The 72,089-nt window shown below is 41.7% G+C and overlaps 1 protein-coding gene across 1 annotated transcript; it reads left to right on the forward strand.

The window, feature by feature from the left end:
• The first annotated feature begins 42,203 nt into the window (after positions 1-42,203).
• GPR50 (G protein-coupled receptor 50) lies at positions 42,204-47,484 on the forward strand. The gene is made up of 2 exons (XM_045471425.1): positions 42,204-42,482; positions 45,389-47,484. Exons 1-2 carry the CDS (start codon positions 42,296-42,298, stop codon positions 47,074-47,076), a joined length of 1,875 nt encoding a protein of 624 aa, XP_045327381.1. The 5' UTR covers positions 42,204-42,295; the 3' UTR covers positions 47,077-47,484.
• Positions 47,485-72,089: the final 24,605 nt, after the last annotated feature.

Raw genomic sequence — 72,089 nt, forward strand, 5'->3', positions numbered from 1 at the left:
GTCTGTTGAAATTTTTGATTTCTTCCTGATTCAGTTTTGGTACGTTATATATTTCTAGGAACTTACTCATTTCTTCTAGGCTGTCCTATTTGTTGGCATAGAATTTTTCATAATATTCTCTTATAATCCTTTGTATTTCTCTGGTTTTAGTTGTTATTTCTCTTCTTTCATTTCTGATTTTGCTTAGTTGAATCTTCTTTTTTTTTTTTTTTTTTTGATGAGTCTGGCTAAAAGTTTATCAATTTTGTTGATCTTTTCAAAGAATCAGTTCCTGGTTTCATTGATGTGTTCTATTGTTTTTCTAGTATCTATTTCATTTATTTTTGTCCCAATCATTATTATTTCTTTCCTCCTACTGGTTTGGGGTTTTGTCTGTTTTTTTCTAACTCCTTTAGGTATAAGGTTAGGTTGTTCATTCAAGATTTTTCTTGCTTCTTCAGGTAGGCCTGTATGCTATAAACCTGCCTCTTAAAACAGCTTTTCACATACCCCAAAGATTTTGTACTGTTGTTTTCTCATTTTTGTTTGTCTCCATGTATTTTTAATTTTCCTCTTTGATTTCTTGGTTGACCCATTCATTTTATAGTAGCATGGCATTTAACCTCCATATATTTATGCTCTTTCCAGATTTTTTCTTGTTGTTGATTTCTAGTTTCATAGCATTGCGGTCAGAAAAGATGCATGGTATGACTTCGATTTTTTTTTTTTAATTGGTTGAGACTTGTTTTGTGGCCTACTATATGATCTACTCTGGAGAATGTTCCATGTGCACTTGAAAAGAATGTGTATTCTGCTGTTTTAGGATGGAATGTTCTGCATATATCTATTAGATCTATCTGGTCCAATGTGTCATTCAAAGCCACTGTTTCTTTGTTTATTTTCTGTTTGGGTGATCTATCCATTGATGTAAGTGGGGTGTTAAAGTCTCCTCCTGTTATTGTATTACTATCAATTACTTCCTTTATGTCTGTAAATAGCTGCTTTATGTATTTGGGTGCTCCCATATTGATTGCATAAGTATTTACAATTGATATATCTTCTTGCTGGATTGTTCCCTTTATGATTACATTGTGTCCTTCTTTGTCTCTTGTTACAGTCTTTGTTTTAAAGCCTATTTTGCCTCTCCCCTGATTGCATTCTCTCTCTCTAAAAGAAAAGGGGGGGGCACCTGGGTGGCTCAATTGTTTGGGTGTCCGACTCTTGATTTCGGCTCAGGTCATGATCCCAGGATTGTGGGATCCTTGCACTGGGATCCACCATGAGCATGGAGCCTGCTTAAGACTCTCTTTCTCTCTCCCTCCCTCTCCCCCACTCATATTCTCTCTTTCTCCCTCAAAAAAAAAAATCCTACATTCAAGGTAGTTATTGATAGGTATGTACTTATTGCAATTTCGTTATTTGTTTTATGGTCATTTTTGTAGTTATCTGTTCCTTTCTTCTTGCTCTCTTCCTTCATGGCTAGTTGGCTTTCTTTAGTGATATACTTGGAATCCTTTCTGTTTATTTTTTTGGCATATATATTACTGGGTTTTGATTTGTAGTTATCCTTTGGTTCAATAAATGTTTTTCGAATGAATAAATGACAAGGAGGTGGTTGGTGGCCTCAATGAGAACAACATAAAGGGTCAGATAATTGACTTAAAGGGCTGTGGTCAGATCATGTGATGACCACTACATGAGGAAATTTGGAAAATGGGTACATTTGGGTTTTCACTACGGAAGGGATAGCTGAAGAGGGCTGGAGGGGAGGGTCGTTGGTGATGAGAAGGCTGATGTGTGAAGAGCCTATTATTCCTTCCAAGTCTTCCTGATCATATATGGTGATCATATATGCATGTAGATGTTCCAGTTTGTCCTTGCTTTAGTCTGTTTTATACCCAGCTTTTCTTCCTAGCAGTGGCCTGGGGCCTCAAGCCCACCACCAGACACTTGGTTGTGGACCTACCAGAGGTACTAGCCACACAGAGACAGTGACTTCCCATAGACTTTATCACAAACTCTTCCTCTTTGCTGACTTAAGCAGCTAAATGTACATAGCTTCTTGGATTTTCCTGTAAGCTCTGACTTGTCCACCACACCAGTGCTTCAGGGGAACTCATTAGTAACCCTTGCTCTAATAATCTCTTCACTTCCCAGCTATTCCTACCATTTTGTGAGGCTTAATTTTCCATAGTGTCCATAATGAGTCTGTTGCCCTGACTGAACTGTGACTGGTGCAGTTTTGGCTGACTTGTTCTCTTGGACACTGAAGCCACCCAAGAAGATGGTGTGGCTTTGGGGGAGGAAAAAGACTATGATCCTGTAGGCTAAGTCTCCAGTGATTGAGACACCATGAGTAGAAGGTCATTATATGACAGCAACCAGGAGAGAAGAAGGGTAGTAAGGTCAATGGGTGGAGAAAGTAAGTAAAGTGCAGGAGATTTCACATGCAAATGGCAGAACAATGGCCTGAGAAGAGCGCTGTGGAATGAGAAGAAAGCTCACCGTTGTCTCACCCTTAGGTGAGAACCAAGCTTCAGGATAAGGAGGTTGAGAGACCTTCCAGTTGAGAGAGCCAGGCTGAAGAGTTTGATTTTGTAGACAAGGAGTGGTTGAATAGTGCAATGGAGAATGCTTAGCATTTAACAAGTTGTGTGATCTTGGGGAAACTTTTAACCCTCTCTTAGTTTCTCTATCTGCTCAATGAAATTATGATAGTACTACTTCATAGGGATGTTGAGAAATTAAATGAGTTAATACAGTTAATACTGCAAAGAACAGTACTCTCTTAGAGTAGTAGACAAATAATACATGCTCACTAAAGGGGTTTTTTTTTTTTTTTAATTTCACTTGGCCTTTCTCAAAATTCTGAAGGGTCAGTAGGGTAGGGATTATAACCCCCCCCCCCCCCAGTTGAAGAATATGATACCCTGAGAGATTAAAGAGGTTACCAAGACATTCGGTTAGGATCAGAGTTCTAAAAAGTCCCCAGTTTCCTGACTTGCTGGTCAATGCATTTTCTAACATAGCACACTGCATTAAGGGCTTCTGAGAAGTGGTGAGAGAACAGACCAGATGATAAGCAGTGTTTCATTGGCCAGGAAATTCTCCTTCTCATCAAATCACATCTCGGCAGAGCCCTCAGTTACAGCAACCCTGCTTAACGGTCACCCAGACTGTTCACCACCAGCCCCTTTTCACTGTCGCTGATTCCAGGTCCCTCCCTTGCTTGATCCTGAAAGCTAGCTGGTGAAGATTTAATCTGCCCTCAGTCTGACCCAGTACATCCCACCGAGTTCCTGCTGAGCATAATGTTCAGACAAACTATTGATCTGATTAGCCCAGGCGCCTCCTGCTCTGGTCGGCCCCCTGCGGCGCTAATAGAAGGGGAGGGAGATTAAATTAGCAATGATGCTGAGATAGGGGAGCTGCTGAAATGCGTTTACAAATGGATTTTTAATATAAAAAATAAGGGCAATTGGCACTGGCAATTAGAGTGTAATGAAGGCCCTTGTAGCTAGAGCTGCTGATAAGAGGGTAATACATTGAAGAATGAGAAACTCCCAAACCAGCAGACTCTGAGAGCAAATATCTAGAGATATTCCTATCACTAGTAACTGTGGGCTTTTCTTTGCCATGGGTTGCAGTGACCAAAGTGGGGAGTGGACAAACAGAAAGCAGAACCTTCTGGAAATATCATGGGTGGGGGGGAGCAGAGCAGAATGAAACCCTTTTAGCAAGTGAGAGCAGGGTTGTGGGCACTTAATAAACAATGGTGATGAAAGTGCCTGACTCAAGCCTGGTTAGTGAAAGCTAGGAGAAAGAACACGGCTCAATGAGGTTGATGATAATATGGTGATAATATTCCATGGAAACCAATCTGAAACTAATCTGAAAAAATAACTGCAGCTGGGTTCAGGAATCTGATATATCACCTGGCTGCAAAGCTCTGGCTGCATTTTTTAACAATAGCATTATTGAGATATAAGGCACATACCATACAATTCATTTTAAAGTGTACAATCCAGTGTCTTTAAAGCATATTCACAATTTTGCAACAATCGCCACAATCAATTTAAGAACAATTCATCACCCCCAAAATAAACTCTGTGCTCTTTAGCAGTCACCGCCTCCCCCCCCCCCAATTCTTCCCTCTCCTGAGCCATTAGCAACCACTAATCTGCTTTTGGTGTCTATGGATTTGTTTATTCTGAACATGTCACATAAATGGAATCATACAATATGTGGCTTTGTGAGTGTGGTTTCTTTCACTTAGTATAATGTTTTCAAGGTTTATCCATGTATTAGTACTTCATTCTTTTTTTTGATGAATAATATTCCATTGTATTCCATTTGTATATCCATTCACACATTGATGGACATCAGGTTTGTTTCCACTTGGGTGATATTATAATAATTATCCTAAGGGTATTTATGTACATGTTTTTGTGTGAACATATATAATTTCTTGTGGATATATATCTTGGAATTGAATTGATAGGTCATATGATAACACTCTGTGTTTAACTTTTAAAGGAACTTCCAAATTCTTTTCCACAGTGGCTGCACCATTGGCTATTCCTACCAGCAATGTATAAGAGTTCCAATGTTTCACATCCTTAACAGCACTTGGTATTTTCCGTTTTTAAAAAATTATAGCCATTGTAGTGGGTATGAAGTGGGATACCATTGTGGCTCTGATTGGCATTTCCCCAATGACTAAAGATGGTGAAGCATGTTTTCATGGGCTTATTGGCCATCTGTAGATCTTCTTTGGAGAAATGTGTCTTCAGATACTTTGCCACATTTTTAATTAGGTTATTTGTTTTTTTTATGGTTGAGTTGTAAGGGTTGTCTATTCTGGATAGTAGACCCTTATCAGATATATTATTTGCAAATATTTTCTCCCATTCTGTGGGTCATCTTCTCTTCCTTGATAGTGTCCTTTGATGCACAAAATGTTGAATTTTCATGAAGTCCAACTTACTTCTTTTTTCTTTTGTATCTTGGGTTTTTGGAGTCATCTGACTGCTTCTCAAGGCAGTAGTTCTGATATTTCTTATCCTATGACAACCCCAGCTCTATCCCCAATCATTGTATTGAAGGTCTTTGGTCTCAAGCAAAGAAACTAAAACCTTACTTTTTTTCTGAGAACACATTGATATGTTTACAGATATTATGTTGTGATATTGCTAATTTATGGGAAGTTATGAGCCTAGATCCAATTACAATGGGTGGAGGGAGGCTGTAGCAAATTGTATTTCCATAGCTTTGCAACACAAACACACTCAAATATTCCCATTAGTAACTCCAGTATTCCCATTAGTAATTGAAAGTTGTAATAATACTGTAGAAGAAATGTGACCTTCACAATGGTTGAACAATACAAAGATGGGGCTTTTTCATATGATTCTAGTATTGACGTCAATAAATGTGATTGTTGTGATGAAAGCACTAACAGCAAAAATAATATTGGTAATAATAATAAATGATATGAACACTCTGTTTCCCACCAAGACCAGTCCTACATTGAGAACCTATACTCTATATCCCTCTATGTTTCTGTTCCATGTCTTTGAGACTGTCCTGCACTTCATTGTTACATGCTCAAACCTACTTGACTCTTTTTCCTGCTTTTTAAATTAGTTGTTATTTAAATTCCAGTTAGTTAACACAGTGTAATATTAGTTTCAGGTGTACAATTTAGTGATTCAACACTTTCATACAACCCCCGGTGCTCATCACAGCAAATACACTCCTTAATCCCAATCACCTATTTCACCAATTGCCCCCTATAGTCAAAAGTCTGTCTCTTGGTTTGCCTCACTCTTTCTTTCCACTCCCCCCATGCTCATTCATTTTGTTTCCTAAATTCCACATATAAGTGACTTTTAAAGCCCAGCTTACCTCTGCCATGAAGCTTTCCCTGATTCCCCCCATCCTTAACCTTCAGATGTAGCCCTAAGGTGAGAGGCACTAGTCAACTGCAGATGTAACAATGACTTGGAGGAGCCCAGGGCTTAGGATGAAGAGGTAGAGAGAGTCTCCAGATGGGAGAGCCAGGCTGAAGACTGTATATATACATATATATACTTATGGGCTATATATATATATATATATATATATATATAAACATATATATATATATACACACACATATATATGTATATAATTTGAGAGAGAGAGAGATAGCGAGCAAGCAAGAGTACAAGTGGCAGGGAGGGGAAAAGGTAGAGAGAGAATCCTAAATAGTCTCTATGCTCAGCACAGAGCTCACAAGATCATGACCTGAGCTGAAATCAAGAGTTGGATGCTTAAACAATTGAGCCACCCAGGCATCCCCAAGCTGAAGACTTTAATTTTATAGACTAGGAGTGGTCAAATAGTGCAATGGTGAAATGCTTAGCCACCAATATGATGTCTAACCTCGGGATAATGTTTACTTTTTCTGTGCCTCAGTTTTCTTATCTGTTCAATGAAATTATGATAGTACCTACCTCATAGGGCTCTTAAGGAAATTAAATGAGTTAATACATGCGAAGGACTAAGAGCACTAGTCCTTTAGAGAAGTGCTTGACAAGTAATACACACTCACTAAAAGTTTTATGTATTTATTTCTAAATTTCACTTGCTTAAAAATCTCAGGATCCTGACATTAGAAGCCCAGGGGCAGGTCTCATGAACCTTAGGTTTCATCCCATGAGGACTTCTCATCAATGCTATCATCTGTATAGAGCAGACTGGAATATGTTAGGTAGTAGAGCTTTTGGACTAATGCAGTGTTTTTGGTAACATTTGGACTTAAAATATGGAACAGACATTTAAAAAGTTTAAATCTACTGATAAACTATTAGAATTAACGAACAAAGCCTTTATATATACCAGTAATGAACACAGAAAAAAATTTAATGATGTCATTTACAATAGCAACAACAAAAATAAATTACACAGGATTAGTATAACAAAAGATGTGCAGGATCTTTACACTGAATACCACAGAACATTGCTGATAAATTACAGAAGATCTAGAGAAATGGAGATATATATCATGTTCATGGATTGGAAGTATCAATATTATTAAGATGTTAATTCTTCCCAAATTGATCTACAGACCCAATGTGATTCCAATAAAAAATCACAGAAAGGTGTGTGTGTGTGTGTGTGTGTGAATTGACAACTTGATTGTGAAATTTATATGGAAATGCAAAGGACTGAGAATAGCTAAAATAATCCTGAAGAACAAAGCCAAGGGCACTTATACCACTATATATCAAGATTTGTAAAGCCACAGTAATTATGCCAGTGTATTATTGTCACGAGGATAGGAAACACAGCTGAGCAATGGAACAGAATAGAGTCTAGAAACTGACCCAACTTATGTCAATTGATTAATGTCAAAGATCATACTGCGGTTCAGGAGAAAGAATGGCCTTTTTGGGAAATGATGCTAGCCATCTGGATATCTGCATAGAGGAAAATGTGTCTGGACCCCACCTTACACTATATGCAAAAATTGACTCCAGTTGTATTAATACCCAAATGTGAAAGGTGAATCCAATACATATTTTAGGAAATAAAAGAACATCTTCATGACTTCAGAGTAGGTAAAGATTTCTTAACTAGGACAAAAAAAGCACTAACTACAATGGGGAAAATCAGTAAAATGGACTACATTAAAACTAAGAATTTTGTTGATTAAAATACATAATAAAGAGAAAGTGCAAGTGAAAATGCATGCTACAGAGTAGGAGATATTTGCAATACACAGACACGACAAAGAAGTCATGTCGAAAGAAATATAATGACATATACACAAATAAAACGAAAAAGACAACCCAACAGAAAACTGAGTGGAATATTCAAAGAGAAACTTCATGAAGAAGATATCAAAATAGGGTGCCTGGATGGTTCAGTTGGTTAAGCGTCTGACTCTTGATTTGGGCTCAAGTCATGATTTCATGGTTTGTGAGTTCAAGCCCTGAGTTGGGCTCTGCACTGAGAGCATGGAGCCTGCTTGGGACTCTCTCTCTCCCCTTCTCTCTCTTCCCCTCCCCTTCTCTCTCTCTCTCTCAAAAATTAATAAACATTAAAAAAGAAGATAGAAAAATGGCCAGTGAATATACAAAATGGGTGCATCTTGACTGATCATCAGAAAAATGAAAATTAAAACATCATTGTGATACCTCCACATACCCACCAGAATGACAAAATGAAAAAGCTCCACAATGCCAAATTTTGGTGAGTATCTAGAGCAACAGATACATTCAACAATAGAGGGAGACTGCCTGGCTTAGTTATAGTTACTATCCTGTTCTTTTCCTAGGAACAAAATGCCACACTGAACATGATTGTACCCCATGTTTCCCAACCACTGAATGTGGGCAAATACCCTGAAATTTTCCACAGATGATTACCCCATTACAGGAAATCTGCCTTTTACTGGCAGCACTCAGCAATACCTACAACATCACCCTGCATCTGGAGAACACCACATCATCCAGGGCACCTTCTGGGGTGCCAACCGTTGTCCCAGGGTCCCCAGCCCCAGGCCCTGCATACCAGATGAGGCATTCAAGTCTCACCACTCTACACAGCTGCTTCCATTGGCCTTGTTGAAGACTCCAGAATGAGTCTCTGAGCTCATTTCAAATGAGATAAGTTGCCCTCTGCCTCCAGCTTACACTATTCTTCAACATTGACTGTTTTCTATAACTTACTCCATTCTTCTCATGGGCTCAGGTTTTCTACTGCTGTGTTGCTTATAACTGGCTTGTACACCGTGGCCTTATGACCAGCCCCCAAGAGCAGAGGAGGAGAGCAAGGCTTCCTAGGTAGAAGGCCCTGGTGTAAGAGAGAGTGTCCAGCACTGCCCAGGTCATAGAAGCCAGTTGGCCTACTATGCAGCTAGCACGAAAGCCCTTTAAACCCTCACATTGTTCAGGACCCTTATCCTTAATCTCCAGGACTTCAACCCTCAGATGACTCTATTCCCCAACTTGTTCCCAATCCACCCATCTTCTGACCGTGTAACCCCATGCTGGGTCTACTTACAACTTTACCATTCTTCTTAGATCTAAAGCTCAGCACTACTTCTTGAGCTTTGCCCATGTTTTGAACCTATTTCTTAATGAAATCACCAAAGGATAAAATATCAAATAAGAGAAGAGGCCTGGGGTCATAAGAAATACTAACATGTTCCCATGAGGAAAGGAAAGCCTACAAAGGAGAGTAAGAAGGAGTAGCCAGAGAAGGAGGCAAATCAGGAACATGTGGGAGCCATGTAAGCTAAGGAAAGAGAGTATTTTGACAAAAGTGGTTTTGGTGAAGCAATGAGTTTTTGTCAGCCCGATTGGACAGATCTGGGGGGAGAAAGGGAGGAGCAGAAGTGGGCACAAGGAGAACAGACTATTCTTTGGAGGAGTTTTGCTGTAAAAGGGAGCAGAAACAAGGAGTGCTTGCTGGAGTGGCATGTGGACTCAAGAGAAGGATTTTTTTTTGGTACGGATATGGGCACTTCGGTTGATTTTGTAAATGTGAAGAGGCTAGTGACTATAATTATGTGGCAGACTTTACTCAAAAAAACATTCGTGCAGGGGCACCTGGGTGGCTTAGTTGGTTAAACATCCAACTCTTCATTTTGGCTCGGGTCATGATCTCATGGTTCATGAGTTCAAGCCCTACATTGGGCTCTGTGCTGACAGCATGGAGCCTGCTTGGGATTCTCTCTCTCCCTCTTTCTGCCCCTCCCCCACTTGTGAACACACACTCTCTCTCTCTCTCTCTCTCTTAATGTAAATGAATAAACATTTAAAAAACACATTGATGCATTACTTCATCTGAGCCGCACCACAATCCTGTGAGGCTGATAGATGCTATAATTGACCCCAGGTTTATGGCTGAGGAAATGGAAGCTCTAGACCTTCCTAGATTGCTCAGCTAGTAAGTGACAGAATCGGTTCTGATCTCAGGAAGATGACACTAGAGACTGTGTTCCCAGCCCACCTATGACACTGCCTCCCAGAGAAGAGGGAGGGGGTGGGAAGACAGGGAAGGAAATGTGAAAGTGGAGGCCAGGGGATCCAGAACCTAGGGGACAACCTGGGACAGAGAGGGGGAAGACCTCTAAGTGAGCCCTGAGGGATGAAGAGGAGACCAAGGTCCATGGGACTTTTCCAATTTAGGCCCTTTTTTGGGGGAGACTTAGGAAATTTACTTATCTGCTCAGAGTGAGGAAGAGGAAGTGGAGTGGGAGTTTACAAAGATGGTGAAAGTTCAGAAACATTGACGTGGAGCATTGAAAAAACTGTGCCAGGGACAAGGAGAAAGATGGCTGTGATCCAGGTGGCAGGGATGCCCTGGCCTAGACGGAAAATTGCCACTTTGTGGTGTTTCTAACTTATAGGTTGTGTGATTGTTTCCCCAGCAGAAAGCAGCAGCTGGGGATGAGCATGAAGGAGGTTGGCTCAAGTCAGGGTTGAGGTTTGACAAGGGGAATGCAGTGGGGGCTAAGGGGTCAAGAGAATGAGGATTATTAGTGAGAGAGTGGACCATGAGTTCTAGGGTGGCTAGGGAAGGAGGAGGAACCAGAAACTTTGTGTCAATAGCAGTAATAGTAATATTGGAAGTGATGATGATGATGATGGTGATATTTGCTACTATTTATTTAGTGTTTAGGATCTGTCCAACATGGGACTTAGTTCTTTCCATGCATCCATTCATTTAATTGTCACAATATCCCTAGAGAAGGGTACCATTATTTGCTCCACTTTATAGTTAAGGAAGAACCACAAAATCGAATGAGCTTGAGTTCCCAAATAACTGTGTGGAAGGCCTTTGAAAAACCAGGAATACCCATGTTGGACTATTAAAATGAATTAAGGCAATGAAATATTGAAGTTTATTTGTTATGTTAACTAATACACATTACTATAGACTAAATATTTGTATCCCTCCCCAATTCATATGTTGAAACCTAACCCCCAAGGTGATGGTATTAGGAGGTGAGGCCTTTGGTAGGTAATTAGGTCATAAGGGTGGAACCCCTTATGAATGGTATTAGTGCCCATATAAAAGAGGCCCCAGAGGGCTCCCTTTCCCCTTCCACCATGTGAGAACACAGCAGAATGACATCTGTCTATGGATCAGGAAGCAGGCTTTTGCCAGACACCAAATCTAATGCCACCCTGATCTTAGAATTTTCAGCCTCCAGAACTGTGAGAAATACATTTAATCTGCTATTGAAAAGCCACCCAGTCTATGGTATTCTGTTATAGCAACCCAATAAAACTAAATTATACATTAATGAAAACACTCCCTTCAGTTTGTTCAGGGTGTGGGGTGGACGGTGGAGCTGACAGGACAGCTGTAGCATGGAGAGTCTGCACCCATGCTTGAGGTGGAGAATAGAGAACCATGGTCGCTTGCTCCTGAGATCCTCAGTGCCTCAGGTCCCTGATGCCTATAGGTGCATGCTCTGCTTTGGTTTCAGGTGTGAAGAGGATCCTTGGGGTCTTCCTTGGGGAGGATCCCATAGTCTTTCCAAGTATCAGTTGGCCATTATGGAAGGGGTACTCAGTCTTTCAGGGAAGCCATTATTGGTATGGAACACTGTGTTATGGGTGAAGGAGGTAATGAGGAATTTCAGACCAATTTGGGTGATGATATAGATTGGCAGGCCAGTTGTGTCACCCAGGAGATATGGTGCTAGAGGTAGTAGTGGTGGCTGTATTCTGGGATTCCATTGTGTGAATACGTGTGTGTATATGTGTGCACGCATGCACACACACACACACACACACACACACTTCTTGTGATGCCCATGTGAAATAGGTACTGTTATCACCCTGTTTTATTGAAGAGGAAACTTAAATGCAGAGAGGAATATTTTGCTTAACATTACATAGCTAATCAGGGCTGGATACATGATGCATCTATTGACTGGTTAGTTTGATACCAACTATTTTCTATAAGGTGTAGACCCACACTTATGGAAGGACTAGAAATCTAATCCAGGTATATCTGACTCTACTGTCTTTGATCTTGCCAGGGACTAATGGGTAACAGATGGTAGACACCTGTATGTGAATGTGAAGGCATGTGAAGAGGACTTTTGAGAATGGGGATATGATTCAAGGGCTGCGATTGTTAGGTTGAGTGGGACACTTCCCCTGGAGACAGAATACTTTTGTGTTGGAAAGAAGGGTAGTAGCTGTAACATATAGAGGTCCAGTGCCCAGGATAGAGTATGTAATCATGGCAAAGACATCTGCCCATCCAAGATGCTGCTGTGACCTTGGAAAGGGGGTGTGTCTGTGATGATGTTAATGGTATTGTTCTGGGCAATGTGGGGTTGGGACTAGGTAGTGAAGTCCTTGGGGTTTCTCAGTTCTGCCTCTGGACAGAATTCTAGGGGCGCCTGGGTGGCGCAGTCGGTTAAGCGTCCGACTTCAGCCAGGTCACGATCTCGCGGTCCGTGAGTTCGAGCCCCGCGTCGGGCTCTGGGCTGATGGCTCAGAACCTGGAGCCTGTTTCTGATTCTGTGTCTCCCTCTCTCTCTGCCCCTCCCCCGTTCATGCTCTGTCTCTCTCTGTCCCAAAAGTAAATAAATGTTGAAAAAAAATTTAGAAAAAAAAAAAGAATTCTGGTATGTCTAGTGGTGGCATCCTGGGGAACGCTGGAATCAGTGGAGGACATTGTATCAGATACAGGGTCCCCAGAGGTCCCCAGGGCTATGTTTTGAGTGTCAAATGGCCCTGGGTGGCCTGCTATGATGGAAACAATATTGAGTACTCCCTTTCCTAACCAGGTCTTACAATTGGCTCTTTTGGAAAAGAGCATGATACCATCCCTCACACTTTGTCTCTTGAGGGACTGCCCCAGAGTGTTGGCATCTTGGCCAGGCATGGTGTTCATCCTGCTGCATTGTCTCAGACATCTACCATATTGGCTGAGTGGCCTCAGTGTTCTTAGACTATTTGATTCATGGGCTGTGGAGGCTACTGTTGTCCCTTGAAATGACTTGGATAATTGCCCAGCAACCCGGAATAAGCTAAGCTTTGGGGTTTGTCTCACTGCTGCTGCCTCTGCCTATGGAGAAGGCCTCTCTCTCCTGGTGCCAGGCAGGGTCACTAGCCTCAGCCAGGCCCAGTTTCTGTGAGAAGCCAACTCAGGTACATAGCCTCTAGTGTGTCTCTGAAGAGCTGGTTTCCATGACCTTATGGTGAGTTGGGTCAAGGTGGAGGGCAACATTGCTTAGCTCCTATAACATAGTCCAAGGGAAGGGTGCAGAAAGTCCCCTTCAACTTCTGGAGGTGATGTGCTTTGGGGCTGGTTGGGATGGAAAAAGGGAACTACAGTGGCAACTTTACTTGCTCCCAGCACCCAGGGCAAAGGCCACAGTCAGGGAGGAGGAGCCCTGGCTAACACCTCCCAGCTTCCTCTCAGCCAAGCCTTCCCTCTTCCAACTTCACTAATCCTCAATTCACTCCTGCTTGCCTTTATTCTGCCAGCACCCTAACCTCTCTCCTAACCTCTTCTGGACAGAAGCCTCAGACTGCTTCTTCCTTAACCTCTATTGGTGCAGTGGTGCCCCCTGGTGGTCAGCATGCCACACATTTCCGCAGAACGGAGTCCAGCGTTTGGGAGACCTGCGCCCAGCTGGCCTTGAGGGTGCATGCTCTGGTCAAGGGCTGTCCCTTTATCCACTTCCGTGGCAATAGGCAAGCCGCATCTCCAGACACCTGTGGCAGTCAGCTCCAGGTGGGTTGTCTTGTGAACCCAGCTCTAGCTTGTTGGGGGACTCAGACCTGGCTCCTTCCATGGACCTTCCAGGACCTGGCTGCTCCTCCATTCCTGGTGCCATTCTGAAAGCACAATGTGTAGTGGTCCTGCCGTTTGAGATGGGTCTAAGAAGGCCAGCCCTTGACCTGTAGGAGGCAGGATGAAGGAATCATTATACCACAGAAATTCTGCATCTCGCCTATGAGCTCACACACAAAGACTCCAGCCTTTGAGTTTGTTTCCCGTGGGTACTGCAATAAAGCACCAAAGACTAGGTGGCTTAGAACAACAGAAATGTATTGTTTCCCAGTTCTGGAGCCCAGAAGTCTGAAATCAAGGTGTTGGCATGGTTGGTTCCCTCTGGGAACTGAAGGACAATCTGTTTCCCACCTCTCTCTTAGTTTCTGGTGGTTGGCTGACAACCATTGGCATTCCATGATTTATAGATGCATCACTCCAAGCTCCACCTCCATCTTCACATGGTCTTCTCCTCTCCTTTCCTCTTATAAAGAACACTTGTCATTGGATGTAGGGCTCACCTGAAACCAGGATATTCTCACCTTGAGACCCTTAACCTACTGACATCTATAAATATCCTTTTCCTAAATAAGGTCATGTTCACAGGCTCCTGGTGGACATATCTTTTGGGAGCCACCATTCACCACACTACTGGGCTCATGCTAGAAAGGTCTCAGGAGCATACATCTATACCCTGAGCCCCTCTAGCCCTTTAGGACCCCAAAAAGATTAGTGTACAGAGAGGAGCATCTAGTAACTCTGGACACATGCACAGAGCAGCTGTCTGGCTCCTGACAATATCAGAGGGACTGGAGAACTTGATGCCAGAAGAGTGGATGTGTCACCAGGCTAGGCTTGCACTGCCATGGTGCCAGTCATTTCATCCGGCACCACCCAGCTCACAGGGCCCTGACTTTGCCACTGGGATCCACCTGGTCCATCAGTGCTGGTGAGGCAGGGGAGTATATGAGCTTGTCATTAACCAGAGCAAGTTACTCAACTGACTTGTGTCTCATCTATAAAATGAAGACTTCTATTAGTGTCTGCTATTACTATCTCAACAGAACTATTTGGGGTAGAATCTGGTGCTCAGTGGTGGTACCTCAGAAAGCTCCAAGTACCAGATCCAGATGCCATGTGAACCAACAGATTCAAGTTGACATAAGGAAACATTGAAGACAAGTACTGTGTCTGGCAGAATAATGGCTTCCTGAGATATCCATGTCCTAATTTCCAAACCTTGTGAAGACAGTACCTTCCATGGCAAAAGGGACTTTGCAGATGTGATTTATGTTAAGGATCTTGAGCTGGCGAGATGGTTTTGGATTATCCAGGTGGGCTCTACATGTAATCACGGGGGTCCTTATAAGAGAGAGGCAGTAAGGTCAGAGTCAGAGAAGGATTTATGATGATGGAAGCAGAGTCAGAGAGAGACAAGAGTGAGGTCAAGAGATTGGAAAGTGATCCACCACCAGCTTTGCAGATGGAGGAGGGGCCCTTGAACCAAGGCATGCAGGTGGCTTCTAAAGCTAGAGAAGGGACAGAAAACAATTCTCCCCTAGAGCCTTCAGAAGAAATGTAGCCTTGCTGACCCAGTTTAAACTTCTGACCTCTAGAACTGTGAGAGAATACATTTATGTTGTCTTAAGTCACTGTTTTATGGTAATTTGTCAGAAGACTAGTACAAGTACCTATTGTTGTGGGTATTAGGGTCCCACAGAAGCATGCTTTGTCACTCATTTCTGACTGAAAGCTCATGACTCAGACACCTCCTGCAATCCTTCTGCCTATGTTTCAGAGAAAAACACCACTCACAAACCAGGAGGCATTTGCAGTCACAAAGGCAGAAAGATGGCTATGACACCATGACCCAGTCGATGCGATATCACACAACTGACTGGTGTGCAGAGCCTATGTATTGCCTAGCGTGTGCACTCTCCCTCAGAGTCCTAGAACCCAGGGCCTTGCAACCTGACAATTCTCCCACACCAGCCCCAGCCCCTTTTCACATTCTCCAGAAGGAGGCCACATACATCAAAGGCATTAACGAGCAATGTTAGTTTTACCAAAGATTTCACAGAGGAGATGGAAGAGGGCTTCATATCACACATCCTAGAGCACTCCATCAAAGATCAGTGTCTTCTCTCCCAGCCTCTCCACATGGCTGTTCCAGGTGCTATAGCTGATCTTCTTAGAGGGAAAGGAACACTTATAAATATCTAATGGAGGGGCACCTAGGTGGCTCATTTGGTTGAGCTTCCAACTTTGGCTCAGGTCATGATCTCACGGTTAGTGAGTTCAAGCCCTGCATTGGGCTCTCTGCTGTCAGTGCAGAGCCTGCTTTGGATCCTCTGTGCCTCTCTCTGTGCCTTTCCCCTGCTCATGCTCTTTCTTTCTCTCAAAATAAATAAAACCATTGAACAGTTGAATATCTGATGGATAGTTTTATCTTGCTACATATATGACCCTCAAGGGGTCATCAAGTCCTTGACCATTGTATCAGGGGTCAGTGCTTTTTATGAAAAAACATGTGGAACTCCCCTTGGACAGGACTCCTGGGGATACAGCCTGAATGTAGACACCCGTGTAGAGCCTCCTCACTCCCACTGACCCGGAACATTTTAGAAAAGCTCTGGAGGCTGGCAGTCTTTGTGAAACAGAATGGCTGTGGGGGCCCCATTGTCATCTCTGAGAGGACAGCAAGTAGAAGACAGTCTTCTGTATGTATCTCAGCCAGTTGGAAAATAGTGATAATCATGATACTGACAGCTGTCTTGCATTGAGCACTTACTACATGCCAGTCACCATGCACAGATCGACAAGGATTTATATGCACTGTCTCATTTGATGTTCATAACCACTCTGTGAGGTAGATCCTGCCATTCTCCCTGCTTGACAGACTGAAGGAACTGACACATAGAGAGGCTCAATCACATAGTAAATGGCAGAACTGGAATTTCAACTTCACATTTGACTGCCTCCCTAGCTGTGCCAGCCTTTGAGATCCCAAGCCAACCTTCTTTGCCTGTCTGTGATCCTGCAATACTGCTCCCTTGCCAGCAGGCATGCTCAGAAGCCTCTCCAGTGCAGGGCATTGGGGTGATGCAGGAGGATAGAGGGCTTCTTTTCCTGGGTCTGGTGTACTTTACTTCTTCCTGCTGCCAGGGCACTGGGCTGGGGTACAGGATACCCAGGGGGGCTCACTCTCCCTCTCCTCATCCCAGCAGTGCTGCCCTCCCTCATGGGAGGATTCCTCATGAGTTTTGTGGATGCCTCACCTAGTTTCTAGGCACATTCAGTGGCACTTGAAAAGGGCAGTTTCCTGGCAAGTTTTGAAGATGGCCTAGCTGGCTTTCCAGCAAATTCAACACCTCCTCCTGGGCAGCTTCCCAGAGCATTTATTGGAAATCCAGGGGATGGTTTCCTGCTTGCCAGCATCAGCCTGCTGGCAGTTCAGTGGGAGGCTTCCAGCCTGATGCCCTTCTCCACCATGTTGTGGGCTGGAATCACACTCTCTTTAATGACGTTTGACTTCCAGCCTTGGGGAAGTGCCTGCCCTCTTCCCTGTTTGTTCCTTCCTTGGGTACTCTTTCTTAGCCCTAGTATATTCTTTAAAGCCCTCTTTTATTCCCTCTTAGTAGGTAATTCTCTATAAATAGTCCATAAATTTTTTAATAGTAAATCTTTCTTATTTAAGTTACTGTGTATTTTTTGTCTCTTCCCTGGTTGGACTCCAATTAATAACACTGCCTGAGCCCAGGACTGGACGTACTTATTAAGTGTATTTGTCTGTATGGTGGAAGAAATGCTATTATGCAATAATTCTTCTGTTTTATTTTATTTTATTTTATTTTATTTTATTTTTATTTATTTTATTTTATTTTTTATTTAAATTCAAGTTAGTTAACATACAGTGTAATCTTGGCTTCAGAAGTAGAACCCAGTGATTCATCTCTTACATAGGACACTCAGTGCTCATCCCAACAAGTGTCCTCCTTAATGCCCATCACCCATTTCACCCACTCCCACCCCCCTTCCAGCAACCCTCAGTTTGTTGTCTGTATTTAGGAGTCTCTTATGGTTTTCCTCCATCTAAGTTTTTATCTTATTTTTCCTTCCCTTCCCCTATGTTCATGTGTTCTGTTTCTCAAATTCCACATATGAGTGAAATCATATGATATTTGTCTTTCTCTGACTGACTTACTTTGTTTACCATAATACACTCTAGTTCTATCCACGTTGTTGCAAATGGCAAGATTTCATTCTTTTTAATTGCCAGGCAGTATTCCAGTGTGTGTGTGTGTGTCTGTGTGTGTGTGTCTAAGTGTGCGTGTGTGTATACACACCACATCTTTTGTTTTTGTTTTTTTATTTTTATTTTTTATTTTTATTTTTTATTTTTTAAAATTTACATCCAAATTAGCATATAGTGCAACAATGATTTCAGGAGTAGATTCTTTAGTGCCCCTTACCCATTTAGCCCATCCCCCCTCCCACAACCCCTCCTGTAACCCTCAGTTTGTTCTCCATATTTATGAGTCTCTTCTGTTTTGTCCCCCTCCATGTTTTTATATTATTTTTGTTTCCCTTCCCTTATGTTCATCTGTTTTGTCTCTTAAAGTCCTCATATGAATGAAGTCATATGATTTTTGTCTCTCTGAATGACTAATTTCACTTAGCATAATACCCTCCAGTTCCATCCATGTAGTTGCAAATGGCAAGATTTCATTCTTTTTGATTGCTGAGTAATACTCCATTGTGTGTGTGTGTGTGTGTGTGTGTGTGTGTGTGTGTATGTGTGTGTGTATACACCACATCTTCTTTATCCATTCATCCATCCACGGACATTTGGGCTCTTTCCATACTTTGGCTATTGTTGACAGTGTTGCTATAAACATTGGGGTGCATGTGCCCCATCGAATCGGCATTCCTGTATCCTTTGGGTAAATAAATTAAAATTTCACAAAGATGTAACAATAGTGACAACGATAGCTGCCATTCATTTCTCATCAACTATCTGTCAGGCATTTTACATACTGTACAGTAATTTATCTAATCCTGGGAATAGCATTATTGGTTAGGTTCTATTATTATATTATCCCCACTGTTTTCGGCCATTTGGGCTGCTATAACAGGATAGCATGGAGGAGGGAGCTCGAACAACAGAAATTTATTTCTCACAATTCTGGAGGCTGAGAAGTCCCATGAATTGCCATCTGGAAGCTGGAGATCCAAGAAAGCCAGTGACTTAGTTCATGGAGCCAATGGTAAAGATCCTGAAGTCCTTCAGGAATCTGAAGTCCTGAGAACCAGGAGCCCCGAAGTCAGAAGATGGATGTCTCAACTCAAGCAGTCAGACAGAGAACAAATTCATATTTCCTCTACCTTTTTGTTCTTTTAAAAAATTTTTAAAATGTTTTTATTTTTGACGGAGAGAGAGAGAGACAGAGCATGAACGGGGGAGGGGCAGATAGAGAGGGAGACACAGATTCCAAAGCAGGTTCCAGGCTCTGAGCTGTCAGCACAGAGCCCAATGCGGGGCTCGAACCCATGAACTGTGAGATCATGACCTGAGCCGAAGTCGGACGCTCAACCAACTGAGCCACCCAGGCGCCCTTCCACCTTCTTGTTGTATTCAGACCTTCACCAGACTGGATGATGCCCACCTACATTGGGGAAGGCCATCTGCTTTACTGAGTCCACCAGTTCAAATGCTAATCTCTTCTGGAAACATCCTCACAGACATACCCAGAAATAATGTTTATCCTCACAGACATACCCAGAAACTATGTTTAAGCAGTTCTCTGGGCATCACATGGCCGAGGCAAGTTGACACAACTAACTATCACATCCATTTTGCAGAAATAACATTGAAGTTGTTGGTCTTATACAATACTTGAGCTGTCTTCCAGTGCTTAGAATACACGCCATTCTTCCCATCTCTTGATATATTTTATTTCTAGATGGCACTGTAATTTATTCTTTAATCTGACCTTTGGACCTGTTGTTTCCAGACTTCTGAACTGCCTGCAGCAGCCAGAAAAGCCAAAAAATTAATATTTGAAAACATGGAGGTGAAATGCTTAGGTGGCTTTCTGTTCAGCCAAGTCATCCTCAAAGGATAGCTTTCCCAGAGCTGGAAGGTACCAGGTCAATCACTGATGTTCAATTTTTGTGATCCTCAGCCCTCATTTTCATGCTTTGTTCTAATAGCTAAACCGCACTGAAGGAGTTGGACTACTCTTCTAGAATGGTTGACATCACTACTCCCTGACCAGGAAAAGAAGGTAGTACTCAGTACAGAGCTAATGTCTTCAAACTGCCCCAGTCATCCATCACTGGAGTTCTTGAAAGATCCTTAGATGTAGTCACAGGGCCCCAAATGTTTGTGAGCTGGCCTCACATATGACATGACACCTTCAATCCCATGTACCACTTACTAATTCTGAGTTTGTTTCAAAGGTGCAAAGGTCAAGAAGCAGCCTGTGTGACTTGGAGCAATACCACATGAATTTCAAACTCCTACACACCTACAGAATTATGCCTTTGGTGAATCCCCACCCTCCCCAGTCCTACGCTATGTTGTATAGAAATGGTCCAATTTCTTCCTACACTGATATCCTAGATTGTCTATCCACAGTTGTCTTGTCCAACCATGAACTCTCTACCTCCACACACATCCATACTCAGATCTCTGATATGACTCCCATTTTGTATTCTGTACTGGGGAGGATACTTTTCAAATTCCTGTTCATTCACCTGATCATCTTTTGTAGACTAATGTTAGTCACTTTTGGTCTTTGATGCTTTTCAATCACTCCGTCAATGAATATTTATTAACTGTCTACTATGTTCTAGGTGGTGGCTGAAGTTATAGTTGTGAAGTGGATATTTTTCATCTTGGAGTATAAGTTAGCATCTGAACCTCTTGCCATGTTTAGGGGATGCCTTGCCCCTTGACTCTTGGTGTAGGAGGCAGAGCCCACCTCTTACTATACAAGATGAAAATGTGACATGTCCCAGTATTATTTGTAGCTATGATGTGGCACATGACCTAGGCTCAGCCAATCAAAGCTCCCTTTTTAGGTCTTTGAACCTGACATTAGTAACCTAAAGAATTGGGGCAGCAGAGAATTCTCGCTCTGATGATGGTGGTTGCAGCAAGACCAAGTTTCTAGGCACAATGGTAGCAAGACTGTTAGTGGCAGTGTCCAGCATCCACTGCCAACCATTTAGGACCCTAGCTCTTAGTGGTGGCAGCAGTGGGGTGATCAGCATCAGCTCTGTGGTATGATCTGATCCATTGTTTCTGGCCTCATAGCTTGAGTCCAGTTCTCCAATGCCTCCAGTGACTTACTGATTTACCAAATATCCTTTCGCTAAATTAATTTTGTGCTTTATTAAGCAAGAGCCAGTTTCCATTGCTTTCATATAAGAATCCTGATTAACGCAGAATATAGTAGCAAAAGCGGGGTACTCAGAGCAATAGAGCTAAAATGTAGAGCTGGCTCAGTGAAATGGAGAGCATTGAGGACTACATGACTGCAGGCAGCAAAGATGGTGACCATTGTGATATAATTATAAAACTTTTGGTAAAACAGTTGCCTGTTGTATCTTTGAACACACACCACCTGTACACAAGGCTGTATAATTAGAGGAAGTGGTAAGAAAACTTCTTTAAGAACTTGCAAAAATACCTTTACTCCAGGGATATGTCAGATTTGTTACAAGGTGTGATCTTTCTGGAGTTTCCACCATATGCTCTAGGTGATCATTGTGGATTCCCTACTCTTCTTGGCCAGAACTTGAACATCTCTCAATCTTATGTGAGCTCTGCATGCAGTTGTGCTTAAAACTTCCCACGCTGTTCCCTCTGTCCTACACATTCCAGCTGCCTCAGTCTCTGTGAACTCTGACCTCTTGGTCTTCACCTCAGGAATCTCCTTTGCTGTGCTTGGATCCCTCCTCCCTGCTCCATGTTTTGGGTTCATCTCATTTATTTCCTTTCTCTAATATCATGGTCATATGCTTCTTCTGGACTAATTGTCTAAAATTGGTTGTTTCGTATATATCTGCCTAGATTCTAGTTCATGGTGAATGATTAATTCCAGATTCTGTTACTCCTTCATTTCCAGGAACTTTACTTTTCTATGTTTTCCAGACTTTAATAAATATTTATAAATCAATTTTTGAACAAAATATATGAAACAAGTTTATTACAAAGAATTGTGACATGTGCGCACACCTCTACACCCTGAGGAATGGTCATATTACCAGGGAGTAGGTTTGACTGATGGGTGATGTCTGTGCTGTTGGTCTCACTTCTTCAGGATTCAGACTCAGACCTCAGCCCAGAACTCCTAGAAATCCACAAATTCACCTCCTGATAATCTGTATTTCCTTACAAGGATGCATGCTTTGGAGGGACAATTTGGCCAGAATCAAGGAAGAGTAGTAGCAAGCAGAATCTCATGGGGTTCCTGAAGTTTTGTGCTTCCCACTGGCTTTAAATTCTTCAGTGTTAGGGGCGCCTGGGTGGCGCAGTCGGTTAAGCGTCCGACTTCAGCCAGGTCACCATCTCACGGTCCGTGAGTTCGAGCCCCGCGTCGGGCTCTGGGCTGATGGCTCAGAGCCTGGAGCCTGTTTCCGATTCTGTGTCTCCCTCTCTCTCTGCCCCTCCCCCGTTCATGTTCTGTCTCTCTCTGTCCCAAAAATAAATAAACGTTGAAAAAAAAAAAATTAAAAAAAAAAAAAAAAATTCTTCAGTGTTGCCAACGTCTCTTCTGGGCACTAGAGGGCGTTCCTGCACCAAGAATGACCTGCTCATCCCCACCTGCTGCGTCACTTTTCACCAGCTCTCCGCACATCAGGCCTTGCTAGATCTTAGTTCTTTGGGGGGGTACTCAGGGCTTGTGTGGGCACAGCGCCCCAGGTGGCTGGTTCCCCATCCACGTAGTACCAGATATATTACTTTCAAAGGCTTTCTCTTCTCTCAGAATGACAGCCTGGCCTCCCAGTAGACCTCTAGCACCAAAGTGACCCTAGTTTTTACCTTTTAGATAGTGGCCAGTGGGGGTAGGAGTTCTGGGTCGCTGGGTATTCCTCTTCATGCTGAGACTTTCTTGAAGGCCCATTATACAGATTTAAAAACAAAGAAATGGATTCCTCGATAATTTCATGTATTACAAAGTTTCTCTGGGTGGCACTCCTGAACTCCAACAAGGTTTTCTATGTAAGAGGTTAGCCCTAAATTGGACCTCTCCTGCCTCAAAAGATGTCTGGAAGAGGGAAATAAAAACTGAAATCTGTAAATTTGGTATAAGCATGAAAACAGTAAACAGGGTCTTGGGCACCTAATTCTTGGCATATATCAGGGAATTAATAAATACTTATTAAATAAGTGAAAAATGAGTGAGTGAATGGATGTCAGAATAAGAAAAATAAAGGGCATCCATTACATTTAAAAAAAATCTCCTCTCCTTAAAAAAAACCAGCTTTATTCAATTATAATTGACATACAAAGAACTACTCATATTTAATGTACACAATTTGATGAGTTTGGATATATGCATTCACCCCTGATACCATAACCACAAAGTAATAGACATATCCATCACATCACAAAAGCGTCCTGTTATCCTTTGTTTTTTGTCTTTTGTAGTAAGAACACTTAGCATGAGATCTACCTGCTTCGCAAATTTTGAAGTTACATAATACTGTATTGTTAACTCCAGGCATGGGGTTGTACAGCAGATCCCTAGAACTCATTCATCTTGCATAGGTGAAACTTTTCTAAAGTCCTTAAGGGGTAAAGTCCAGAGTCACAGAGTCAGTTAGTAGCAGAGTCAGGACTTGAACCCAGAGTTCTGATTGCTGATCTATAGTTCTCCCAACTCCAGTATGCAGCACAAACCCCTTGGATATTCATGTCCCTGGGAAGTTGGTTTTCCCATGATGAGTCACTGCTAGGGCTGGCTGGAAACCAGCGCTTTTACTTGGTGCCAGCGTCTCCAGCCATCCACCCTGATTGCTTGCTCAAGAATTGTTCTTTGCCATACATGCTGCACGTTGGGGTGCTGTTGCTTTACCAGTGGGCTTATTTGTTTAGTTATTTGCCACTTGTGTCTTTGGGGTGCCCAGATGTAGATTGGGGGCTGTTCAAATGTTTTCAGGTATGTCTAAGCTTGACCTCTAACCTTCTGGCCCCTGGTACCTGTCCTTCCCCGCCCCCCCACCAAGCCAAACCTGGGCTTCTGCCCATAGGAATAGGCCACCAGTCTCTTGGGGGACATTCTCAGATCACCTAAAGCATTGACTCTTAAGCACTTGGGAATGATGGACTCTTGAGGATCAGAAAATGACACATATGCACAAAATGTGGCACACCACTCAAAGCTGCTAAGCAGCTTGTGGGTCATTGATTAGAACCTTGGCTTTCTTGGATGTTTTTTCTCTAAGAAAATGTGAACATATAAACCATGTTAGGAACCCTTGACACACGTGAGTTACTGAATTTTGGGAGGGTCAACAAAATTGCCCCCCAAGGAGTGGGATAGGATTGGGGGTAGGAGGTGAGGAATTTAAATGCCCCAAAGAAAGTCTGTTCCCAGAGGTCCCCTCTGTCCTTTGGGGAGAGTGCTGGTGACACACAGCTCAGACAGTCGTGACTGTCTCATTATATTCTTGCCAGCACAGATGAGTCAGTCAGCATAGAAGTAACCAGCTCGCATTTGATGTGACTTTCGAATTTGTTCATTCCCAAGTTAGAAAGATCTTTCAGAAAGTCTCCTCACCACTCTCACAGGCAGTGGCCAGTTCCAGGGACTTCACCTGTTAAGATGATTTGGCTTGTTTGCAAGCCTGTTTCAGAGAGCTTGAGGGACAATCTATTTCCCACTGCTTTACAATTAAAGCATGCACAGAGTTCTCATTCTTATTCAGCAAGCATCTGTAATTCAAACAGCCTGGGGGAATGCCTTAGATGTAATATTGTCTCTGCAAATGGAGGTTTCTCTTAGAACCTCTCATCGCTGCATCTTTGCAGCAGGTTCCATCTCATAAGTGTACAGAAAAACAAAGCTCACCTTTTTTCTTTAAATTCTCCCACTTTTTTTGTGCATGTAATTAAGTAAACCCTGCTTGGTGCATGTGTGTGCGTGTGTGTGTGTGTTTGGTGTCTGTGCCCTTTGCCCAACTCCAGGGAATCTCCTTAATCCCTTAGACTCCTGAGCCTTTTGCTGGCCTGTAGTGTTGACAAATGCACATCTTTATCACTTTTTTTTAAGCTTCATCGTTCTCTGAATGTTCACAGAGGTGAGATATTGAGCTTTTAGAAAGTGATAATCTCATTCTGCAAAATTTGGGTGGGAACATTCCAGCTGCCAGAGGGTTCCCACTTTTCCTGGCCCATTAAATGGAGCCAACCCACCAGCATATCTCTCCATAGGGAGCCCCAGACTTTGCAGTAATACACAACCCAAACCCCTATGGTGCTTCAGGCCCTATTCTGGGGACTAGAAACCCAGGCAGAAGGAGGCCTGGACAGAACAGTGAGGCAAGGGCTGGGAGAATAGCATGAACAGAACACCAAACCTCAAGTCTTCTTTTACAAAGAAGGGTTACTAATTCTATGAGTATTTTGTATTTTTATAAATTTGTTTCTTATTCATCATTTTCTTCTTTCTTGTACAGAGGAAAGGGAACAATAACACACAACCCCAAACAAACCCAATAACTACTCCTCCTCCCCCCCTCCTTAACAGGCATCTTATCTCCATTTTACAAAGGTTGTTTTCCCATCTTAGCAAGGGTCATACGTTCAGGAGTTTGAAAGATGACAAATGGCTAATTTGGTTGTTCATGCTCTATGCTGCTGGAACTGAGCCCCTGAGTGATAATAATATAGGGAGGCAGGAAGCTACTCTATAACACGAAACTTGTTCTTGTCCTGATCCCTGGCAAGCTGCCCTGTGTGCATATGACCCACACTGAAAATTCAACAAGGTTTCAGGCAGTCCAGTGCATCTGAAAATAGAATGGGCTCCATTAGCTTAATACCAAACATGACAGGTTGCGAATCACTTCTCCTTGTCTGAAGGGAGTGCAGGTAATTTCCACTTCAACATACATTGAGCCAGGGCAGGCTGCTAGCAGAGTCCTCTGGGTTCACACATCCCTGATGCCAGCTGTGACCAGATGTTCTCATGATGGCCTTTGAACCACCGTTACATGGCTTATGAAAACCAATCATGAAAGAGGGAACTCTAGGACAGTTGTCACCATGCCATTGTAAATAACCATGGAATAAATTTATGAACCAATTATGACAGGTATTTAGCAAAAGAAAGGAAGAACACTGCCTATTAGATAACAATATACACAACAGTATTTAGTTATCTCCATAAGGGTGCCATCTTTCCAAATGCAATCACATTAGGGGTTAGGGCTTCAACATAAAAATTTGGGAGGGTGGGAACACAATTCAGTCTACAACACTATTCAACCCAGTAGTAGCTGTGTGGTCCTTGTAAATTACTCAACCTACCTACCTAGTTGGGGCTCAAGCATAGAGTCTTTAATTAGCACAAGGAGGCCATTTGCAAGGCCCTGGCTCCTGCCCTTTCCATGTTCTTGTTTGTCTAGTATGTGGTTCTGAGAAATCCCCCTCAGTGCTGCCCTCCACCCTACTCCTGCCAGCTTCCTCCTGTCCCTCTTTTGCCTAGCACTGCCCAGACTGCACCCATTATAAATTCACTTGGCAGAGCCCGGTTGGCTCCTCACAGCTTTTCAATAATCCTTGTCTTCATTACTTGCATTCTGGTCTTGGAACAATCTTGCCCACAGCTGCCTTTCTACATCTTCTACCCCTCGGGCTACTGCCCTCTTTCTTTTTTATTCCACTGCATATCTTCTCAACACAGTGGTCTTTCTACTCTCTTTCCACTTCTTCACTGATCCCTTATTCATAAATCCTGGAAATCTAGCTTCTGGATTTCCCGCCTTTGAATTGTTATCTGTGACTCCCTAATTGTCAAATCCAATGGCATTTCCTCAGTCCCCATTACCTTCAGTATCTTGGCTTTATCTGACTCCATAGATTGCCTCTTCTTCCTGGACATTCTGTGCCCACAATTCCCAAATGCACTGTAATCTATGGTTCTGCTCTGATCTCTCTGGGTGTACCTTTCTGTTTATGTAAGAGCTCCTTTCACTGCTCCTTTCCATGTCCAACTCTAACAGGACCCCAGAAGAGCATCCAGATAAACAGAGTGGAGAATGAGGGGAATTACCCACCTCTTGGCCAGAAGACCTAGTAGCATCCAGACCCCACAGGGAGGGCAAAGTTGTGCAATGCATGTGCTAATTGGAGATCGAGGAGCACCCAATGGTGGTTCTTCATCTTTCTAAAGTCTGGACTTCTCAGTCCTCGTTCATTAGAAAACTATTGACTGTGCTCTGAAGCGTAAGACTGTAAAGAGTTATAACAAACCTCACCATAAATCAGCCCAAACTGCTTCCTGCTCTGTGACAGGCCTTGTACCAAGGCAGGAATGCCTAACGAAATGTGGTCCTTGTCACCATACTGGGCCAGGCGATATGCTAAGACTGGTGAGGGACATGGCAGTGGACAAGACACACATGGTCTAGTCTTTTTGAGCTTATATTCCATTGGAATAAAATGACATTTATTAAGACCTTTTCCAACCTGGCCCCAATCTATTTCCCTGACTTTAGCTTCTGGACTTCCCTCTACTCTTGGCTTCACCTTCTGCCCATATGTCAGTGTGCTGCAGTGACAGGCGCTATCTGCCTGGAATACCTTTCTTTAGTTTCCCCCTTTCCTACTAGGCAAGCTCCTTAATCTCTTCCTTTCCCCTTTAAGGTCTGGGTGTTCTTGAATACTTCAGTTACTCCACTTGAAAGTGTCTCAGGTGTACTTTCCACAAGTCTACCCCTTCCACAGCACCATGTAGGGGCAAATCTCTGATCTGAGGTGATATTTGTCATAACTTTTCAGTATTAGACTCAAATAGAATTGCCTTAACACAAGCAGAGGTGGCCCTTGGCCTGGGACCTGTTCTTTTTTTTTTTTTTTTTAATTTTTTTTTCAACGTTTATTCATTTTTGGGACAGAGAGAGACAGAGCGTGAACGGGGGAGGGGCAGAGAGAGAGGGAGACACAGAATCGGAAACAGGCTCCAGGCTCTGAGCCATCAGCCCAGAGCCTGACACAGGGCTCGAACTCACGGACCGCAAGATCGTGACCTGGCTGAAGTCAGACGCCTAACCGACTGCGCCACCCAGGCGCCCCGGGACCTGTTCTTTAAGCAGTGGAATGGCTGAAGGAGGGCCAGAAAAATATCCACTAAACTGAATGGCCCATGGCAGGGTTAAGGAACCCAAAGCATCAAGGGGTTGTGCTAGACCAGAGCTGATATTCCCTCATTTAGACCATGCTCAAGTTACCTAGGATCACAGAATTCCTTGTCTGAACTTCCCCTAGCTTGCTTCCAGGTATACACCTTCCTTAGGGTGGACTGAACCAGTAATGTGCACAATCTTAACCCCAAAAGGAGGCCGAGATGCAGCTGTTTGGGTGAATGTGGACAAAGTGTAGACATGCATGCTCAGGCATCCACAAGCATGTAAATGAAGCCCCTTGCAGTTCTGGAAGCAGTGGGAGTATGAAGAGAAGAAAAACCTCAAGCCAGGAGCTTGGGGGCTGAATCTTCAGGCACCAAGTTCAAACACAACATTCTGAGGAGTCTAAAAAGTTTACGTTTGAACCTACCTTTCCGGTCATTAGGAAGATCTAATTGCCAAGCCAGAAAGAGGGGCAGAGTATTTGGAATCAAGAGGGCACTTGGAGGTCACCTGATTCACTCTCACATGCATCCTGACCTCAAGATTGTAGAGACAGAAAAACTAAAATTTATTCTCTAGAAACTGTGCAGTCCACTACTGTAGTCAACAGCCATAGTGGTGATTTAAATCTCCATATAAATTAATTAAGAATTAAATACAATTATCATTTCCTCCATTGTTCCAGTCACATTTCAAGTTTAGTAGTCATATGTAGACGGTGGCTACCATATCACAGATGGATATTATTTCCATTATCGCAGTAAATTCTATTGCTGACTTTAAACCATCTGAGGGTGTTACAGACATATCATCTCTCAATTGTGAACAAGCATTACCAGAGATGAGTAAGATGTTCTTTTCCTGCTTTTGAATATAAAACTAATATTTACTTTTCTCAAATAATCTCACCATAGAAGAAAATCCAGTTAGTGGAAAATGCCAACATATTTGGGAACTTCAGACACTATCAGAGAAATAAAAAAAAAAAAAAACTGGAAGGAAAACCTACTTTTTCTCACCATCAAAGTTTCATGATTTCATTTGTGATCGCATGTAAGGGACTAAACTGTAAAAGGAAAAATCCCATAATTCCTACATAGTACTGAAGATATACCATTCATCTGCTGGAGATTGATTTTTCAAGATCATCTTCTAAATATATCTGTGTCAAACATGGTATCCCACTGTGATTCAAGAAGAAGAATGATGATGTGATTCTTTTGCTAATCCTTTTTTTGACATAGCCCCAAGTAAAGTTACTATATATCTCTGTCAAAACACATGGTCCCGCACAGTATAGGGTTCCAGGAAAAAACATTTGGTCACACATTATATACAGCTAAATGAAAGCTACTGAGCATTAAAGGGCATTTGTTCCTCTAAGTCAGTTTCCTTCCCCTGAATGTAGCAGTAAATATTGTTAGCTGGAACTGGTGTGGTCCTAGTAAGCTTTCATAGAAATTTCCATTACTGAAAATATCTTAAAAAATATGGAATTATAAAAACTTAGAACGGTAAGTGCTTCTAGAAATCATGAATAAGTAAAAGTCCTGAGAGCAGAAGTCATTTGTTCAAACGGAATACAGTCAGAAATAGAAATCAGGCCTAGGTTTAGTGTTGAAAAGGTTTAGGTGTAGAGGGAAAAAATCCAGCAAACAAATGTCCAGAGAGATAAGTAGAGAGTCAGGGGAGTATGCTGTCATGTAATGAAAGAGAAGAGAGTATTTCTAGAAGGATGGAGTGGTCAACTGTAACAAATACATGACAGATGAGAAATATCCATTAAATTGAGCAGCATGAATGTCATTGTTGGATGACCTTGCCAAACGTAGTTTTAGGAGTGTGGTGGAGGCAAAATCAGGTTACCATGGGCTGAAGAGTGCTGTCAAAGAGGGAGGACCCAAGAGACCATCAAGATTTGGAGATACTAAAGGACAAGAGAAAAGTGCAAGAGTGAAAAAAAATGGAGAGGGACTATCTGAAAGCCTGTACACAGTAGCTGGACTACTGTGCTCCAGAATACAGGTATATATATCTGGGGAGGAAAACTCTCTTCACAGAAAATGAGAACTTCCAATTCTAGGGATGTGGCAGTCTAGGTTAATTGGACCAACTTACCTGCCGTAAACAACAAGAGAAGTTAGATACAATATATATTTTTAAAACTCTTTTTTTTTTAAATTTTTTTTTCAACGTTTATTTATTTTTGGGACAGAGAGAGACAGAGCATGAACGGGGGAGGGGCAGAGAGAGAGGGAGACACAGAATCGGAAACAGGCTCCAGGCTCTGAGCCATCAGCCCAGAGCCCGACGCGGGGCTCGAACCCACGGACCGCGAGATCGTGACCTGGCTGAAGTCGGACGCTTAACCGACTGCGCCACCCAGGCGCCCCAGAACTCTTAAAACATAAACGATATGACAACAGACAAAGGAATTACCAGTATAACATCTAAAGAAACAGGGTAACTCAGAAAGATTAATGGAATAAATCCTTTGCTCTGAGGGTATCTCCTAATCCTGGCAAATTTGAACTTAGGGTTTGACAGCCTCAAAGGGCAAGGGGGACAGGAGTCAAAGACCAGGACTGGACCACGGTGAGAAGTCTAAGAGGAGATGTTCCTCACAATTAACTGAGGACCCAAAGGACTATAACCTCAAGGTAAGGATAAAATTGAAATAAACCTGCCCATCACCTAGGTGACTACAAAGAAGGAAAACATCAGACACCTGACATAACTGGAATGCCCAAAACAATATAGTAGTTAATATCATTGATGTAAGTAAACTAAACGTTTCCCTTAAAAGACCATGAATATCAATCTGGACAAAAACAATTCAACAAAATGCTATGAGAGAAAGATACAGAAAGGCTGACATTTTAAAAGAATAGCAAAAGAAATAGCATGAAATTACTAACTAAAGAAAAGCTGGTGTGGCTACATTAATATCAGACAAAGCAGACTTAAAGGCAAAAAGCATTATTAGGTATATAGAGTGTTATTTCATAATAATAGAAACCTCAATTGACTAAAAAGTTATAACAACTATAAATGTATATGGGCTTAATAACACAGGCTCAAAATATATAAAGCAATAGTTTCTAGAAGCACAAATAGAAATAGATAAGTTCACAGTCATGGTGAGAGATTTTTAATATGCCTCTCAAGCTGATGAAGAAAATGACAAAAAGTCAATGATACAGAAGATTAAAATAAAAGGGTTTAGCAACTTGATCTAACAGGCATATATATAGAACAATGCATTCAGAAGCTGCAGAATACAAACTATTTTAAAGCACACAGTTACAAACATTGACCATATTTAGATCTCAACAAATTAAAAAAATTTAAATCATATACAATATGTTCTTTGATCACAATGGAATTAAACTAGAAATCAGCAATGAAAGGATTTTTAGTATGTCTCTATATGTTTAGAAATTAAGAAACATAATTTTAAGTAACCCATTAGTCACAAAAGATATTTAAGAAAAAAAAGATATTGAGATTTTAATAATGAAAATGCTGCATATTAAAATTATGAAATGCAAAGAAAGAAATTATTAGAGTGAAGTTTATAGCCTAAAATGGATATATTAGAGAAAGAAAGAAAAAGGCTAAAGTGAACAATCTATGCATCCATCTAAACAATTAGTAAAAGAATAGTAAATTAATCTCAAAAAAAGTAAAAGGGAGCAAATAATAAAGATATGAACAGAAGTTAGTGACTTAGAAATAAAGCATACAATGGAGAGGTCAACCAAGCCCAAAGTGGGTTCTTTCTTTCTTTTTTTTAATTTTTCAATGTTTATTTATTTTTGAGACAGAGAGAGAGAGAGAGAGAGAGAGAGAGTGCTCAAGTGGGTGATGGCAGACAGAGAGGGAAACACAGAATGTGAAGTAGGCTCCAGGCTCTGAGCTGTCTGCACATAGCCAGATGCGGGGCTTGAACTCACAGTGAGATCATGAACTGAGCCGAAGTCAGACATTTAACTGACTGAGCCATTCAGGCACACCCAAAAGTGGGTTCTTTAAAAGGAACAACAAAAAAATCAAATTTTTGGTGGGTTTGATAAGAATAAAAGTAAGTATGCATTGATAACGAATATTAAGAATGAATAAAATTCTATTGCTACAGTTATGCAGAAATTAAAAAGATAGTAAGAGGATATTATAGACAACTTTATGTCAATAGGTTTGAAAGTATAGACAAAATGGATAAATTCCTAGAAAATAGTAACTATCAAACTTAAATCTACAAAGCTCTAGGTTGTCATACTCCCAGGGAAACACTAAATAAACAACTAGAAACTGACTAAAATAATTTTATAGGAGGTCTGGAAATCATTTAAAGGTCTATAGCGACCGGGGCGCCTGGGTGGCGCAGTCTGTTAAGCATCCGACTTCAGCCAGGTCACGATCTCGCGGTCCGTGAGTTTGAGCCCCGCGTCGGGCTCTGGGCTGATGGCTCAGAGCCTGGAGCCTGTTTCCGATTCTGTGTCTCCCTCTCTCTCTGCCCCTCCCCCGTTCATGCTCTGTCTCTCTCTGTCCCAAAAAATAAATAAACGTTGAAAAAAAAATATATTAAAAAAAAAAAAAAGAAAAAAAAATAAAGGTCTATAGCGACCAAATAAATGCCAAACCAAGAAAAAAAACCACAGTTAAAACAGAGAAGGGGTGGCTCAGTTGGTTAAGCATCTGACTCCTGATTTTGGCTCAGGTCATGATCTCATGGGGTTTGTGAGTTTGAGCCCTGTATCAGGCTCTGCACTGACAGTGGGGAGCCTGCTTGGGATTCTCTCTCTCTGCTCCTCCCCTGCTCATGTGCACTCTTTCTCCATCAAAATAAATAAATAAACTTAAAAAAAATAAAACAGAGAGGGAGGAAAACCATAAGAGACTCTTAAATACAGAGAACAAACTGAGGGTTGCTGGAGGGGAGGTGGGTGGGGGGTGGGCTAAGTGGGTGATGGGCATCAAGGAGGGTGCTTGTTGGGATGAGCATTAGGTATCATATGGAAGTGATGAATCACTGGGTTCTACTGCTGAAACCAATACTACACTGTATGTTAACTATCTTGAATTTAAATAAATAAATTTAAAAAATAATATTAACAATAAAATAATAGTAACCTAATAAAATAAAATGGTAGGAAGCTTCATGGCATTTCTACTCATCCTTTCCCTGCAGATTAGGGGAGCTACACCTCAGTCCCAGTGCCCTTCCATGAAATGGAGAGAGAGAGTGGCCGAATTTGCAACTTTCTAACATACAGCAAGCTGCTTTAGGGATTGGTCTCTATTTGCTTAGCTTGGTGAATTCAAGTAAACATTTAAAGAAGAATGAACACCAATACTCCTCAAACTCTTACAAAAGTTGAAGCGGATAGAACACTTAGAAACTCATTTTGTGAGGACAGCATTAACCTGAGCCCAAACCAAAGACAATATAAAAAAAAACCCTACAAATCAATATCCTTATGAATATTGACGTAAAAATGCTGAACAAAATACTAGCAAACCAAATTCCACAGCACATTAAAAATAATTTTACACCATGACCAAGAGGGATTTATTCTTGGGATGTAAGGATGGTTCAACACATGCAAATCAATCAATGTAATACACCACAGTAACAGGATGAAGGGAAAAAACCACATGGTCCTCTCAATTGATGCAGAAAAATATTTGACAAAAACCCAAGACCCTTTAATGATAAAAAACACTCAATAAACTAGGAAGAGAAGGAAACTACCTCAACATAATAAAGGCTATATGTTAAAGTCCACAACTAACATTATACTCAATGGTGAAAAACTGAGAGCTTTTCCTCTAAGACCAAGAATGCCAAGCAAGGATGCCCACCTTTACCACTTCTATTCAACATAGTACTGGAAGTCCTAGCCAGAGCGACTAGGCAAGAAAAAGAAATAGAAGAAAGACTAGGAAGAAAGAAGTAAAATTATCTTTGTAGATGACATAATCTTATAAGTGGAAAACCCTCAAGATTCCACAGCAAAACTATGAGAACTAATAAACAAATTCAATAAAGTTGCAAGATACAAAATCAAATGTAATAGCTATTTAGGAGAGAACAGAAGCACCAGAACTTGTCATGGTCAGTAGGCATTCTGAAGATGCATGGGGGGAGGAGGGCTTCTTTCTGACACCCATTCATCAGGTGCTCCTTAGATCAGAGCCTTGTAGTCAGGCAGAAGGGGGAGCCCCAGAAAATGCCTATGGTTTCTGTTACAAATGGGAGCTCAGTGGGGCCAAGTGTTGCTAGAATGTTGCTCAATCTAATTCACTGGGGCTTTAAGTCCTGGAAACTGATACCCCTGGCCTCAGTGAAAAAAAGCCAGAAGAGAAGCACCTGTGAGGTCCTGCAGTCTTTCTGACTTGGGCTAGTGTGAGGTTGTTTCCTCATTTTTCTCCTTCTACAGAAAGTTCAAATGATTTCCTTTAGTGGCTCTTTAGGCAAATGTATGGTCCTGTAGGATGTTTTATTGCAGTTCATCCTTTGCTTCCTTAATATTCCAGACAGCCACATCTCCTCCCCTGGTTCTCCACACAGTCTTTTCTCCTAGACTGAGGAGGTACCTGCACATAACCTTGCCTTTCACTCACAGACCTCCCTCTGCCTGGGATGGATATAGAAGTAACATTAAACAGTACTGACCAGAACAGCTGGTTAAGATGACAAAACTATTTAAATAAATGTAACATCTTTTTTGACTTCTTGCTGATTATATCATCATGTAAATATAACTAGATTCAGGTAGCTTTGAGATGGTCTGACTTACAATATAGGTTACACTGGATATCCAAAATGCCTTTGGGGGAATTTAAGAAACCAAACAGATGAACATAGGAGAAGAGAGTGAAGAGTAAGATAAAAACAGAGAGGGAGGCAAACCATAAGAGACTCTTAAACAGAGACCAAACTGAGGGTTGCTGGAGGGGAGATGGGTCAGGGGGGTGCTAAATGGGGAATGGGCATTAAGGAGGGCACTTGTGATGAACACAGGGTGTCATAGGTAAGTGATGAATCACTGGGTTCCATTCCTCAAACCATTATCACACTCTATGTTAACTAACTTGGATTTAAATCAAAATTAAAAATTAAAAAAAAAAGAAAACACAATGGTTTCAAATATAATCCCAAGTCAAAACACAGAAGTGTAAACGTTTCAAATGACAAGGCTTGATTTGCAGTCAAATTGCTACTCACTCTACAGTGCTGTGTATCTTAGGCAAAGGGGAGTCAAGTACGTCTTTAAGGACGGGTCATGAATCTCCTGAGTAAATGGAGAATGCTGATTAAAGCAAGTAGGAAATATGCACAGGCCAATATGTAGCAGGGGCAAGGTGGCAGAGTGAGAGCCACAGAGCAAACTGGGATCCTCCAATCTTTGATCAATAGTCTCTGCTCCCAGAGTGGACCAAGCCTCTTGTTGGGGAAGACAAACCCTTTACCAACCAATACCAAGTCCTTATATTTGACTAATTTAGGATCAGTCAAGGGCTGTGACTCAGTCATAGGGTTGCCAGGTAAGATACAAAGGAGCCAGTTAAATTTAAATTGCCAATAAATAATGGATACTTTGTAGTATAAGTATGTCCAAACATTGCATGGAATATGCTTAGATTCTACTCATATTTATTTGAAATTCAATTTTAACTGGGCACCCCATATTTTCATTAGCTAAAGCAGGCCATCCTAGTCAGGTAGGCCATCAGGGTGAGTCTAGCAGTAGGAAGGGGGTATGGTGAGACCTCTGGTCCCTGGGAGAGCAAAGCAGCCCTGTTTTCAGGGAGCAGGTTACTATCAGGCATTGGGCCAGGAACCCCATCACTACAACGCAAGTAGAAGGTGGGATTGAGTCTAAGGACCAAATCAAGTTTTACAAACTAGAGCAAGTGTATAAAGTCCCATTAGGACCACACCCTCAAGAGCATGCTGGACACTGAGTCACTGATTTCCACATCTAGAATTCCTTAAATTGCCAGCAGGTACTTGCAGGATTGGGTTAAGAGTAGGGTTTCTCTAAGAGGGCCACTTGCTTCAGAATCACCTGGGCTTTTGAAAAACGTGCAGATTCCAGGGCCTCACCCCAGATCTACCAAATTAGAATCTTTAGGGACAGGCATAGAAAGCTGTGTTTTGTCTAAGCACTCCTGATGGCTCTGACATGCACTAAAATTGCTAACCAGTGCCCTAGAGTCAGGAATAATATGTGCAAATAATCAGGCATAATGGTTAAGGCACGGACTCTGGAACCAGACCACCCAAGCTAGACTTCTGGCTTTACCATTCATTATCAGTGCAACCTGGCGCAAGTGATATAGCTTCTCTGGACTTCAGCTTCTTCATTGGTGAAAAAGGGATAATAATTGTGCCTGTCATATAGGGCTATTGTTAGGATTGAATGAGAATATATGGATAAAGACCTGAGAGCAGTGTCTGGCATCTAGGAAGACACATACATGTTAGCCATTATTAGGGGTTGAGAGGACCCATTTGGATACTCATGTCCTATGTCTTGCAATAGAGTAGGTGAAGCAGAGCTCCCAGGACAAGGGATTTGTTGCATCACAAGTCATGAGGATGATTAATAAGAGGGACAGTTTTCAAATGCACAGGCGATCATGCTTGGCTGGAATGAGAAGCTAGGAAAATAGATATTGTTCATTAAGCTCTAATTAGCAGGTAAATTGTACAAGGGGACGGGAGTCCAAGTGTTACTACAAGTAATTAATGTGCTTCTTCTCTCCCTGGTAATCCTTTGATTTGACCTGTCTAACCTGTAGTCTTTATCAGGCATTAAGATCCTGGGAATACTGGTTGTTAATTACTTTGGTGAGCCCCTGATTGCACTAAAGGAAATGGATGTGTCCTACTCTTCCTAATGACTCAAGCACCAGGGGAAGATAAAGTGGTTCTAGCTATGATGAATTATGCCCAGGAGATTTGGAGAGGGCAATCATTCTCTTTGTTCATTTAACAAATGTGAACAGTGTCTCCACATTGGTAAAGTAAATGTGACCAAACATAGTGTGTTTAGGAAAACAACCCAGTTTGTTGATGCTCACAGTCCTAGTGACTTGACTGCTGCCCAAAGCCCTGCTCAGTTCTTTTGAGACTACAGCCTGGAGTCCTGGTCCAGGAGTCCTGGTCCCCCACCCTAGACCTGGGACAAGACCTTCATCAGCCTGGGCTGGCACCGTGCTCTGCTGAGAAAGCCAGCTTCTGCTGCCTGAGCTTACCCAGCTGCCTGTGGACTTTAAGTCTGAGCTGTGTAGAGACCAACCATCCTGCATGCTTCCATTCTGATTGATGTAAAAAACAAGATGGTTCCTTCTTGTGAAAACTATACAGACTGTGTCAGTGAAGCATGTTGGGCGCTCGTGAAAAGGCAAGTCACTACTTTCCTTTCCATCTGACTCACATGTCATGGAGGCCTAGGAGGTTGATGAGTGCCCATTGCGTGGCAGCTGGGGGCAGAGTCTCTGATGTCTCAGAGAGCCTCTGTCCTCTATGAAAGTGTAACACAATAGAGTTTAGACAGACTATTAGACACTTTCAGAATAATAATAATAATAATAGGGGCACCTGGGTGGCTCAGTCAGTTGGGCGTCCAACTCTTGATTTTGGCTCAGGTCGTGATCTCATGGTTTCTGAGACTGAGCCCTGTGTGGGGCTCTGTGCTGACATGCAGAGCCTGACTGGGATTCTCTCTCTCTCCCTCTCTCTCTGTCTGCCTTTCCTCCGCTTGTGAGCACTGCACACATGCTCTCTCTCTCTCTCAAAATAAACAAATAAAAATAAACATTAAAAAAGGAACAGTAATAATAGCTAGTGATTGTTAAGTGCTTACTCTGTTCTGAATAATGTTCTAAGCACTTGCATTCTCATTCAAGTCTCCCATCAACCCTCTGATGAGGCACTATGATTATCTGGGTTCAAGCTTGTTTTTATTTTTAAGAAATGAGCCAAATGCAGTCTTCATCCAGAAGAGCATTGGCCAAAGAAGTCTGGAGTGCCTGGGGGAGTCCTTGGCTCTCCATCCCTTGCTGGGATTGGAGGAGATGTGAGTTGGCACTAAGAGGCCCTCTGCTTGGCTATCTTGGGCCAGGGGCCACCTGTGGCTAAAAAAGAACCCAAAATGTTCACAGTGGCATTACTCATTATAGCCCCAAAGTGGAAACAATCCAAAGGCCCACTGATGGATGAATAGATACACAAAATGTGGTTTATCCATACAGTGGAATACTATATGACCATAAAAGGGAATGGAGGTACTAATACATGCTACAACATGGGTAAACCTTGAAGACATGCTAAGGGAAAGAAACCAGATACAAAAGGCTACATATTTTATGATTCCATTTATGTGGAATGTCCAGAATGGACAAATCCATAGAGACACAACTCAGATTAGTGGTTTCTAGAAGCTGGGGGCTTGGAGGGAATGGGGAGTGACTGCTAAGGGGTACAGGATTTCTTTTTGGGTTGGTGGAAATGTTCTGAAATTAGGTAGTGGTGATAGTTGCAGAACTTAGTACATGTACAGACAACCACTGAATTGTGTACTTTAAAGAGGTGACTATGGTATGTGAATATATGTGAATAAAAACCATCAAATGAAAAAACAGAAAAACAACAGAAAAGAGAACACAGAATCCACCCTATCAAGTGCCAGAGCAAAACACTATCTTATGAAGCTGGGCTGTGGGAGAAAATCCCTGGGCTGAAAGGATATTGGGCTCCTCCACTAGCCTTGGCATGACCTTGGGCAAGTCCTGTCACCTCTCTGAGCCTGTTTCCCATCTGTTAAGTGGCATTGTTATGCGAAAATATATCCCTGACAGGATTTTGAAACCTATAAAATGCTTACTTAAAATGACAATGCCTTAATCACAGGCAAGGTATTATCCTCGTATGCACAGAAATTTTGCCCATTTGCCAGCAGAAACTGCTTACTCTCTTTCAACTTTGAAAAGAGAGCCAAGTTGTTGGCTGAGACCCTGACTGCCACTGCTCACCCCACCCCCCCGCCCTGCTGGCACCGATCTTTCAGAACATGAGAAATGTGGAGACTGAGATGGAAGAAAGTTTTCTGTATCAACAAGAAGAGGGAAAAAGTCTTTTAATATCTACCTTTTACACAGAATGCCCCTCGGCATCACTTCTACCTGGGATGTGGTGAGTTTTCAGTGCTGAGAGTCCTCTGGGAGACAGGCACTGTGCCTTATCTCATAATAAGTGATCTAGGCGAAAGGGCCATGCTGGGACCTGGCTGGGCTCCAGGATTGGAAGCTGTCTACACAATTCCCTGTCCACTATTCATTATTTTATGCTCCTTCCCAATCTCTGTATGGGTTTCCAAGGTTTTCCTGGGACTCCCCAGGAAATGTCCTAGGTGTCCTCTATTTTGATTCTACACCTCATAGGTTTCAAATCCCAAATAAATTGTTTTTCTCCACTCCCAGTTATTAGGGCTTCCTAGAAGGCTTTTTAGAAAGATAATTAAAAATCCTTTGGAAGCTTAAATAAACCATACACACTGCACTCTACCCAAGAAAGACCTGCCCCCTTAACTATTCCGAAGCAATTGAGGTTACTGTACATGAGTCTTGTCTTACCCTTGCAAATTCTGACTGGTTTTCTTCCTCATATGTATCCACATAGCAGATTCAATATATATATATATATATATATATATATATATATATATATTATTTTTTTTTTGGACTGGGAAATGTTCAGATTCCTTATTAAGGTAATTCAAAAAATTAACAAATTTAATTTAACAAGATGCAGAACCCCTCCCATTATGAAAATAGTTGCCTCTCTCACTTGTCCAGTACTGAAAAATCCAAGTCCCAAGAGGTCATGGTCAAGCAGCGTCCAAACAGGGGCAGGGGGCCAGGGATCAGCTCAATCTCTCTCCTGCTCACTCCTCAGTCCCAGGCAAGCCCGGGACACAGCCCCTGAGACTTCCCAGTGCCCCGGGTTTCCACCAGCTCTGGGGCCACCTCCTCTGAGAAGTACAGAATATAACAATGTCTGAAAGAACAGTTTGCCAACTGTCTTTACAGGATTGTTGATGGTGGAGGCGGTGCAGGGGAGATGCCAGTATCTTCAGTCACTAGAATCCGTGTTTCCCTTTTCCTTCAATTTTTTTTTGTTTTGTTTATTGGAATTAAAAACGGCTCCCTGCCACAAGTAAAAAGATCCAAACCCTCGGGGAACCAGCGTGAGCAGCCTGATGTGGAACAACTAGTCCACCGCGTGGATGGACTTTTGGCCACCCGCCTCTTTCCAGGGCTCACCTTCTGAGGAGGAGGAGAGCAGAGCCGGTTCTCAGGCTGCGTTTATGGATAAATCCTGGCCTCGTCCAGCCCGGAGAGTGTGCCTCCCGGGTTCCAGCCAGCCCGCCAGCCAGGAGCAGTGAGATAATGAATGTGAAAAGGCGCAAAGCGGGAGATCGTCTTTAGTGCGGATTCCCTTCCCGGTAGCAAGAGCAGGGGGTAGGGAGGGATTCATCTTCCCACATTCCTACTTTGGGATTTTCCGCTAGAGAAAGTGCGTGCAATCTTGTGTTCAGCCATGTCTGCCTTTCCGTTAAGGGTCCCTGAACGTCGCGGTCCCTCTCGGAATCCGCCCCTTCTGTCGGACCCTCTCCCGGCAGGGTAGGAGGGCTGCGGTGTCCAGATGGTGGCGCTCCCAGACAGTGCAACCCCCTCTCCCCCAGTGCAGCAAGAAAGCTAGTCTGGGACAAGTTTCAAAATGTTCACTGATACTTACCGCGAAGCTTCTCAGCAAGAGCCACGAGTCTGACTAGCGGGCAGAAATCCATTCCTGTGACTGAGGTTGTGGAGGGAGAGAGTAGAGAATCGCGCCCTTCTAGTTTTAGCCCCAACAGTTCGGATTTCCCATGGCCCGCGCACTTCGCGTGCCTGGGCGCTCCACAGGGAACCGTGACGCCTCCGGGCAGAGATTTACAGGGATGGGGGCAGTCCGACTGAATGAGATCGAAACGGGACCCCTGGCAAAGGGTGGCAAGGGAGAAGCACCGACCGAAGTTATATGCCTGGGGCGGAGGTGCAGGTCTGCCGCCGTCTTCTTGGCTGTGATGCCCGGCACCTCCGCGACCGTCCCGCCGCTGTAGCGCAGTTCCCCGAGCCTGCCCAAGAGCCCGGCGCCACCCGGTAGAGCGTGCGGAGCACCTCAAGAGGGGACAAGAGCCGGAACTGTTTCGCCGCTTTACTTTTTCCCAAAGGAGCCTGTGAGCTCCGTAGTCACGGTGCCTAGCAGCGGGGAAGGGGACCAGCCCCTGCTCTCGCTTGCCCCACTCCCTGCTCCCAGAGCCCGGCGCAGGGGACATCTCCTTAAGGAGAGCGTAAGTCCCTGATCGACTGTTCAGTCGCTTGCTGCCATTAAGGGAGCCAACTAGCCTCTAGCAGAGATAAGTTCCCTAGACACTGGGTACCCAGACTGGGAGTGGAAGCTCTGGGCAGCTGCCCCCTGCTCCCCATGAGGTGCAAAAGGCTCTGAACGGGCAAAAGCATTCTGAGGTGGGATGAACCTTTCAAGGAGATATATCTAGGGTTCAAGGGCCACTGGCGCTCTCTCACACTCTGCTGGAGGCTACAGACTGGCTTGGGTTGGAACGGAACCCCAAGAGAGACCCCCGTGCCCCTGCTCTGCATTTTACATCGCTTTGCTAAGTGTTTGCGTTGCAAGGGAAGGAAGAAGAACTTGCTAGAAACGGAAGCGCAGTGGCTGGGGAGCAGGGAGGTGGATTCTGAGCTTGTCACGAGGCAAAGTACCTAGGGGATGGTGGGGGCGGCTAGAGGGGAAGCACAAACAAGGCAGTCGGAAGCAAGACGACACCTCGTTGTGGATTTGTCCAAGATGAGTTGGAAATCAAAGCGGGGGTGTTTGAGGAGCTCTGATTGGTCGGGGGGAGGGATTTGGGGTGGGGCTAGCCACCTCTTGAGGCTTTAAAAGCTCATCGGACAGGGGCGGGTTGCTGTCATTCGCTCTCTGATCCTCGGAGGGGAGGCAGCTTTCTGGAAGCTCCTGGTGACAGAGCGGGTGTTCGCTGTCCTGACTGGCTGGGAGAGCCAAACTGTCTCCGGCAGCAATATGGGGCCTACCCTGGCAGTCCCCACCCCGTACGGCTGCATCGGCTGTAAGCTGCCACAGCCAGACTACCCACCGGCTCTAATCATCTTTATGTTCTGCGCAATGGTTATCACCATCGTCGTAGACCTGATCGGCAACTCCATGGTCATCTTAGCTGTGACGAAGAATAAGAAGCTTCGAAATTCTGGTAAGCCACCCTTACTTCTTCCTACCTAGCGTGCAGCTACTTGCAAACCCTAGGTCATTGGTTCGGGCGCCTAAAATAGGGACCGTTCGGACAGTGCCCTCACATTGAACGTCCCTACCCTCAAATTCCCTGAGAAACTGGGTGGTGATGTTCTGCCGGGGCCCCATAAATTGAGACCTTCTGAAGGCTGAGGGAGCTCGGGGAAATAAGCTTTTGGCGTCCAAGTGCAAAGCCCGGGTCCCGCGGTGCGCGGCAGACCGCTCAGCCCTGCCCCGTCGGAGACGTGATGCAGGGGGAGCCGGCACCCCAGCAGACAGTGCGGCCACCGTCTGGGGACAGCACGCCGAGCCAGAGGCCACCGAGGTGGTGGCGCGGAGACAGCGCGGGCCGAATTGCTGCGGAGAGAGCCGCAAGGTTGCGACCCGCTCCGGGAAAGTTAAGTTTGCGGCGGCCGCGGCGGCTGTGGCGGCGCTTACAGGAGCGCAGCGCAGCGGCGGCGCCCTGGGCCGGCCGAGCCCCAGCTGCCGCGGCTCTGGGGCTCCAGGGCGGCACCCAGGCGGCTCCCGGGCAGCGGAGCGCAGACCCTCGCGTCTGAGTGTGGAGCAGGGTGGTCTGAGTCCGCCGGGGCCGAGCTCCGTCCGCCCGTCCCAGGGCGCAGGGCGGAGAGAGCAGAGCGGAGGTCTGGGCGCAGCTGGCGGTGACAGCGACGGCAGAGGCAGCGGAGATCGCGAAGTCCGTAAGCGAGGTGCTGGGGGGTCTCAGGGAGGGCTGGCGGAGAGGTCCCGGAGCTGGGCATCTCGGGTGGGGGGCGTAGAAGGGAGAACAGGGCGAGGATGGCGGGAGGGCCGCGGGAGAGCTCGGAGGGGGTGGCCAGAGGCGCAGGGAGACTGCGAAGCGCCGGGAGCTGGGATGGGGTTTGGCGGCGAGCCGGGAGCCGGTGCCCAGGAGAGGGGCCGGCTGCGAGCTAGGCTACGAGCGGCGCGGAAGGCTGCAGGGCGCGGCCACCGTTGCGGGGGGCGGGGGCGGCGGACTCCGCCAAGCGGTGAGCCCCCTTTTGCAGGTTGGGCGGGGGAGGGCGGAGGACGGGAGGGGAGGGGCAAAGGGTCCCGGACGCCTCGCGCGGGTCCCAGGAGGGAGGGGGCGGCGCCCGGGGTCTCTGCTGCCGGTATCTCCGCCTGTGGGGGGCCAGGCGGCTGAACCGGGAGAGAGGGCGGGATGAGAGAGTCGCATACCCATAGGACCCGGCGGGCGGGGCGCGAGGAAGAGGAAGCAGCCCGTTTTTGGAGGATTACTTTGAGGGGATGAGTTTCAAAATGCACTGACGGACACACAGTCATTAAAAGTTTTCTTTTACGCTCTGGTGCGTGTGTCTGATTTCACTTTGGTCCGCTGGAGACGCGAGGCTGCACGCTTGGACCTCACCCTCGCCCCAGTAGTGCGGTCCCAAGGAACCAGAGAGCCCCCAGGGACCACCTGCGAAGCCCATTTTTTTTCTTACTTTTCTTCTTCTGCCCTTTCTCTTTCTTTCTTTCTTTCTTTCTTTCTTTCTTTCTTTCTTCCTTTTATAATTCAAATAAAGGTTCTTATTGTGTTTTTGTTTTTAAGGCTTTTTCCTCTGCCTTTTCCACTTTCCCCAATTCATTTCTTTAAGGGAAAACCCTAGAAAGAACCTCTGGGTGGAAAGCGCTGAGGCCGGCGTTAAGCGCTGGCAGGAGGGCAGAAGGAAACGTTCCTTTGCCCTTTTAAGAAGTGCTCATTTTCTCCTAGTCCAAGATGAAGTGCAGTATTTTGCCAAACCAATGCTAATTAGCATTGAGGTGTTTCAGACAGAGAGGAGGGGGGGGGGAGGGAGACAGCTCAGCGCCTGCAGTTGGCTTCTTCGTCCTTTTTTTTTGGACAGGTTTTACAAAAACGTTCCTATCGCTGCCGTACAAAACAGGACTGGGGGCCCACTACCCCTCTTCACTTGCCTGCTTAGCTGCAAAGCTCTAGTGAAATTCAGGGCAGGGGCGGGAACTCTTTACACAGGGCGTTGAATAAGCGGGTTCGCGGCTCTGCGCTGGATCCCAAGGAAGCAGGCACTTCGGCTAATCCTTGCCGGGATTTTCCTGATTGTTTTTCTCCCTACTCACAGTTTTTGGTCTCAGACTAAATTTTACAGGGTCTCCCTCCCTCCCCTCAGTTTTCACTCTTAGGCTACCTTGGAAATGGTAAGTATTTACCGGGCTTAGTCATTATTGTCTGATCTCGTTTTCTTAAGGAGACGACCGCCTTTAATGCCGTTTCTCAGACTGTTCTCTTAGGTTTGCGTTTTAAAAACAACGCTAGGCTAGAAAAAGTAGAGGGCTCACTCATTTTTTCGGCGGGGCGGGGGAGGGGGCGGGGGTGGTGGTGAGGCTTCCTGACACTCCTCCAGCCTCTTCCCTTCCCCCCACACCTCCAGCCTACTTCCTACCCACAGCTTCTACCTGGCCTCTACGCCCTTCTCCCTTCCCTCCCTATCCCCATTTAAGGAAAAAGTTTGCATTCTGTTTTTGTCTAAAAAGGTGGCAGCATGTCCGTGTGTATGAAAGGTTCCACAAAGGGCTTCTGTGCTTACTGCTTTCTGACATAAGTTCGTTTTTTTTTTTTTTTTTTCTCCCTGAAGCAGAGATGATATTGTTTGAAAGGAAAAAGGCGCTCAAAGGACAGGTCTCCCAAACTCGGTTGTACATCACAATAATCTGGGGCATGCTTGCAAATAAACACAAAAACACAGGAGTGTTTTTTAAAAAGAATTCTAGAATTCTAAATTGTCACCTCTTCAGCCGGCCTTTCCCTCCAGTTTAAACTTATACGCTTCCATACTTAACCATTTATTTTCCCCTGCTTTTCCCCCTCTTCCTTCCCCCTCATATGTTTTTCAGGCAACATCTTCGTCGTTAGCCTCTCCGTGGCCGATATGCTGGTGGCCATCTACCCCTATCCTCTGATGCTGCATGCCATGGCCATTGGGGGCTGGGATCTGAGCCAGTTCCAGTGTCAGATGGTTGGATTCATCACAGGGCTGAGTGTGGTCGGCTCTATCTTCAACATCATGGCAATTGCCATCAATCGTTACTGCTACATCTGCCACAGCCTCCAATACGAGCGGATCTTCAGCGTGCGCAATACCTGCATTTACCTTGTCATCACCTGGGTCATGACCGTCCTGGCAGTCCTGCCCAACATGTACATTGGCACCATCGAGTATGATCCTCGCACTTACACCTGCATCTTCAACTATCTCAACAACCCTGTCTTTGCTGTGACCATCGTCTGCATCCACTTTGTCCTCCCTCTGCTCATAGTGGGTTTCTGCTACATGAGGATCTGGACCAAAGTGCTAGCAGCCCGTGACCCGGCTGGGCAGAATCCCGATAACCAGCTTGCTGAGGTTCGCAATTTTCTAACCATGTTTGTGATCTTCCTCCTCTTTGCAGTGTGCTGGTGTCCTATCAATGTGCTCACTGTCTTGGTGGCTGTCAGTCCAAAGGAAATGGCAGGCAAGATCCCCAACTGGCTTTATCTTGCAGCCTACTTCATAGCCTACTTCAATAGCTGCCTCAACGCTGTGATCTACGGGCTCCTCAATGAGAATTTCCGAAGAGAATACTGGACCATTTTCCATGCTATGCGGCACCCTATCCTGTTCCTCTCTGGCCTCATCACTGATGTTCGTGAGACTCGGGAGGCCCGGGCCCTGGCCCGTGCCCGTGCCCGGGCTCGTGACCAAGCCCGTGACCAAGCCCATGAACAAGATCGTGCCCATGCCTGTCCTGCTGTGGAGGAAATGCCAATGAATGTCCGGAATGTTCCACTACCTGGTGATGCTGCAGCTGGCCAACCTGAGCCTGCCTCTGGCCACCCCAAACCAGCTTCTGGCCACTCCCGGGCTGCCTCTGCCTACCGCAAATCTGCCTCTGGCCACAAGTCTGTCTTTAGCCACTCCAAGCCTGCTTCTGGCCACTCCAAATCTGCGTCTGGTCACCCCAAGTCTTCCACTGTATATCCTAAGCCTGCCTCTGTCCATTTCAAGGCTGACTCTGTCCATTTCAAACCTGCCTCTGTCCATTTCAAGGCTGACTCTGTCCATTTCAAGCCTGCCTCCAATCACCCTAAGCCTGTCACTGGCCACCACATTCCTGCTGGCAGCCACTCCAAGTCTGCCTTCAGCGCTGCCACCAACTACCCTAAAACCACGACTGGCTACATCAAGCCTGCCACCACCCACCCTGAGCCCACTGTTGCTGATAATCCTGAGCCTGCTGCCACCAGCCACCCTGAGCCAGCAATTGCTGGCCACCCGGGGCCTGCCGCTGCCAGCCACCCTGAGCTCACTGTGTCCTGTCACCCTGAGACCACTGCCGCCGGCCACTTTGAGTGTGATGTCACTGATCTCCTTGAGCCTGTCTACAGCCCTGACAGTGGGTCCCCTGAGCCTGCTGCCAGCCCACTGGAACTTGCCACTGCCTCCCACGGTCCTGACCCCACTGTGATCACCACTACCACCAGTGATTATCATAAGATTGTGATCATTGATGTTGAAGCTGATTCTGATGAAATGGCTGTGTGAATAATGCTCTTAAGGGTGGCCAGGAAGCAGTCCACTTTCAAGTTTGTTTAGAATATGTAATTCAAAGTGAGATAACTTACTGCACCTACACACAGACACACATAGACATGCACTCACAGACGTGGTGTAAGCTACATCCACCTTGTAGGCATACTCCTTCTTTACAGAACATACTTTGAAAAAGTGTGTGTGTGTGTGCGCGTGCGCGCATGTGTGCGCTTGCTATTTTAGACACAAAATCTCCCCCAAGTTTCACATCTGTTCTTTTGAGCCTCCTTTTCATTCTATAGTTGACCTTGAGCCAACAGTGATCCTTAAAATTTTAGAGTTGATTTTTTTCTCACCCTCGTATCCCCTTTTCTCCCCTCTCTTCATTTCCTCCTCTCAGTTCCTGCTTTATTCTCTCATTCCCCCGCCAGTGGGGGGGGGGGGGGGAGGAGTGCTTCTGTAAGTAAACGTGACCACAAAGCTTTATGTTTTTAAGTGTGTAACTCTATATTGTACTTTTTAAAATGGCAGTCAGAAAGGCAGTTTCAATAAAGTGCAAGTACTTGAAACAGTTTCTTTTCTGAGTTTCAGCAACAAGGTATGACCCATATCTGAAGAACACAATTTGATAAGCTCTTAATAAAATAAAATTTTATGCCTATGAGTTCAAATGGCAAAAGGAAAGATGTGGCCAAACCAAATTATTTCTATTTTATGAAAACTCAAACATTGGTGCTGATTTTTATAGTCACCTTGTTTGCAGTCACTTAACCTTTTTAAACCTTCCAGAATTTTCTTTCATTTAGTTCCAGAGAAACAAATCCATTCATAAACTAGTTACTTCTTCTGAAATCCAAATTTATGGTTGCTAGGACCAATTACAGTCATGTATTTAATATTCTAATTGACAACTACTCTTTACCTCAGATTTTTTTTAGACTGCCTGATGTATTTGCATAATGTTTTTACATTTTTCTTTTTCATCCAGAAGGGAACTCAAGGTAATAGCTGGTCGCCAGAGCCTTTGTCTCCTGCCTTGTCCCTCAGCTTCTCAGCCTTTGGCTGACATTCTGTGATCCACAACACTAAGTTGTACACGTCTTGTATTAGCACACCTGATAGCCCAGGGAATGATTTTTCTCTAGAATTCAAGAAAAAGTTGTTTAATAAACATTTCTACTATTGATTCAAACTGACACAGAAAGCAAAGATTACTGTATAAAAGCTTGTAAAGATAAGGGGAAATGTATTATACTGCCTTAATTTGATTCTGTATTTGTGGTAGCAATTAAATAAAAGTGTTTTTGTGGCTTTGCTGTGTGATTTGTGGGTAAATTCACTTCTTCCTCCCAACTTTCTTGTGAGGAGGGTTAAGAGGTGGGTGGAAAAGCACTGACCTTGGGGAATCAGAAGACTTGGGCGTAGGTTCCATCCTTTCTATGAGCTTGCTATAGAAAGCTCAGTTTCTTGACTCAGCAAACTGGCAGGCTTGGGGTGGGGTGGGGTGGGGGTAGAGAAGGGCTCCCTGGGTTTGGCGTGTGGTGACGATGGATGACCTGACCTGTCTACTCTTAGACTTCTGGACCTTGCCTGTCATGGCTTCTGAAAACAGATCTCTTTTTTACCCCCATGGAAGGCATGAAGTGCGACCCCAATAATGTCACAACTGTTAGAGGCTGCTGGGACCAAGTAACAGAGCTCATGAGCCAGTTGGGGGGAGGCACAGAAGTGGAAGGCAGGAAAGCAGATGTTTTCCTTTCCAGCTGGAAGATAGGTGGCAAGACCCCAGCCACTGGGCAAGGCTCCCTGACCTCGGGAACACAGTCCCAAGGGAATATCTAATGACAAAGAAATGCCCAAAATAAAGTGCTCTGTAAAAATAAAAATGGATTCAAAATGATATACAGTAGGATATCAGTTTTGTTAAGAAAATATGTACACTTAAACATGCACATATACATAGACACAGAGATATACACAGGTAGTTGCTCTGTCCAGGTTCAGACTGTGAGTATAAACTGAGGTAATCTTAACTTTTCACGCCCAATTTACAGTGGTTTGAGCCCTACCAGAATGACTGCTGGACTTTAGGCTGATTCCCTGTGCAAAATTTCTGCCAAATATTCCGGAACACACAAAAAGGATATTTCCTCATGTACTCACAAACTGGTCTACAGCCAGTACCCCCTGCCATATTATCCATTGTCTCCCTCTCTGCCACCACCCAAGGAGCTTTGCTTTGGTGAGATTACAGTAGTGTTCAGACCAAGGGTGCTGGGTGCCAATGCTTTGAACTACTATTCTCCTGGGGCTCAAGGCATGTGGGCTTCTGAGAGAAAATGGCAGGGGAGACAACAAATATCCATACTTTTACCAACTTTGTTCCACACTCTGCTGTCAAGTGCCTGAAGCAACACTGCTTGTGCCCATAGTCTCACAAAGTGTCACTTTAGCCATTCTGATCCCCTGCCTGCCTCCCTCACAACCCTCCCCCCGCCCCAAGCTGCAGTTCAAGCACATAGCCAAGAGACATTTCTCTCAGCCCCTCCTTCCTTTGTACTGTTCCTCTCCACTCCCCAAAGTCAAGAAGCCTCATAAACACATCTCTGATTTATTGCACCCACTATGCGTGACCAAGACAGGACCCTGAATCTCTGTGGTCAGTTTTAAGGTGCTTTGTAGCTCTCCCCAGGACAATTCTGGGTTTCTAGTTTTACACCAGTGAGATCAGAAGGGCCAGTTTTGCTAATTTCCCCAAAGAGAGAATCTGCTTCCAAGTGAGCATAAGTCTCCATAGTCAAGGGATTAAAAAACGCAAGCAACTTTTAAGTGACAGTTTCCCCAGCTTTTACTCTTTTTTCCCCCTTTTAAATGGAAATATAATGTATATGCTGTAAAGTGACAGCTTGACAAGTTTTTATGTCTGTATACATCCATGTAACTACCACTCTGAGCAAGGTGTAGATACTCTTTTGGAAGGCTCCCTTTTACCTTCTTCTAGTCAATACTTCATCCAAAAGCAATCACTATCCTGATCTCTCTTTCCATGCATTAATTTTGTCTGTTCTAGAACTTCATAGAAGTAGAAGTATACAGTATATATTCTATTATATCCAGTTTCTTTTTTTCAAATTGTGATAAAATATACATAACATAAAATTTACCACTTAACAATTTTAAGTTTGCAATTCAGGGGCATTAAGTGCATTCACGGCATTGTGCAACCATCACCACTACTCATTTCCAGCAATTTCTTCCCAAACTCTGTAGCCATTAAATAATAACTCTTCATTCTCCCCTGCCCAGCCCCGGGTAGCCTCTATTCTATTCTCTATCTCTACGAATTTGCCTATTCTAGGAACCTCATGTAAGTGAAATCACACAATATTTGTCCCTTTTTGACTGGCTTCTTTCACTGGGCATAATGTCTTTGAGGTTCATTCATGTTGCGGCAGGTGTCAGTACTGCATTCTTTTTATGGCTGAATAATATTCTGTGGTATGGATAAATCACATCTTGTTAGTCCATTCATCCATTGGTGGATTGTTTCCATTTTTTGGCTGTCATGAATACTGCGGCTATGAGCATTGATTTCCAAGTATTTGATTTACTGCTTTCAATTCTTTGGAATATGCATCTAGGAATAGAATTGATAAATGGTATATTAGTGTCTCTTCTTTTGCTCAATATTATGTCTTTGAGATTCACTCATGTTTTTGTGTGTGTCAGGGTTTTTTTTTTTTTTTTTTTTTTTTTTTTTACATTTTAATGTAGTACTCTACAGGATGAATATACCACAATTTATTTATTGATTCTGTTGATAGACTGTTGATGGACTTTTGGGTTGTTTCCAATTTGGGGTTACTATGAAAAATGCTTCTATAAACATTGTTGTACATCTCAATTTTATTTTATATTGAGATATTTTACATACAGTCAAGTGCACAAATCTTCAGTGTAGAGCTCAATGAATCTTTATGTATGTTTACACCTGTGTAGCCACTATAGAAATCAAGACAGAAAACATTTCTGGCACTTAGAAGGTACTAGATTAATTTTGCTGCATCTTCAACTTCATTTAAATGGAAGCAAAGAGAATGTACTCTTTTTGTTTCGTATTGTTTTGTTTGTTTGTTTGTTTGTTTGTTTTTAAGTAGGCTCCATGCCCAGTGTGGGGCTTGAACTTACAAGTGTAAGATCAAGAATCACATGCTCTACTGAGTCAACCAGGTGCTCCTAGAAGGTACTCTTTGTATCTGTGTTCTTTCACTTGTCATTTTTTCTGTGATATTTATACATTCCTTTGGGTAGAAGTAGTACATTCTTTTTTATTGCTGTGTGTGATTCCATTATATTAAATATAACAATTTTTTTTTTCAATCCATTCTACTATAGATGGACATTTGGGCTATTTTTTGGTTTGGGGCTGTTATGAAGAAAGTTGCTATGAACATGCTTGTACATGCCTTATTGGTACACATATGGATTCATTGCTCTTGGAAATACACCTAGGATTGGAATTGCCGAGTCATGAGTATACGTGTGTCTAGTTTTAGCAGGTAGTGCCAAATATTTTTCCAAAGTGGTTGACCTAGAGCACCTGGGTGGCTCAGTCGGTTAAGCAAAAGTGGTTGACCTAATTTATATTGGCATCAGTACTATGTAAGCTTGAGGTGTTCTGCATTCTCACCAACATTCAGTAATTTCAGCCATTTAATCTTAGCTATTCTAGGTCTAGTGCTATTTCATTGTATTTTCAATTTGTATTTCTTTAACAATTAATGTTGACCATCTTTCACATGATCATTGACCATTTGGATATCTTCTTTACAGAAAGGTCTGAACAAATATTTTGATTGTTTTAAATCTGAGGTTTCTGTCCTCTTATTGGCAGTAGAAGTTCTTTATATATTCTGGATATATATACGTATGTAGTAGTCTGGATATATATATATATATATATATATATATATATATATATATATTTATAGTCTGGATATATATATACATATTTCATGAATAGCTTCTCTCAGTCTGTGGTTTGCCTTTTCTCTCTCTCTTAATTGTATTTTCAAAAGCAAAAGACCTTAATATTATGAAGTCCAATTTAATCAGTTTTTTCTTTTATGACTATGCTTTGTGTTTAAGAAATTTCTGATTAATATAATGAATATTCTCCTAGCTTTTCTTTTAGAAACATTATTGTTTTGCCTTTAACATTTAAGTCTATGCTTCATCTTGAGTTAATATTTTGTGTTTGGTGTGAAGTATAGGTCAGGTTCATTTTTTTAAATATAGTCATGGTTCATATTTCCATTTTATTACCATTTTGTGAAAAGATCAACCTTTGTCCAATGAACTGCAGTGGACACTTTGTTGTAAAATAGTTAATCACATAAAAATAAAAGTTATCTATCTATCATTTATATATCTATCTCTTTCTGGACTATTTAGTCTGTTTCATCAGTCTATTTGTCTAGCCTTGCACCAATGCCACACTGCGGTTTTTAAATTTTAATTAAACTATAGATTACATACAATGATATGCACACATATTAAGTTATTAAGTGGATAGTTAAATGCATTTTCACTCATATGCACTTTTTTATATCACTATCTTCCAGATATATATATATATATATATATATATATATATATATATACAGAACACTTCTATTATCCCAAAAGGCTCGTTCATGCCCCATACTTAATCAATACCTCCTCCAAAGTTAACCACTAGTCTAACCTCTATTATCACAAATCAGTTTTGTCCATTTTTAAATTTCTTTAAAAGGAGTAACACTGTATGTACGACTTTGTATCTGGATAATTTTGGTAAACTTTATGCTTTTGAGAGGCATCCATGTTGTTGGTTGTATTAGCAGTTCTTTTAAAATTTTTTCAAAGAAAGATTTAATGAAGTGGAATACTTCCAATCCATATTATGCTGAAAAAGCAGATCATAAAGTGATATGCAATTTTGTTAACAAAACCAAAATAAGTATATGAAAAGACACATATTTTATTGTTTTACATAGTACATATATACATATATATTTTTTATTGAGATATAATTCATCATTTTAAAGTATTCAATAAATTCTATCATTTTAAAGTATTCAATGCAGTATTTCTTTAGTGGATTCACATAGGTGTGCCACCATCACCATAATCAGATTCTTGAATATTTTCATCACTTGAAAAGAAACTCTGTACCATTGTAGTCAGTCCCTATTACCTCCCTGAGGCCTCACAACAACCACTAATCTACTTTTTTGTGTGTCTATGAATTTATCCATTCTGGACATTTCATATAAATGGAATTATACAATATGTGGCCTTTGGTGTTTGATGTCCTTCATTTACCATAGTTTTCAAGGTGCGTTCATGTTGTAGCATGTATCAGAACTTCGTTTATTTGTAACGCTGAATAATATTCTTTTGTATGTATACACCACATATTGTTTATTTATCTGTCAATGAAAATTTGGATTGTTTCTACCATTTGCCTATTTTTTTTTAATTTTTTTTTTTTATTCAACGTTTATTTATTTTTGGGACAGAGAGAGACAGAGCATGAACGGGGGAGGGGAAGAGAGAGAGGGAGACACAGAATCGGAAACAGGCTCCAGGCTCTGAGCCATCAGCCCAGAGCCTGACGCGGGGCTCGAACTCACGGACCGCGAGATCGTGACCTGGCTGAAGTCGGACGCTTAACCGACTGCGCCACCCAGGCGCCCCTCATTTGCCTATTTTTTTAATTAAATTTCTTTAATGTTTATTAATTTTTGACAGAGAGAGAGAGAGAGAGAGAGCATGAGTAGTGGAGGAGCAGAGAGAGGGGGAGACACAGAATCTGAAGCAGGCTCCAGGCCCTGAGCTGTCCGCACAGAGCCCGACGCGGGCCTCGGACTCACAAACCGTGAGGCGAAGCCGGGATCCTCAACCGACTGAGCCACCCAGAGGCGCCCCTCACCTTTTGCCTATTGTGAGTAATACTTCTATGAACATTGGCATAAAAATTCATGTTTCTGGATATGGGAAACTAGAGATAGAAAAGTAATATGAGCCTAAAAAAAAAAAAACAGAAAAAAAAGAAACAGTAAAGATGAGAGTAGAAATCAATGACATTGAAAATTGATAGATAAAATCAATAAAACTAAAAGCTGGTTCTTTGAAAAGGTCAATGAAATTGATCAACCTCTAGCCAAGCTAACCACGAAATAGAAGACACAAATTGCTAATATTGGAAATGAAAGATTAGTCATCACTACTGATCCCGTGGGCATGAACAGGTTAATAAAGTGATACTATGAACACTTCTATGCCTATAAATTTGATAGCTAGGTGAAATGGACCAATTCCTTGAAAGACACAACCTATTAAAATCCACACAAAGAGTTCTGGGTGACTCCAAAGCTGCTATGTCCTCTCCTGTGGCTGCTAGACTTCCATTTTTCACAACTATTAGAGTTGTTGAAGCTATTGGTTTTCAAAGCTACGGTGGAGCTAAGGGAGGGGAATGGAATTAGGGAAAGTTAAAGCACCACCAAACTCACTGTTCTTACCAAGGTTTGGTCATTTTTGTGGAATAAGCTCTCTTTGGATTGTTTTAAGACTTAGGTTAATTTCCAGAGTTCTGAAAAAGTTGATTTTCACAGTTTTTGTGGTCTTGCTTTTATGGAGAAGCACATTTTTGGAAACACTTACACTGCCATTCTGAAAGTCCCCTCCTGCATTTTGATTTAAATTTTTTTTTTAACATTTATTCATTTATGAGAGACAGAGAGCACAAGCAGGGTAGGGGCAGAGAGAGAGGGAGACACAGAATTGAAGCAGGCTCCAGGCTCCAAGCTGTTAGCACAGAGCCCAATGCGGGGCTCCAACTCACAAGCTGTGAGATCATGACCTGAGCCGAAGTCGGACGCCTAACCGACTGAGCCACCCAGGCACCCCTGATTTTTTTTTCACTTGGGTAATGTGTCATGGAAATCACTCCACATCAGTTCATAGAGAGCTTCTTCATCCTTTTTTTTTTTTTTTTCACAGCTCTATAGGACTCCATTTTGCCAATGTTGTATCATTTATTCAAGCACTGTCTTATGTATGGACATTTAGGTTGTTTCCAATACTTTGTAATTACAAACTATGCTGCAATGAACATCCTTTTGCATATGTATTTTTGGACTGTTGGAGGTTCATCTTCAAGAATAGATTGGAATTTCTGGGTTGAAAAGTTCTGCAAGTGTTCCACTCGCTTGCGTTCTCAACGGCAATGTATGAGTGTGTGTGTTTCCCCACAGACTCATCAATAGATTCTGTTGTTATACTTTTTATATTTTTGCCTGTCTGAGAGGTAAAAAAATCATATCTCAGTATACTGTTTATCAGCAGCTCTCTAATATGTACTGTATTTGGATATTTTTCATATGTTTAAGGAGCATTTTTACATTCTTTTTCAGGATGAATTATCTGTTTTTATATTTTTCTCACTTTTCCAGTGGGCTTTTGGTCCGTTGTCCTTCAATTTTATAAAACTTTGAATTGCTCTTTATTTTTATAGAGTTGCTAATCACAAGTCATTCTTGAGATTTGGTATTTTTTCTCGTGCAAATATTTCAGGTCAAATTAAATGCCTTTTTCAGTGGCTATGATTCACTGTGATTAAATTCACGTTGTTTGCGAATCTCATTAATTAACTGCAGAAGTTCTGGAGACCAGCAACAATTCCAGAAAAGATTCAATAACCTGAGAAATTTTCATTATAGTCAAGCCAGATGGGGACTGTTTTTACTATTGAATTAAACTCCTGTGTGGAGTTAGGAGTGGGGATAGGGGTGGGGGGAGTTAGTAATAAGTTTTCCAAAAAGGTATAGAATTATGAAGCATGAGTCATCATTGGTAAGTAAAAAAGGGGGGATTAAATGAAAAAAATAAGCAAGAAGGAGTTATAACCTTAGGAAGAATACCTTTAAAATGAGGGGTTACAGTCTTAGGCAGATTAGTAGGACAAACAGTGAAAGATCAAGCAAAAAACAATTATAATAGATTTGATATATATTTATTGAGTATCTGTTATGTACAAGACTCTCTTCTAGGCCACTAGAGTCTATGGGAATTACCAAGATAAACAAGGGAGAATCCACCTCCTAATCTAAAGGCCTGAAATGGACAATATGGTCTTTTGTTTAAGCCACCATTTACTAACCCCTACTACATGATAGGCACAGTCAAGGCAGTCTAATTCTCTTATCCCTAATTCTCATAAAAATGCTGTGAAGTTCAACTGATGGAGTGGGAAAAGATGTTTGCAAATGACATATCGGATAAAGGGTTAGTATCCAAAATCTATAAAGAACTTATCAAGCTGAACACCCAAAAAACAAATAATTCAATGAAGAAATGGGCGGAAGACATGAATAAACACTTCTCCAAAGAAGACATCCAGATGCCTAACAGACACATGGAAAGATGCTCAATATCACTCATCATTAGGGAAATACAAATCAAAACCACCATGAGATACCACCTCACACCAGTGGCTAAAATGAACAACTCAGGAAACAGCATATGTTGGCCAGGATGTGGAGAAAGGGGAGCCCTTTTGCACTGTTTAGTGGGAATACAAACTGGTGCAGCCACTCTGGAAGATGGTGTGGAGGTTCCTCAAAAAGTTAAAAATAGAACTACCCTATGACACAGCAGTTGCACTACCAGGTATTTATCTAAAGGGTACAAAAATGTTGATTCGAAGGGGCACATGCACCCCAATGTTTATAGCAGTGCAAAGTAGCTGAATTATGGAAGGAGCCCAAATGCCCATTGACTGACGAATGGAATGGATAAAGAAGATGTAGTATGTATATAGAATGAAATACTACTTGGCTATCAAAAAGAATGAAATTTTGCCATTTGCAACTACGTGGATGGAATTAGAGTGTATTATGCTAAACGAAATAAATCAGAGAAAGACAAATATATGATTTCACTCATATATGGAATGTAAGAAACACAGCAGATGAACATAAGGGGAAGGGAAGGAAAAATAAGATAAAAACAAAGCAGGGGGCAAATCATAAGAGACTCTTAAAATACAGAGAACAAACTGAAAGTTGTTGGAGGGGAGGTGGGCGGGGGAGATGGGCTAAATGGGTGATAGGCATTAAGGAGGGCGTTTGTTGGGATGAGCACTGGGTATTATATATATGTAATGAATCACTGGGTTCTACTCCTGAAACCAATGCTATACTGTATGTTAACTTGAATTTAAATAGATACATTTTTTAAAAAGTATACATTATTTATTTTTTTTAATTTTTTTTTTGCAACGTTTTATTTATTTTTGGGACAGAGAGAGACAGAGCATGAACGGGGGAGGGGCAGAGAGAGAGGGAGACATAGAATCAGAAGCAGGCTCCAGGCTCTGAGCCATCAGCCCAGAGCCCGACGCTGGGCTCGAACTCACGGACCGCGAGATCGTGACCTGAGCTGAAGTCGGACGCTTAACCGATTGTGCCACCCAGGCGCCCCGGCATTACTTTAAAAAGTAAGAGAAAAAGGGTTAATTATAGTAGTTTGCTAGAACTGACTTACTGGAGAGTGCCAATTGTTACGTTGTCAGGAATTTTGTAAGTTACTTGTTAAATAACAACCATTAGTAAAAGTTAAAGTATGTAATACTCAACAAAGGAGGAATAGAAGGAAACTTAACCTAAAAAGGGATCTGTGAAAATTCTACAACTAACATCATACTTAATGATGAAAGACACTTCTTCCCGTGTTCAATGATTCACAATGGTGTGTCAAAATTGACCATGATGAAAATATGTATACCACAGAAATCAGCAAATGCTAAAAAATCTGGGCTTAATTTAACGTTTTCTTCATAGTGAAACAAGTAATAATACAGATGAAAAAACATAAAAAAATGCTGCCAGGTTAATACTGTTACTCTTATTTTTGAGAAGAGGATACTGAGGCCAAGAAAGGTTAAGAAATTTGTCTGGAGTGAGAAAGCTGGAATGTTGAACAATTTGAACCCACATCAGCTTCAAAGTGCCAAATACCAATTCTGAATAATACTTCATAGTGAATTCTGTTAGGATTAATGAAACCAGGTTAGCCTAAGATAACAGTAGCTAATTATTTCATAATTTCTATATGCCAAACACGGCACTCAACAATTTACATGGGTCATATTTAATCCTGGAATGGAATGTAAATGTTTGGATTCTCTGTTGCACACCTGAAAGTAATATAACACTATGTCAACTATACTGAAAACAAAAATAAATGTTTGCATTCTCTACAGTCTCTCTGACACTACCATCTACCTCACTGTCTATATTGAAATTCCAGGTTTCACCCAAGACTCTTACCTCACCCACATCCATTTGGTTGATAAATCCAATATATTCTGCCCTTTAATAGCAATTTAATTCATATTTTGTTCTTAATCCTTAGTTTGAACCACCAGCATCTCTTACATGGATTACTTCAAAGTATTAAGAGTTTCTGTACCCATCTCTCTACCTTATTTTTTTTTTTTGAGAGAGAGAGAGAGAGGAGAGAGAGAGAAAGAGAGACAGAGAGAGAGGGAGGGAGGGAGAGAAGGAGAGAGAGAGAAAGAGAGAGTCTTAAACAGACTCCACGCCCAGCGCAAAGTCTGACTCAGGGTTTAATCTCAAAACCATGAGATCATGACCTGAGCTGAAATGGAGTCGGAAGCTTAACCATCTTCCTAACTTTCTAATCCACTCTGTACATTGCACATCCAAATACATTGCTACTCCAGTTTTCCTCCTAACCTTGCTCTTCCCTGGTCCTGTCTCTATGTCCCTCAATTTCTGAGAGTTCTTCATTTCTTGGTTTGTGACCTTTGCCTGTGGTATATATTGTATACATGTACCTATTTGGCAGTTGTGGTTTGACTTTGTTCATGATGCATTTGCCATGCAAATTTTTAACAGTTAATCAAATTTTTAAGATATATTTTCTTGCCTCTAGATTTTAAATCTAGAAAGCCTTTCTCTACCCCAAGGTTAAAGAGGAATTCCCTTATGTTTTCTTCTGGTACTTGCATGGTTTCATTGTTTACAGTTAGCCCTCTAATTCATTTGGAGTCTTTTTTTTTTTTTTTGTCTATGCTGTGAGATATAGATGTAATTTTATCTTTTTCCCTGTGAAGTCATTTGGGTTTGTACTTTCTTGTGGAGTATCCCCTTCTACAGAAATCGGTCCATTTAAGCTTTTTAACTCTAATGTCAATTTCAGTAATTTGAATTTCCTTAGGAAAGTATCCATCTTCTCTAGGTTTTCAAATTTGTTTGCAAAGAGACCTCATATGAATTTTAAAATTTCGTTTGTTTCAAAGGTTATTTTCCCTTGTCAGTTCTTATTTTGTATATTTGTGCTTCCTTTCTCCATTTCCTTTCTTGATAAAGTTAGCTAGTACTTTGTCTATATTGTTAATCTTTACAAAATTATACTTTTGTTTCTTCAGCTACTGTTTTTCTCTTCATTAATTTCTGCCTTTATCTTTGTTATTTCCTCCTTTTTCAGTTTACTTTTTATTCTTTTTCTAGTTTTATGTGCTTGAGATTTAGTCCATTTTTTTGGTTTCAGTTTTCTGGATAAAATTGTATAATGCAAAAAAATTTCTCCTGATCATTTTTTTAAATGCATCCTATAGATTCTGATAAGTAGTTCTTTTATTATCATTATTTCTAATTCTTTAACTTCAGTTTGTAATTCATGAAGAAGTTGTTTAATAGGAGATTCCTAAATTTTGAGGAGGAAGGGGTTTTCTGCTGTTTTGGTTGGAACATTGTAGTTGTGATTATATTTCAATCAGAACATGATGTTTGTGATATTTATATTTTATGGAACTTACTGATGTTTTCCTTGTGGCCTAATAAATTATCAATGTTTGTCAATGTGCCATGGACACTTGGGAAGAAAGTGTGTATTCCCTATTATCATAGTGTAGACCTCAACATATATTCAAAATATCTATCGCATTGATTACTGTTTCCTAATCAATATGCACATTTTATCTCCATACTTTTGTCCATTTGATTTATATTGTACTAAAAATGGTATATTAAAGTATTTTATTATTAGTGAGTATCTATCTATGTCTGGAGTTTTTGTTTCAAAAAGGAGGCAGTCATTGTGTTATTTGGTATATAAATATTAGTGTTACCTGTTTATTGTGGACTGTAACTTAGACATTAAAATTGTCTTTTACTGTCATGTTTAATACGTTTGGGTTTGAATTCTACTTTGTTTGATATCAGAATCACTACACTTTCTCTCTTTTGGTTTCTATTTGCCTGGTGAAATTTTGTCTATTCCTTGATTTTTAGTCTTTCCGAATCACTTTGTTGTAGGTGTGTATCTTAAATACAGTATCTAGTTGTCATTTAATCAGCTTTCTTCAAGTATAATGTATCTAACAAAATTTGCCTATTTTAATTGTACAAGTCCATGATTTTTAGTAAATCTATAGAATTTTGCAAACATCAACCACAATCCAATTTTAGAACATTTCTATCACCCCAGAAAGATGACTCACGGAGATTGGTGTTACTTTCCATTTCTTCTGCTAGGTCAAGGAAAGTATGGATCTATTTTCCATCTCAAAACATTCACCTTTTTTTAATGGAAACTTCATATAAATGAAATTGTACCATACATGTTTCTTTCTGATCTGGTTTCTTTCACTTAGCATACAGTTTCCGAGGTTTATCCTTGTAGCTTCGTTCCTTTTACATTTTGTTTATTTATTCATCAGTTGATGGACATTTGGATTGTTTCTACCTTTTGGTTATTATGAATAACGCTCTTATAAACTTTTGTGTACAACTTTTAGTGTGGACATATGCTTTCAATTATCTTGAGTATATATCCCTAGAAGTGGAACTTCTAAGTGATATTCTATGTTTAAATTTTTGATGATATGAAAGTTCCAGTTTCTTTCCATCATAACACTTATTTTTCTTTTTTATTATAAACATTCAAATGGTTATGTAATGATATCTCATTGTGGTTTTATTTTGCATTTTCCTAAAGACCAATGAGGTTGAACATTTCTTCATGTACTTATTTGCCTTTCCTATGTCATTGGCGAAATGTCTATTCAAATTCTGTCCATTTTAAAATGGAGTTGTTCATTTTTCTTAATAACTTGTAAGAATTCTTTAAATAGTCTACATATAAGTCCCTTATAAGATACATGATTTGCAATTATTTCTTCCATTCCATGGGTTGCTTTTCACTTTGTTAATGTGCATTATTTTCTCTATTTTTGATGCTTTGGCATCTTGGGGCCTTGCTGACTAGAGGGCCTGTCCTTTCCAAGGCTAGCCAATCCTTGAAGAAGTAAATGACATGCCTGTTATCATGCCTTTCATATATAAACCAATTACTCCAAAGCCCACATCCCCAACCACCTCCTCTATCTGGCTCCTACACTCCAGGAGGCAATATTCTCCTACCCTAATCACTTCAGGGCCAGGTTCCAGAAAACTAGAGACATTCTCTATCCCCCAGGGCCCACTAAAATTATTCAAACTAGCCAGTCCTAAACCTTGCCCATTCTTTCCTGTGGAAACCACAATAAAGGCTCTTACCTCTGTGTTTTCCCACTCCCCTGACTGAGAAACCTCATACTTCACCATGTGACCCCCCTGCATGCCTGGCTATGCCTGCATTTTCTGGGGGTCTGTGAGTGTAAACTTATTCTTTCGTGACAGTCTTCTCTGTGTCTGTGTGTCTTACTATACCTGATTAAAACAAATGCCAAGTTCCCTTAAAACATGATGGTGTCCTTTAAAGCACAAAAATTTTCAGTTTGATGAGCTCTAATTTATTCTTTTTTTTTTGTCACTTGTATTTTTTGATGTTATATCTAAGAAGGCTTTGCCTAAACCCAGGTCACAAAGATTAATGCCAACAGTTTATAGTTTTAGTTCTACCATTTAGGTCTATGTTGCATTTTGTGTTACTTTTTTTAAGTTTATTTATTTATTTTGAGAGAGAGAGAGAATCCCAAGCAGGCTCTGCACTGTCAGCCCAAAGCCCAACACAAGGCTTGAACTCACAAACAGTGAGGTCACGTCCTGAGCCAAGAATCAAGAGTTGGATGCTCAACTGACTGAGCCACCCAGGTGTCCCCATTTTGGGTTAATTTTTATGTATGGTGTGAGGTATGAGTCTGATTTCATCTTTTTGCATGTGGATATACAATTGTGTCAGCACCATTTGTTGAAAATATTTTTACTCGATTGAATTACCTTCATAACTTTGTAAAAAATCATCTTAAGGGTTTATTTATAGGCTGTATCTGTTCCTTTGATCTATATCTTTATTATTATGCCAGTGCCACATTGTCTTGAATACTGAATACCAAAGCTTGTTTTCCTACTTTACATTATTGGAACAAATCCTACTTGGCCATAGTGTGTTATCTTTTTTATATATTGCTGGATTCCATTTATTAACTTCTTTAGGATTTTTTAAACAACTATTTCATGAATAATGAATAATACTAGTATGTAATTTTCTCTTCTTGTAATGCTCTTTTCAGATTTTGGTATCAGTAATAAATTTGCATGGTTTATCTTTTTCCATCCTTTTATTTTTAATCTACTATATCATTATATTTGAAGTGAGTTTCTTTAGGGTGCAAACCATTAAGTAGTATTTTTTTCATCCATTTTGACAATCTTGGTTTTTTAATTGATGGGTTTATATCTTTCACATTCAATGCAATTAGTGATAGAATTGGATTTAAGTCTACCATTTAAGTGTTTGTTTTCTGTTTGTTCCCTATGTTTTTTATTCCATTGTTTTGCATTTGCTAACTTATTTTGGGTTATTTGAACTTCTTAAGCATTCGTTTTATTTTTACTTTTTTAAGTTTTTATTTAAATTCCAGTTAGTTAACATACAGTATTATATTAGTTTCAGGTGTAAAATATAGTGATCCAACACTTGCATACATCACCTGTGCTCATCAGGACAAAGTGCACTGCTTAATCCCCATCACCTATTTCACTCATTCCCCACCAACGTCCCTTCTGGTAATCATCAGTTTGTTCTCTATAGTTATATAGTTAGGAGTCTTTCATTTTATTTTATCTATTGTGTCTTTTATTTTATATCTTTGATACCTTTCTTAGTAGTTTATCTATCTGTCAATCTATATCTATATCTAGCTACAAATATATCAAATAGAATGTAGAAAACCCTCAACCATACAGGTTTCTTTCCTCTTTCCTCTTTCTATTGTAGTCGTATCATGTATTATACTTGCATACATTGAAAACATCATCCCTAAATGTTATATTTGCTTTCAACCATTAGACATATTTTAAAGATCTTGAATGACAAAAAAGTCTATTATATTTACCCAGATGTTTAACATTTCTGTTGCTTTTCCTTCATTTCTGGTGTTCTAAATTTCCTTCTGGTTTTATTTCCCTTCTGTCTGAAGAAATTAATTTAGCAATTCTTTTACAGCAGATGTGCTGGCAGCAAATTCTCTTACTTTTTCTTCATCTGTGAATGTCTTTATTTAACCTTTATCCATGAATAATAATTTCACTGAACACAGAATTGTGGATTTAAAGTTCTTTTCTTTTAGCACGTGAAAAATGTCAAGCCATGTTCTTTTGGCTTCTGTGATTTTGTTGAGAAAAAAAAAAACATCATTCATATTATTCTTCTTCTCTAAGTAATGTGTACTTTTTCTCTGGCTACTTTCAATATTTTTTTCATGTCTAGTTTTGAGTAGTTTGATTATGATTTGTCAAAGTATGATTTTCTTTGGGTTTATCTTGTTTAGGATTCCCTGAGTTTCTGGAATATGTTGGTTTACATCTTTAGCCAAATTTGGGGAGTTTTAAGTCAGTATGTCCTCAAATATTTGTTATGCACACTCTCTTCTCCTTCTGGGACTCCAATGACATGAGAATTAGAACTTTTAATCTTGTCCCACAGGTCCCTGAGTCTCTGTTCATTTTTTAAAATTGTTTTATTCTGTCATTTATATTGAATAATTTCTATTGATTTATCTACAAGTTTACTAACTCTCTATCATTTTCAGTCTTCACTGGGCCCATCCTATGAAGAGTTGTTGTTGTTGTTGTTGTTGTGTGTGTGTGTGTGTGTGTTTGGTTATTGTATTTTTATTTTTTTTTTTTTTTTTAAATTTTTTTTTTTTTTTTTTTTTTTTTTTTTTTTCAACGTTTATTTATTTTTGGGACAGAGAGAGACAGAGCATGAACGGGGGAGGGGCAGAGAGAGAGGGAGACGCAGAATCGGAAACAGGCTCCAGGCTCTGAGCCATCAGCCCAGAGCCCGACGCGGGGCTCGAACTCACAGACCGCGAGATCGTGACCTGGCTGAAGTCGGACGCTTAACCGACTGCGCCACCCAGGCGCCCCTGGTTATTGTATTTTTAAGTTCTATACTTTCCATGTGGTTATTCTTTATAACATCCACTTTTTCTGAGTCTTTCTAGTTTTCAACTTGTTGCCAGAATATTTGCACTTACTTCTTGGAACTTAATAGTAGCTACTTTAAATGCTTTCTCAGATAACTCTCACACCTTTTTCACCTTGGTGTTGACATTTGCTGTCTTTTACCATGAAAGTTGAGACTTTATTGGTTCTTTATATATATTTTTCATATTCGTCATTTCCAGTGATCATCATTTTGGTATAAGTCCAAGTTCTAACTGCAAATAGAGTAGGAAACCTGTCCCTTTTATGCAATGGTGTGTCTACTTGCTTTATCCGTTTTTAATTGATTTTAAGCCACAATTTCTACCTCTTCTCATTTCTAGTACATAAAATGTACTAGTGTAATCTTCCTTGTTTTCCCTTGTAGACTGATAGAGTGAGGTGTTGATCACCTCAGTGCTTAACTCTGGTTCATCCCTCTTCCTTGGACCTGACCCTCTTATGCTTTTAATTGAGAACCATGTAAGTCCCTATTTCCTCAGTCCTAAAAGAATTAGGAATAGTAATGTCAAAAGAGTAAAGTGGTAATATAAACCATCCCATATATAATAATGATAGAAACGGGATAATATATATAAAAACAATTATTTAAAGGCACTAAAATCCCTGTAAGAGCACCAGAACACAGATGATAATTTACTATAAAACTTGAAGTTATAAGATTGTGATTTTGTTGCTTCTGGCCTGAGAATGGTTTCCAAGTCCCACAACTATGAATACTGAAAATAATGGTGGACATCGACTGTCTTACCATCTGAAGGTGCCAGAGCATAGAGTTTGGTGATGCAAAAACAACTTGAAACTTAAAGGAGAAATTCCAGAAGCATGATTGAAAAATTTAAAATGGAAATTCTTTTTCTTTTAAATGGCAATCCTGCTATCAAGAAAAGTTCAGAAGGAATATGACCAACATTTTGAATATAAACTCTACCTGAACCCCTAAATAATAGCAAACAGATATTTGACACCAAAGAGAATTTTAGTCTTAAAATATGTAAGATAGAACTTTAGGCTCTATACAGAATGTGTATTTCTTTCAAGGGTCCCTAGAAACAAAAGATTCTTGTGTGATGGTGGAGGGGAGGGGAAGGGTAGTGTTGGAGAGATTTGAGAATTGAGAATTTAAGTTAGAGGGCAGGAGAATTCTCTCTATTCCTTCCCTCTTTTTCTTCAGACAGACCTATATTGAGATAGTGATATCTCAGTACAAAAATCAATCAATCAATCAATCAATCAATCCTTGGATTAAAAAAATGAGCAACATTATAGCCATTCGCCTATTACTGGGTGATAGTTTATGGCAACAGTGTTATCCAAACATGTTAAAAGAGGGTAGTTCATATTTAAACAGGTACTTTTGGAATTAACAGGCAAGATTTTATTACTCTGCAAAGGAAAGGGGTATTCCAGGGAGAGGGCACAGCATGGGCAAAGGTTAAGAGGTGGAAAGATGCATGCCAGATTGTAGAATCCTGATTTGTGCAGTTTGCATGAGGCGTAAAGATGGCAGAGCAGTAGAAAGAGAGTCCTGCATTCTAGAGCTCATTCAGTCCACTCTTCCCAACCTGCAGTCTGTCCAGAGCTACTGACAAAGGGGCCGCCTAGACAGCTATTTTATCACTTATATAATTCAACTGTAACATCCAATCCATTCTTTGGCTCATCATATAAAGCAATTGTAAAAGTCATAGCCAATAGTTTTGGAAAGCTTTTATGTTGGAATAGACTGAAATTGATCTACTTCATTTAATTATTATGTCTTTTAGGATTCATCAACCTTCCATCAGACTCAATTAGCTTAAAACTAGGGAGACTTTCTCTTGCCTCTGAATTCCTATGGCATTTCTTTGACTGGACCTTTCATTTGGCACTTGGTAGACTCATAAAATTTTGTAATTGGAAAGAACTTTATGTTAAAGTCATCTAATTGAACTTAATACTCACTGTGGGGATTTCTTATATCATGCCTCTTGCAGATATTTATCTAGCCTCTGACTGAACACTTCTAGTAACAGGGAACTCTTTATTGTTTAAGACTTCTCCACAGTGAGATAGCTATATATTTTCTTCGAACATGTGGAGGACAAGTCTGAGCAGGAAACTAAGAAGGAGCTACTGGACAAGTAGAAGGAAAATGAAGAGAGTTGTGTCTTGGAAACAAAGACAAAAGAGAGCTTCAAGTATGAAGGGATCATTGACTCAACTAAACATTGCTGTCATGGTCAATAAGATAAAAACTGACATACAGTCATTGAATTTGGCCTTAAGAACAATTTCAGGGAGAAGAGTAGGGGTTGTACCCAGAATTTCAATGGACTGAACCATGAATAAGAGGTAAGGGAAAGGAAGTAGTGATGAGGAGCTATTTTTTTCCAAGAAATTTTGTTGACAAGGAAGAGAGATATGCCAGTATCTAGAATAAGATAAAGGGTTCAAAGAAGGTTGTTTTGAAGTGGGGAATGTGGGTTGGTGAGCATGTTTGTAATGCTATGAAGACAGAGCCAGACAAGAGACCATAATTTCTGATAGATGGAGGTGCCTGGAAGTGAATAAGACAAATTACCAGTGGGAGAATCTGCATGGCCAGGTGACTTGCTAGAAGCACTTTATGCTGCTTCTGTAGGAGTGAGGCAGCAGTAGAATGAATCCATGTGTGGGTACTTTGGGATGGAATGAGGCAGACTATGACTAGTGAGGTAAGGTGGTAAAGAACGTTGGCAATAGATTATTAAAGAGATGGACCTTTTCTTAGTTGTGTGACCTTGGGCAATTCACTTCCTCTCTTTGGGGCTCGGGTTGCTCATCTCTGAGACAGAGATAGTAACACCTACTAATGAGATTGTTGCAATTCCAAATATGATGGCATATGCAAATGATATCACAAATCCTGGAGCACAGCATGAATGTTTGTTGCTGTTCAGATTTCCTTCCTTCTTCTGAAAGCCAGTGGGATAAGGCCGTGAGTGAGAACACTGTGCACTTTAACTGGTATTGGTACAAATCAGACACAATCTCTAGTCAGGGCCTCTCTTCTCATAAATCATGCTTCCCCTGTTTTCACAGCATAGGTGCACAATTTGGTGGTGGAGGGGGAGGGTTAGGTTAGACAAATAGACTAGGTAGGTAAGGCCTTGAAAGCGAGGCTAAGGAATCAGGAATTAATCCTGGGGACAGTGGCAAGCACTGTACATTCTTTAGCATAAACGTGACATTACAAAAGTAGTGCTTTAAGAAGATTTATTTAAAATGGGTATGCAGAGGCTGTACTGGAAAGAAAGGAAAACTGGAAGCAGGATGAGTAGTTGAAAGGATATTACTATGATCAGCTTATAGAATAAAAAGATAGGGAATAGGGGCGCCTGGGTGGCGCAGTCGGTTAAGCGTCCGACTTCAGCCAGGTCACGATCTCGCGGTCCGTGAGTTCGAGCCCCGCATCGGGCTCTGGGCTGATGGCTCAGAGCCTGGAGCCTGTTTCCAATTCTGTGTCTCCCTCTCTCTCTGCCCCTCCCCCGTTCATGCTCTGTCTCTATCTGTCCCAAAAATAAATAAACGTTGAAAAAAAAAATTAAAAAAAAAAAAAAAAGATAGGGAATAGAAAGGAAGAAACAAATCAGAGATATTTTGAAAGAAGCATCTGGTGAATGACTGGACATGGACAAACTATATGCCAGGCACTGTTCTAGGTGCTCCAGGGATAAAATATGCTCTCCCACTCTCAGGGAGCTCAAGGTGTACTGACTTACTCTGGTATGGGAACAGAGCAAGCCAAGCACTTTCCTGCTAGGGATGCCAGCTAACTTATCCGGGTATTCAGTGTATTAGAGTTTTCCCAGCACTTTCATATTCACCATCTCACTTTGATGCTATCAACTGCCCTGTAAGGTAGATAGGGAAGAGACTCATGTTACAGATGAGGAAACTGAAGCTCATTACAAATTAAGTATCTCAGATGCTAGTTAGTAAGTGGCAAAGCCAGGGCTACAGTCTTGGGTTCTTGACCCAAGAGTCCAGCACTCTACACCAGAGGTGTAAATGAGTATGGGATTGGGAGACACTGGGGTGTTTGAGAATGAGGAAAGAATATAAAAAATTGATAATTGGTTCCTCAAATCTGTGATCAACTGTGTAGTCTGGGCAAGTCTCTATACCTCTCTTAGCCTGAGTTGCTTCATTTATGAAAAAGTTATTGTAGTACTAAAGTCTCTAAAATTCACATACCATTGGGATTCCATGTCTCAGCAAGCAGAAATGAACAAGTGTGCTAACTGCCCACTTTTACAGTGGAGGCACTTGGAACAGAAGGGTAGAAGAGAAGGGTGAAGAAATAGGGAGAAAGAAGGGACAAGAGGAACGTGTTTTAATTTTTTATTTTTTGGGAGAATAAATAGACTAAAAATACAGGAACCAAATTATCTAAACTAAACCCAGTTGATTCTAAAAAGTGTTAAATGTTGTCAAGTCAAAAGAGAAAGTATCAGAAAAATCGTAAGGTCTCTTAGCTTTGCAACTGTCAGAGAACATCAGATGAGGTTTAAAATTCCTGGATGGAGAACTAGGGGGACACTGAGTAAGGCCACAGTGGACCAAATTGCTGCTGTGGGAGTGGGTTTGAAGAGCCAAAATCCTGAGGCAGAGATGCCCACATCATCATACCCTTCTCCATGTGTATTTCATCTCTGTCTCTTGGAGACTCCAGGTTGAAAAAGCAGGTAAACTTGCCTAGTCTTCATGCAATAAAATGGATTATGGAAGATAGAGCTTGGAATAAGCATGGTCCCCACAAAAGATTTTGCAGGTTGATGCATATCAGATTTTTAAAAGCTCAGTTACATCATTTACAATAGCGAAAATTAAAATCCACCCAGACACCCATCAATAGGGAAATGACTACATAAGTTATGGTACCCATCAGTGAAAGACCTCTGGGACAGAGGGGTGGGGTGGGGCTTGGGGTAGACTGGCCTACCTGTAACACAGGCTCTCATTAGATAGCTGGTGGCAAGTGAGGCTTATGGACGGGGTAAAGCTGAATGGTGGTTAGTGTACCCAATATGAATTGTCATTAGTGGACCCATATGTGCCCATTCTCTACACCCGCCCCCCCCCCCACAGGCTTATGCACACACACATCCCAAAGCTAAGTCCTTTCTTGGTTCTCTTAGTGATGTCCTATTTTCCTCCTAAGTGAAATCAGATGTCAAAGAAGATATTGATTCCTATTAAACTGTAGACAAAAACATCATAAGCTAATATATTTTTGGTAAAGGGTTCAAATAAATAATTCTTTAATTTTGCCATTAAGATCCTTCTTCATGCACCATATAAGCATGCCTGGATGAATTCTCACAGACTCATACATTTATTCCCATTGCCATTAGCTAATTGACAAAGTTCCCAGTTTTCCACTTCACCTTGGAGAAAGCACTTTTCACTTACAAATGAACCCAATTTTCCAGATTCAAAGGAGAAATTCTGTCAGAATTACTTGTGGACAAGTTTTTGAAAGAATACCAATGTCAGAGATTTTTCTTTTAACTCAATTTAAGTAAGTGAGGAAAAGTCAGAAATAGAAGGACCCTTTGAGATGATCTAGTTCCAAACCATCACCTTGCATGTGTGAAAGCTGTGGAGGCTCAGAGAGAGAGGAAGGGATTTGTTCAGGGTCACATCTGTACATCATAATGGTCTTGCTCCAGAGTCACAGAAATTGCTGTATGTTCTGATTTTGCACTGAGTGAATTCGGCAAAGGGTTTATTTCACTAAACATATATTTTCCCCTGAAAATTGGGTATAGTCATATACACATTAATTCACACTTCTTCTATTGTAGCATCTGGGACAGACTGGGTGCTTAGTGAATGTAGATTCCTTCTCTTTCATTTTTAAAAATTGTTTTATTCTGTCATTTGTATTGAATAATTTCTATTGATTTATCTGCAAGTTTACTAATTCTGTACTCTATCATTTCCCGTCTTTACTGGGCCCATCCTGTGAAGAGTTGTTCTGTGTGTGTGTGTGTGTGTGTTTGTGTGTGTGTGTGTTCTTTCTTGAGAAGATGGCTAGTACGTAATAAAGACTTCATAATACTTGGTGATTGGAATTGCCTGTCACCCTGATGCCATTCAATGCTTTAGGATCAGTTGTCCTTTCTAGAGGCAGTCCCATCTTTTAGGCAGAAATTTGTCGGTACAAGTGACTTTCACAGCTTTCACCATCTAAGTTCCTGTACAAATCAGACAAGTGAACAGTCAAAACACTGGCATACCTGCTTGTTGGCACACTCATCTGACACCAGACCACTGCAGAGGAGAGAAAGCTAGAAGGGAGTGGCACTATTTTGCTTCATCTTATACTGGCAAAAACCTGCCTATTTTAAGCCTAGTTCAAGTGCCATCTCCTATGAGGCTTCACAGCAGTTCCTACAGCTCTGTTTTTTTTTTTTAACTTAATGTTTATTTATATTTGAGAGAGACAGACAGAGCGAGACAGAGTGCAAGCAGAGGAGGGACAGAGAGAGACAGAATCTGAAGCAGGCTCCAGACTCTGAGCTGTCAGCACAAAGTCCGATGCGGGACTCGAACTCAAGAGCCATGAGATCATGACCTGAGTTGAAGTTGGACGCTTAACCAACTGAGCCACACAGGCGCCCCAATGCAGCTCTGTTTTATAAATAAAGAAATGAAGGCCCTGAAAGTTAAGGAACTTGCTCAAAGTCCCAGACCTGTAAGCAGCACTGCTGAGGGGTGAGAGAATGGCAGCCACTTCTTAAACACTTTCCGTGTAACATAGCTGTTATTACCATCTCCCTCATTTTACAGATGCCAAACATATGCTTAGAGATCTGTCCAGGGTGGTCTGCTAGTAAGTGACAAGCTGAGATTCACAGTAAGTTACTCGCTAAAGATTTGCTGAGTGAACAGTCATTCCTCTAAAACAGGGTTTCTTGCCCTTGGCACTAATGACATATTGGGGCAGGGTAATTTTTTTTAATATGAAATTTGTCAAATTGGTTTCCATACAACACCCAGTGCTTATCCCAACAGGTGGGGCTGGGCAATTTTGTGTGTGTGTGCTTGAGGGCTTCCTTGTGCATTGTAAAATGTTTAGTAGCATCCCTGGCATCTACCCACTAGATGCCAGTAGCATCCCACCCCCAAGTTTTAGCCATGAAACATGTCTCCAGATATTGCTAGTTGTACCCTGGGGGACAAAATCACCCCATTTCAGAATCTTTGCTCTGTACTCCTTGTCATCAGCCTTTATATGGAACTTCTCCTGGGCTCCAGACTTTGATGCCTTTGGGGGAAGAAAGATAATCTTTCTTTTAGGGATAATATTCTCAAACTTATGTGTGATTTAGAGTTTCCTGTTTATAGTTAGTTTTTCTGGCTTTGTTTTATGAAACTTGTCACTCTTTCGATAGTCATGAAATTACAAAGGATGTCAAAGAAACTTTTAAATTTGCCCAAATCTTGTATGAACATGAGGTGGTAATC

The sequence above is a fragment of the Leopardus geoffroyi genome, chromosome X (assembly GCF_018350155.1).
Source record: "Leopardus geoffroyi isolate Oge1 chromosome X, O.geoffroyi_Oge1_pat1.0, whole genome shotgun sequence".
Lineage (NCBI taxonomy): Eukaryota > Metazoa > Chordata > Mammalia > Carnivora > Felidae > Leopardus > Leopardus geoffroyi.

Bases quoted from the DNA above. Each gene is read 5' to 3' on its own strand.
- GPR50 (XM_045471425.1), top strand. From the start codon at position 42,296: ATGGGGCCTACCCTGGCAGTCCCCACCCCGTACGGCTGCATCGGCTGT. The intron at 42,483-45,388 runs GTAAGCCACCCT...TATGTTTTTCAG, and splicing joins TAAGAAGCTTCGAAATTCTG to GCAACATCTTCGTCGTTAGC.